General features: G+C 34.8%; 2 protein-coding genes across 2 annotated transcripts; both read left to right on the forward strand.

The window, feature by feature from the left end:
* Positions 1-1,194: 1,194 nt before the first annotated feature.
* Positions 1,195-5,763, forward strand: LOC112698263 (uncharacterized). The gene is made up of 5 exons (XM_025751584.2): positions 1,195-1,661; positions 1,741-1,920; positions 2,201-2,407; positions 5,113-5,304; positions 5,520-5,763. Exons 1-5 carry the CDS (start codon positions 1,575-1,577, stop codon positions 5,649-5,651), a joined length of 798 nt encoding a protein of 265 aa, XP_025607369.1. The 5' UTR covers positions 1,195-1,574; the 3' UTR covers positions 5,652-5,763.
* Positions 5,764-39,660: 33,897 nt separating this feature from the next.
* LOC112697246 (F-box protein CPR1-like) lies at positions 39,661-41,330 on the forward strand. Its single transcript, XM_025750347.3, has one exon. The coding sequence runs from the start codon at positions 39,729-39,731 to the stop codon at positions 41,046-41,048; it is 1,320 nt and encodes a 439-aa protein (XP_025606132.1). The 5' UTR covers positions 39,661-39,728; the 3' UTR covers positions 41,049-41,330.
* The last annotated feature ends 30,759 nt before the right edge of the window (positions 41,331-72,089 follow it).

Genomic DNA, 72,089 nt, shown 5'->3' on the forward strand with positions numbered 1-72,089 from the left:
ATTCAGCATTTTTTTATAGTGCAATTTTATTTTTATTATTATTATTATTATTACTATTATTATTATTATTATTATTATTATTATTATTATTATTTAAGTTATAAAGAAGTAAATTAATAGTCACATTTGTATCTATTAATATATCAATATTGATAATAAATAAATAAAAAATCATATAATATTTAATATTTTCATGTTATTTAATTCCAATACATTTTGATATGTTTATAAAAAAAATTATTATTCTTATATGTTATATAATTGTCCTGTGACTAATTAGCTTAATATTTTTGGATTATGTGTTAATAATTTGGGAAAGTTACTGTGAAAGATGGAAATAATAATTACTTATAAAGATATATTTATGTGTTGTATTGGTAACTCTTTGGCATGTGCATCAAATCATTTAAGTAATAAAAGGCGAGTTGAGTATTGTAGGTTTAGTTTGATAAAATTTTTTAGCCCTTGTAACTTTAAAAAGTATAATTTTTTTATTTTGTGTTTAATAAATTAAAAAAATGATGTATTTGTATTTATAGTTTTTAAAAGATATGAATATGTTTAAAAATATTTAAGATAAATTTTTTTAAAATTGACTTATATTTATTAAAATTAAAAAATATAATATAATCTCGTACATTAATTAATTTTTAAATTTAATGTTTATAATTATGTCTATTATAGTATTTTTAAATTTTAAAAATTATTTTATCAAATACAATTATTATTACTTGTACTTATTGAAAGCTATTTTTAATTTAATTTATTAAATATAGATGTACAAGTCTAAACTTTTTAAAAACTATCTTTTAAAAATTAATTTTTATAAGTCACTTTTAAAAAATAAAAATTTTATCAAACAAGCGTAAATTATCAATTAACTTTTAATTTCACTCATTTAACTTCTATTAAATTTATATGAAATAATTTTGGATCAAATGTAGTTTAATACAACCATTATTAAAGCAATAAAAAAAAATACTACGCGTCTAAGGTAATTATTAAAAAAAAAGCTAAAGATTTAGTGTTGATTCAATTTTAATAATATCTAAGTAATCTCTAAGAGATTGATTTACAATAGATACTTTCGTAAAACGGATGATGGCTATAAAGTATAAATCCCTAGTTCCTTAGATGATAAATTTTCTTCTTCTTAAAGCATCATGTTATGCCATTAAACATGTGCCTATAACAAGAAAGGATAGAGAAAAATACCCACCAATCCATGATTCCAAACAATTTTGAAAATGTATTCTTAAATTATGAAAATTATGAGGTTTATCCTATCTAGAGCTAGTTCATATATTAATTTCTCAATTCATGCAAAAATCCAAAATCAATTTATGAGGAGTCAAACTCACAAATTTATCAATCTTATCGTTAAGTTCTCAAAGAATTTTAAGGATTAAGTGGATAACACATAGCATGTAACTATAAATTCAAATTCAGCCTCTCACTCACAGTATTATAGTGCATCACGCACAAAATTATCAGAGTGCTTTAATTAATTAAATTTCATTGCTTGTAGCTAGATTGGTGAGTAATAATATAAAAGACTCGTGTTTCATGTAAGAATGTGTATATCACTGTTTCTATGGCAAGCCCACCCACTCTACCCTTTTCTTCTTTTCAACAACAGAGACGAGTATCACAACAGGCACGTGTTTCAATTTATTTTTCTCCTTTTAAGCAAAACTAATTTCTTTTAATGAATGAATTATTTAATTTAATTTGGTTAAGGTTAGGCCAGTGTCATGGTGGGAAGGTTGTGACGTATTGGGAGGAAAAGATGAGATAGGAGGAGGGACATGGATGGCTTGTTCTAAAGAAGGAAAGGTTGCTTTTCTTACCAATGTTTTGGAGCTTCATTCTTCTCCCCAAGCCAAATCTCGTGGTGACCTACCTCTCTTGTTTCTTAAGGTAAAATATTGTGTCAATGGTACGGTTCATTAATCAATAAACAATAAATAAAGAAAAAATGTTTATAATCAAAAGAATACTCTCCTATACAGATTAAAGTTATATAAAGAAAATATAAATTTTTTTTGTAATTATTTTTTATTATATTATTACTGTTCAAAATGTAGATCTAATTTTTTCAAATATTATTTTATCCCATAAAAAAATATATAAATTTACATCTTTATCGTATAATTCATCGTAATCAAACAACATGAATTTAAATGGATAATTAATGCAGAGCAGCAAGAGACCCAGAGAATTTGCTGAAAGCCTAAAAGGAGGGGCTGATAAGTACAATGGGTTCAACTTAATTGTTGCAGATATTGAGTCAAAATGCATGGTATACATCTCCAACAGGCCCAAAGGACAACAGATTAGCATTCAGGAGGTTTCTCCAGGACTGCATGTGCTTTCCAATGCCAAACTTGACACGCCATGGCACAAGGTATATATATGTTACTATTATGCATAAGAATTTCAAAAATGGTGGAGGATAACGCATTTTTTTATTAATATTACCTACATCAATACTTTATTTTTATATTAGTAGAATTTAAAATTTATAATCAAATACAAAAATTTAAAATATTAATAAAAATAAATTAATCATATAATATTATTATAAGAAATTTACTCTTTTATACCGCCAAATAACTTGGTATAATTTGTTTATTATTACATCATACATTATAACATTTATAAAAATATTATTTGTACATTAAAATTAATCACCGGATATTTGTGTATAAATACATATATAATTTAATTTATTTTTAATATTTATTTTATATTTCAATATATATTTTACATTAGTAGCTAATTTTAGTATATATCTAATATGATTAATTTATTATATTATAAAATAACTATGTTAGACCATCTCCAGTAGGAAACTCATCCCAGTTCTTGTTTATGGTCCACCTGTCATAAAAAGTAACTCCACATCAGCTTTTATGTCATAAACAGTAAATAGGAACTCAAAATATCTCTCTCTTCTCCATTAGGAGGAACTAACTTTAGTCCCACTTAATTAATTAATTGAAATACTTAAAATAAATGTAATTAATTTTTTTCAATAATATAATTTAAATTTATAAATTTAAAAATAATTCACTATTAAAAGATATTAATATTAAATAAATTCATATATAACAATAATACACAATATATAATTTGAGATTACACTCATTTGTAAAATTACTTAATACAAAGAAAAATATAATTAAACTCTATAGTTGACGACAAACAATGTGAAACTGCCATATGTGTTCAATCAAGTCCTCTTTCAATTGTCTATGATGCTGCCTATTTCGAAGTTGGGCATTTCTTTGGAGAAATTGATGGTATGGTGCAAAATCTTCTTCTCCCAGTTGAGGTTATGATAAGCCATTTTTGACATCATCATACTCTAAGCCTTGAGCAAAATTTTCTGCATAAGTATCTCTTTCATCCTCAACAATCATATTATGCAATATAATACAAGCTCTCATTATATTGGCAAGTTTCTTCTTTTCCCAAAAGCGAGCTGAACCACATATAATTGCAAAGCGTGCTTGCAACACTCCGAATACTCGTTCCACATCTTTTCTTTGCCCTTCTTGGTATTGTGCAAATAACTTGCGTTTCTCCTCTTGTGGCTTTGAGATTGATTTGACAAATGTGGCCCATTCAGGATAAATACCGTTTGCTAAATAATATCCCATAGTATAATTGTTACCATTAATAATATAATTTATCTCTGGAGCACGGTCATTTAGAATATCATCGAACACTGGAGAACGATCTAACACGTTGATATCGTTATTTGAACCAGAAATTCCAAAGAATGCATGTCATATCGAAAGGTCTGAAAATGCTACAATCTCAAGTACTATGGTTGCAACCCCACAATAACCACTCATGTACTTGGAAGAAGATGAAGAAGAGTAGTAGAAAGTGTGAGAATAGAAGTGTATCTAAGTGGTATATATAGAGTAACAAAATATTAATTTATTAATAATAACGGTAACATAATAACGGCTAATTTCTAACAGCTAATTTTATAACGGCTAGTTTTGCAACGGCTAATTTAATATAATAATATAATAATATTTAATATTAATTATGACATAAATGATTAATATAAATCATTAATTAAATAAAAATTTAATTATTTAATCTAATTAATTATTATAATTATTAATAAATTAATTACAATTTTAATTATTATTTAAATAATTAATATAAATTATTAATTAAATAAAAATATAATTATTTAATATAATTAATTATTATAATTATTACAAAATTAATTATTATTTAAAATAACCAACCCAACAGAAAATTATGTTGTTAAATGTAAAAATTAAATTTATTTTTTGATGTAAGTAAATTTAATTAATTATAATTTATTATAATAATATAAATAATATTTAATATTAATTATAATATAAATAATTAATATAAATTATTAATTAAATAAAAATCTAATTAATTATTATAATTATTAATAAATTAATTATAATTTAATTACTTAACTAATTATTAGTTAAATATTTAATATAAATTATTAATTAAATAAAAATATCAGTATTTAATATAATTAATTACTATAATTATTATTAAATTAATTATTATTTAATTATTTAATATAACTATTTAATTAATTAATATTTTATATAATAATTTATTTTTTTACATAACTTGTCAAATGGAAGTGTTGATTAAATAATGGGTGAGAAAACTCTCTCTCTCTCTACTCCAACGCTTCAATTCTTCTTTTTTTCTGACATAATAGTAACCGGGTTCTATTTTTTAGCCCGTTAAAAATGCTCTTATATGTACGCAAAAAGTTTAGTTATTAATATAAATTATATTTTAAATACAAAACGTATATTAATTAAAAATGTATAAAACAATACAAACAAATATATAATAGTTGATATATAAAATTTTTTATCATAAAATATGTTAACAATAGGTCATTCTTTGAAATAAAAATATATCCTTTATCTATTTTTAATTAAATGCTCACTTGGATTTACAATGAAGATTGAAATGTATTGGAGTTATAAAAGTTAAAATATAAACTAATCATCTTTAGTAAACATAATTATTCTCTTTATTAATAAAATTCCCTTTTCTGTTTGTTTTAATATGTACATTTTGCAGACTCAACGTCTTGAAGTGAGCTTCAAAGAACAACTTGCTAAGTATGGGAAAGGTGAGATTCCTGTGAAGGAGACGATGAAAAAGATATTGAAGGACAAAGTTAAAGCTGAGGAGAGTGGTCTACCTCATATTTGCTCTCTTGATTGGGAACTTAATTTGAGCTCCATCTTTGTTGAAATAGAAACACCACTGGTAAATTACTAATATTATTATTATAATACTATATCCTTTCCTTTTCATTCATTACAGGATGTCAAGAGTGTTTGGTGTACGTACCAATAGTATTTTTTTTATATAATTTTTCTTGGAACTCCTAAATCACAAATAAACTCTAATTAAATAGTGTGGATAAATTCTGATGAGATATTCGAATTTGCGAGTATTCCATATATGTTTTATGTATGCAGGGTCTTTATGGGACAAGAAGCAGTGCTGCATTAGTTGTGAGATCAGGTGGTGGTGAAGCAAGTTTTTTTGAGGAATATCTGGATGATGGTATTTGGAAGGAGCATGTTACTGATTTCTCTATGATGGTATGAATTATTATATGAAATCATTGAGCATCTCGCCGTTATGCTCTTGTATGTAGAGGGATTTTATCATCATTAAATAAAAGCAATGTTTGATTTGGCCTAATTAGCTTGTGCTTAGTGTCAAACTCTTAATCATGGAGTTCTTTTCACTTGTCTCACACGTCTAAATGTCTTTCTGATGAGGAATTTCTTGCTAGAGAATCGAACATGGAACCGGAGTTTGCGCTTGAGCAAATCTTCCAGATTAAATCATCAAATTCTAGCAACATTATTTGGGTACGCGAAGAAAGGATTTATTAATGTTCTAAAAATCAAATCGCCATTAGAATTAGAAATTCAAAAATTTAAAAATTTAATTGAATTTCAATTGAAATTGAAGCGAAAATAATAAAATATAAAATATATATGATTTAAAAAAAGTATTTTTTTATGTTTTATTATTTTAATCGGTTAACTATTAAAAAATTATACCAATTTAATCGAATAATCAATTTTTTAACCAATTTTTTTATTAAATCAAATTAATTTAGTGATTGATTTTTAGTTAATTCAATTGAATCTGTCAATTCGATCTGATTTTTATAATCATAAAATTTATGCTTAAATTATTTTGGATTTCTAGATGCTATTATATACTAATGTCTCACTTTTATAATTACTCCTAAATTTAATAATTTATATAGCAAAAATTACTTACAACAAATTACTACTATGTAAGTCACAAAAAAAAAAAACTATTAAATAACTATTCTAGACAAATAATAATATATGAGATAACAATTAAATAAAATCTGATGTTACAAGATAATATCAGGAACAATATAATAACTACACTATTAAGTTATGAAGAATCATGGCATTAAGAGCATGTTATAAAGGCAGTAAATACCTAAAAAAGTGGTAATTTTAAGATAAAGGGATAAAAAAAGAGAAAATTTGGTAGATAAATTTTGAACTAAAAAATAACATTTGAAACATATTGCTAACTTAAATATTAGAGTGTGTTGCAAGTTATCTTCTAATTTAGTTTTACTTTTATCAAAATTAAAATTTTCGATCTACTCAACTCACCAGTTTGTGATCTCTACGCTTAATACGAAATTAACAAACACTAATCAACCTTTAAAAAGTCATTATTTATAAAAATAATTAACAAAATGATTGCAAGAATTACTTTTAGATATCATGGCTCATTTGTTCTCTTTCAGTGCATTTTAAGTTTTTTTTTTAAAAAAATTAGAATATTTAAGTTTAAATTAAAACACCAACAAAATACTGTGCTAAATTTCTTATATATGTTTAAGTAAAATATAAAATAAATTTTGAATGTGTTTTAAATATATTTAAAAAGCATTTTGAGTAAATGTTCCATTACACATTCAAGCGATTTATGTAACGAAACAACTAAGTCATTTAATTTACATTGCGCGCGTGGGGCTTCCTCCTCCTCCTCCTCCTTCTTCTTCTTCTTCTTTTTCTTCTTCTCCTTCTCCATTTTTTTCATCTTTTTTTTATTATTTTCATCGTTACTACCGTCTACCACCATACCACCACATCCATCTCTTCCTCCTCATTTGTTTCTTTTTATATTTGAATTTTTTTTATCTCCTCCTTCCTTTTCTTCTTTCTCCTTCATCATTATTATCGTTATCACCAATATTTTGTTAACATCTTTATTGATTCTGATTCTCTGTGGTGACATCATTAAATAATTTTGGAACCGAAAATATTATCAAAACGAAACTATTGTATAATACCAAATGAACCGAAAATTGTCCATTATATAAATTTGAATTCAAAAATACCTACGTTTCGAATGAACCGAAAATATTATCAAAATGAAACCATTGTATAATACCAAATGAACCGAAAATTATCCATTATATAAATTCGAATTCAGAAACACCTGCATCTCGAATGAATGGAAAATATTATCAAAACAAAACCATTGTATAATACCAAATGAAACAAAAATTGTCCATTATATAAATTCGAATTCAGAAACAAGTTAAACAAAAATACATCCAAATCAATTTTGGATCAGACAATGCCATCAATATGACAAAATTCGATGATAACGATAACGACGATACGTATTAGAAGAAGACAAGAACGATGACGATGATGATTATGATGATGATGATGGAGGAGAATGATGAAAAGGAAGGAAGAGACAAAATTCCAATAAAAGGAAGAGGAGGGGGAGGAAGTGTTGTTGGTGATGACAGTAACGAAATTGAAATTAATAAAAAAGAAGGAAAAGAAAAAGAAGACGTAACATCCAATAAGAAAAATACATACGTGAATTTAAAACAAGAAGAAAAAGAAGGAGCCCAAAGAAGAGGAGTAACATCCAATAAGAAAGACACATACGAGAATTTAAAACAAAAAGAAAAAGGAACCCAAAGAAAAGGAGAAAACAGGAAAAGAATGCGTAACTCAAATTACTTAGATAAAACTTAAATGTTAAAATTGTTTAGATGTAAAAAATTATTCTTTAAATAATACTTACTATATTATTTTAAAAAACATTCTATTATACAAATTAAAATTATAAAAAAAAAATATAATTTTTTTTATAATTATTTTTTATTATTTTATTATTATTCAAAATACGAGTCCTAACTTTTTTATTCTTTCTTTCATCCTATAAAAAAAAAATTAGGTAAACTTTTTACTATATAATTCACCTTATTTTAACGTGTTGCGAACAATTTCAACGAAGACAAATGAGGCTACTTGATGATAAATGAATTAAATAGCGTACGTGATTGAACAAGTTGCTACTTCGCAATGACGCAATTTATAAAAATCTCCAAAGGCACCACGTGAATCTCATTGTTCTACTCATCCATGGTCAACATACACATTACTTCGGTTTAAATTCAAGATTATGACTTATCATCATGTGCATGTTTATATATGCTCTTTTATAACGAACTAAGTTTGCTCTAGTGAAGATTTTGAAAATTGAACCTGTTATCGAGTTGCTTTAATTATTAATTTATTATTTTAAAACTTTAATTAATTTAACTGTAATTTAATCAATAACGAATTTATAATAAAATAATATGTAAAACTATAATTAAATACATAAAAACATAAATATATATTAATATTAATTTTATAAGTTTATATAAGTATCATATAAGTATAATATAAGAATTAAATAAAAAAAGTTACATTTCAAGGTTTATATATGTATAATATTTATTATGATATTATATATTTTATGTTATAGAATAATAAAAGATAACCCAAAAAAAATTACTAATTTAGTTATATCTTAATTTGTAAATTTTTTATTTGAAAAATAAATATATTTTATATCTTTTAATTTTTAATACATATTTAGTTTAAATTAAATGTATTTTGTTCTTTTGGATTATTAAATGTATTGTGTTATACTATTAAAGATAAGGGTAATTTACTATAATAAAAAAAATACTTTTTTGTTATGAATTTAAATAGCCTATTAAAGACATCTATATAAGAGTCATAAAAAAAAAGAAAAATTTTAAAAACCAATTGATTTCTAGTTCAATCACCCGATCATTTTCAGTTAATTTAGTAGTTTATGGGCGTTTTAGCTTATTAACCGAATTGTATAGTGAAATGGTTCTTAATTTTTAGAATTTTAGGTTTAGTAGTCTGTTCGCTAGTTTATATAAACAAGTGTTAAAAGTTTATATTCATGATAAATTAGTTCTTAGTCTTGACTTGTGAGAGATATCGTGAGAAATATAAAAATATAGTGGAAAGTCAGATGCAGTCAACTTTACGTGAAGTTGATAACTGAAAGCGGTTAGATGATTTGATTGATTTGACTAAATTTTCATCTAATAGCTCTCAGTTATCAACTTCACGTGAAGTCAACTACACCTGAGTTTCCACCTAAAAATATATGCTCTTTGATTGGTCTACTTCAAGTTTACATATAATTAATATTATTTGAATATTTTATATAATTAACATAGTGTTTACCACAATGTAGTCACCAAACGGTACGGTGTTTTGAGTGTTTGGTAAAGAACGTTAGAATGCTTATCATCTATTCATAGTCTTCACCATCCTCACACATTTGATATATGACCACAAAAACAGTCACCAACCACAAAGCCATGCTCTCCCTATTCATTCTTTTCATTCTCTTACTTCTTCTAATGCCATTGACGACTATAGCTAATAACAAAATTCGCATTTCTTCAAAGTTAAGATTACCCGAGAAGCTCAGCATCACAGATCATTTGCCACAAGAATTGGTTTCCAACATCCTTTCAAGGTTGCCAGCGAAAGAGTTATGGAGATGCAAGTTTGTTTGCAAGTCATGGTTCCATCTCATAAATGATCCTAATTTTGCAACCATAACCATTCTCATCTCCTCCTTATTCAAAGACCTTCACTTTCTAGCAATAAAACATTCATTTCTGTTCTTTCTTGTAATAATGCCACAGGATCCGTTTCTTCTCAAACTCTAAACCTTCCTTGTGAATACAATTCAGATCACAAATATTGGACCGAAATCATGGGTCCTTGCAACGGCATATATTTTCTCGAAGGCAATCCAAATATGATTGATGATGAATCCCTCTTTAGGACAATTCAAGGCTCTGCCGGAATCTCATTTCACAACCCCTATGATGTTTGGATGATGAAGGATTATTGGGATGAAGAATCTGGGGTGAAGCTATACAGTGTTGGACATGTTGAAATGATTTCAAGGCTTGTGGGATTTTATAAGAGTAATCAACTTCTTTGGAAAGGTAATGATGAAAGACTAGTAATGTATGAACGTGTCCCAACAAGTAAAGGATCTTCATGTTTATGTAAAGAATGATTCACTAAGAGCTGCTAGATACATGGAAACCCTTGTTTCACTTCAAAGGGGACATCAGTTTCGTCGCCAATGTCTTTTAATTGATTCGATTGGATGATATATGCCAATAGTTTCTTACCGTTGTTTAAGACCATAAATAAGCATTGATTTCTTCCTCTATTGGAAAACTAAATAGTCTTAATTTCTTAGCTAGGGTCTAAATCTGCTTTGTATATATCCATTCACTCTTGCCCTCGTTTTTTCATATACCTGACAATATTAATGTAATTGGATGAAAGAATCATGAATATAAGCTAACACGTTTTTAATTATTTTCTTTATTACCTTGCTATGTAACTTGTAACATAGGTTTATTTTTGTCAATGAGATATAGCTCCAATAGCATAATCTCTCCATATTTATCTAAAAAGTTGTGAGTTCGAACATCCTTATTTTCGGTAGAAAAAAAAAGTTTATTTTCCTCTTTTAACATAAATTTTTACTTAAGTATTTTCTATGGTACCTAACATTTTAATTATTTGATATAAAAATAAAGATAAAGTTTACTGTTGTCCCTCTCACTTTTTAGGCAAATTAGACACCAATGTCTTAGATATCATAGAATTTTTCTTATATTTAATAGGAGGATGATGGTGCATGAATGCCCATCTTTAACAAGAAAATGTAAAATAAAAACACTTGGTGAATTTGATTTAATTTTTATGATTTACATAGTATTTTGAGTCAAGAATGTTCTCAGTTCCAACAAACAAGCAACTTGAAGTGTTAGCATTATCATGACTCATAATTTGATTCAATATATCTTTATTTAGTTGTTGGAGAAAACTTTGGGATGTATAAAACACAAGCAACCCGTGAGCTCTCCGGTAAATCCGTGGGTGCTTTGACTAAGATAGCACATGATTCCTTCTTGATTTACGAGTAGAAACCTTTAAGTACTACAAATAACACTATAATTTCAAGCGAATCTTTCTAATCAAATTCTAGAAAAGATTAATAATGAGTAGGTATGGATTCACTCACATGAAAATTTTATACAACTTGTACAATAAACATCCAAAGTGATTCTCAAACAATTCCAAATCAGACTCACTCCCCTTCCTTCAACAAATTTTCCTCCCCAGGCCGGAATGAAAACCCATTATGAGGAGCTGGTAAACTTGAAGACCCGTCTTCAGGAATCTTTGGACCATGTTACTAAAACGTTTTTTATATATGGTCACGATTTAGAATAAACCGTGACTTAGTTAAAGAAAATCATTACGATAAATCTATGGTTTTTTTTTTTTTATGTCATGATTTTTAACTGGGACCAAATTTAGCATGACACTTTATGGTTATATATATATATATATCATAGTTGTCATTTTATCTAAAATCGTAACTATAACTTGTCACTTTATCTAAGAAACAATTTAGACATGATCTAAAATCGTAACCATAACTTATTCCTATTGATAGAAAATATTTGATTTCGAAACACACCATAGTCGAAGTACAATGAATTTTTATTTCAAGAAATGGAGTTTGTATCGAGAAGGGTTTGTTGGAGAATGAGAAACAGAAGCTAGTCGATGTACTTAATCAAGGAATAAAGGTTAGTTGAAGTTGATTTTGGTAATTATTCACGTTGTACAAAAAGAGCAGGAATAATTAGTTAAAAGTTAGTACATATGGAAGTTATTCTTGAGTCTGATTGGTCAAGGACTTCAATAAATAGATGAAAGATCGATAAAGAATGGGTTGGAACTTTGTTTCAAAAAAACATTCAACCACACTCATATCCCAGCGATTTCTGAGTTTGCGTTCGAGTCATTTTTCTGTAGGGTTCCTTCCATGTCTTTCCTTTTCATTTACATTTTCTGTAATCTTTATTTTCTTTACAATTTTATCTTTCAAGTACTTTTACTTTTTTCCTTTTCCTTTAAGATTCTGCATTTTGTATTTGACTTCAAAGTCCTTTGATCCATCGAAGGCAGTTTACTACTTTTTTCAATTTTAATGCAATTCATTTCAAATTCAGTCAATTTATTTTCAAAAGTTTACTTTGTTTATCTTTCAGATTTTCTTTTATTTTGCTCGATAGAAAAATCCTTTGATGCACTTTAAAAAACTAGTACTCATAGAGGAGTAGGTTTCGCTCCCAAACCACTAGATATCGAACCACTTTTGATTTGTTAAAAATTGATAAAACAAAAGTTTAATTAATCTGTTGGTCCCTATAGTTTTGCAAAATTTTCAATTAGGTCTCTATACTATTTTTCCTTTTAATTGAGTCCTTGCACCAAATTTTATTTTTAATTGGGTCCATATACATTTTTCCTTTTATTTGGGTATCTGCACCATTTTTTTTAAATTGGATCCCTATATAATTAAACCAATTACTGTTAAGAGGGACCTAATTAAAAAAAAATTGGTGCAGGGACCCAATTAAAAGGAAAAAAAGTATAGGGACCTAATTGAAAATTTCACGAAACTATAGGGACCAACAGAGTAATTAAACCTAAAACAAACTGGCATGCCTGGTGGGATAGTTTGAAAGTTTAAGTGTTTCAAATGATTGTGTGTTTTCATAGTATATGCAATTAAGAAGTGGGAGAATTGTACGCATGGCAGACAAAGTTTCGAATATTAATGGTGGTTCATCTACAAGTGATAGTGTGCCTATAGTTGCACAGTCTTCGGTAGATGTAACTTCACGTCCAGAAGGAAGTGTATTGAACAAAAGTGTGGTGGTTACTAGTTCTCAAACAGGGAATAATGGGCGTAATACACGCCCACGTGGTAATCCACTACAAACTCAGTCCTCAGTAACTGCCTGTTGGCCACCTTATGGCCTCCCTCTAGGTTATAGACCACCAATAGGTGGTTTCGCTCCTCCAATACGATTTGGAAGCACAGTTGGAGCAAATAATGTTCAACCATTACAACAACATCCTGAGTATTCTTGAGATTATTATGTGGGTTCAACATTGGGTAGTCTTGGCTCGATGCCAGCTTTTCAACAATATATTGATGAAAGTCATCATAATCTGGTCAACTTGTTGACCCAACAAACGACTATAATCTTGAACCCTGTGATGGCGGATCATGAGACAAAGTTTGAAGGTCTCGCTAGGCAAGTAGAGCGAATCGCTCGAATTGTCGATTATGATGAGGGTGATAGGTAGAATATGGAAGGAAACTATGAGGGTTTTGAAAATTTGATTAAAAATGAAAATGATGATGCACTCCTAGGTAGGGAAAATCCTAATGGTTCGTCGTGGCCAAAATGTTGATGATGTGTTGGCTCGATTGCGAGCCAATCAAGGTGGTGAACGTTATCAAATCATGAGAATTGTGGATGATGTGCTTAATAGGGTCAGATTTAATATAGGTTTTAAAAATCAACCCTATTTTGTTTTTGTTTTTCTTGCTGTTGTTCAAATGGAAAAAGTGCCTCGAGGGGTAAAATATCCTAAAATAATTACAAAATTTGCTAGAGAAGTTGGTGAATCAACTACTAAGCATATTGCTCGATATTTGGTCGAGATAGGCAATTTGGCCAATGATGAAAATTTGAAAATAAAGTTCTTTCCTTCTTCGTTAATGAAGAATGCATTTACTTGATTTTTAAATCTCAGGCTTAATTTGATGGTGACTTGGGCACAGTTGAAGAGTGCTTTCCACTCTCAATGTTATAGAGGGGAATTGGACGTGACATTTATTAACTTGGTGGCTTTGAAACGTGATGATGGAGAAACAATTTATGATTACATGATTCGTTTCAAAAATGCTCGGAGGCGATGTTGTGTATCTCTTCCAGAGAGTGAGGTAGTAAAGATAACAACTATGGGATTAGGTTTTTATATGCGTCAAAAGTTGCTTAACGTTCATATACCTGATTTGGCCCATTTGGTTGAAAGGGTGCGCCAGGTAGAAATTCTTCAAAAAAAAAAAAAGAGAAGTATAAAAATGAAAGAAAGTTGAAAAGTAAATCTTTTTCTCGAAAGGAGAAGGTGTCATATGTTGCGAAGGAGCCTGAGTGAGGAATCTGATTTTGAAACAGAAGTCGATTTGGCTGAATTAAAGAAAGGGCCACCTTATGTTTGTTCTTTGCTTAAGAAAATCTCGAATGTTGATAAATCGAATGATTCGAAACATAAGAGTGGAAAAAAATATAGTTTTGATATTTTGAAATTAGATTAAATATTTGATGTGTTGCTTAAAGATAAACAATTAATCTTGCCAGAGGGCAGGACATTGCTTTCGATAAAAAATATTAAAGAAAAAACTCTATTATAAGTTTCATCAAGCAACTAGCCATTCGACTAACAATTGGGTCTGTTTCAGGGACTTAATTCAAGAAGCAATTATCGAAGAAAGGTTGAAATTTGATGATGGCAAAAACGAAATAAAGGTTGATTCCGATCCTTTTAATGCTGGGGCTAATTTTGTTGAACCATGTTTTGGTGTTAACATTGTTGGTTTCTCTTATGAATTTGATACTGTTTTAGGAGACTTTGAAGCTAATGTTAGAGCAGTATATCCTGGAGTTGGTGACGGGTTATTGGAATTTTTAATGCAACAAAAATTGAAGGATCGAGATGTGTCTTTATGCCCTTGATGTAATGTTGTCTTCGATACTGAGGCTGTAGCTATCTTTGAGAAAAAAAGAATGAAGAAAGAGTTGGCTCATAAAGAAGAACAGGTTCGATAGAGGCAACCATCTCGAAGAGTGGAATGACAAAGTTCTGGTGTCCCTCAAAGAAATTTCCCTTCCCCGTTGAACTGTTCGCAGGCTTTGGGTGTACAATGGATACGAAATTGTCAGGAGTTTCATAATAGAGATGCGCAGTACAAGCATAACCCACAAAGGGGTTATCGAGGTTTTCATCGTGGCTGTTACCCTTATTTTCGGGGTCGAGCTAGAGGAAACCAAAGAGGAAGAGGTGGACCTCAGGTACAAAAGGCATCTTTAAGTGATAGAGCCAAGGGGACAACTCCTTCTGTTCATTCCGGTCGATGGGGAAACGGCCCCAAAGGAAATTCCATCTCCTACCAGGTTTGACAAAGGTAAGGCTGTGATGGTAACCCCGGAAGTTGGTAAAGAAAAAGCTGCTAATCTAGACGAGGAGTATTTCGAAGGGGGTGCTGATAAGATGGTAAGGGAATTTGAAGGGAATCCGTATGAAGACTATGATGTGGAAGATGAGGAGGTTTTCTGATTCATTCAAACTGAGGATGAGTTGGGTTATTTCTAGAGGCCTACTGAAAAACAAAATTTCCAGCTTTGTCCACTGCATATTATGGCTTATATGAGTGGAATTAGCGTAAACAAGGTTGTGATCGATGGGGGAGCAGCAATTAGTTTGTTGCCAGAGAGAATGCTAATAAAAGTAGGGAAACATCTTGATGATTTGATTCCTACCAATATTTCTGTGACTGATTACAATGGAGTATCTACTCCTGCAAAAGGGTTGGTTACTCTTGGTGTGCGGGTAGGATCTTCTGATCGAAATACTGTCTTTGTGTAGTATCTTTGAAGGCTAGTTACAATGCGTAATTGGAACGTGACTGGATCTATGGTATTGGGGTTGTACCTTTGACTGTATATCAAAGTGTCCTTCTATGGACGGATGAAGGAAAGCCTGAAGTGATCAAGGAAAACTCAAGTTTATATATTGAACAGCTGCATGTCGATTTCAAAATATATAATGATAAGATAAAGCCTTTAAATGACAACAGGGTACTCAACTCCTTTAATTACGAAGGTTGCTTCTTGACATCAGAGGATTTAAATGTGAAGCTTCGTCACCCACAGCTTGATGCCCCTCCTACTGGTTGGGAGTAGTAGTTTGCGAAGGTGGTGGTTTGAAGACATCTCTTCATGGCTGCTGAGCAAGATGCCTCGAATTACCTGGTAACATTAAAAAAATTATGTAAGTAGTTTCCATTCTCTCAAAAATAAAGGTGATTCAACTGATGAAGTTGAAACATGTAGGAATTTTATTTCAGATATTTCAGTTAGTAGAATATATTCGATTCCTCAAATCGAATTTAGGCATGGTTTAAGTAATGTTATCAGTCGGGCTTCTATTGATGTAGCTAAAGCCCATTGTACTAAAAGTGATTCAATCATTGATTTGGTTGATAATAAAGTTTTATTTCAAATGAGCCCATTGATTTATCTTTTAATTGCATTTATGATTTGGAGCCTTTGGATTTCGAAAAATATTCATTTGATGGTGATGATGTTACAAAAGGTTTTGAGTCACAAGATCCTCTCGAAGAAATTAATCTTGGGATCTGATGATGATTTTGACTCACTTATATTTGTAAAAATCTTGATGAGCGGTTTTGAACAAAGTTATTGAGTCTTTTACTTGAATACAAAGACTATTTTGCTTGGGATTATCATGAGATGCCTGGTCTCGATCGTTCCCTTGTAGAACATCGGTTGGTTTTGAAATCATTTGTGAGGCCAATAAAGAAAGTACCTCGATGCTTTGTGATGAGCGGATAATTTATACGCTTTTTGACATTGTTTTTGGGTAGTTTTTAGTAGGATCTAGCTACTTTTTAGTATATTTTCATTAGTTTTTAAGCAAAATTCACATTTCTGGACTTTACTACGCGTTTGTGTGTTTTTCTGTGATTTTAGGTATTTTCTGGCTTAAATTGAGGAACCTGAGCAAAAATCTGATTCTGAGACTGAAAAAGGACTGCTGATGCTGTTGGATTCTGACCTACCTGCACTCGAAATGGAATTTTTGGAGCTACAGAAACCCAAATAGCGCGCTCTCAATTGCGTTGGAAAGTAAACATCCAGGGCTTTCCAGAAATATATAATAGTTCATACTTTGTTCACGTTTTGACGATGCAAACTGGCGTTCAAACGCCAACCTCCTGCCCTATTCTGGCGTTAAACGCTAGTAACAGGTTACAAGCTAGAGTTAAACACCAAAAACATGCTGCAAACTGGCGTTTAACTCCAAGAGAAGTCTCTACACGTGAAAGCTTCAATGCTCAGCCCAAGCACACACCAAGTGGGCCCCGGAAGTGGATTTCTGCATCATTTACTTATTTCTGTAAACCCTAGGTTACTAGTTCATTATAAATAGGACTTTTTACTATTGTATTAGAGGTCTTGGTCATTCTGGTTCCCCCTCTGGGGCGGAAGCCAATGAACACCATTATCACTTATGTGTTTTCAATGGTGGAGTTTCTACACACCATAGATTAAGGTGTGGAGCTCTACGGTTCCTCGAGTATTAATGCAATTACTACTATTTTCTATTCAATTCATGCTTATTCTTGTTCTAAGATATTCATTCGTACCCAAGAACATGATGAATGTGATGATTATGTGACGCTCATCACCATTCTCAACTTTTTGAACACGTGCCTGACAAACACTTCCGTTCTACATGAAAACAAGCTTGAATGCATATCTATTGGATTCTTGATCCATGCATTTGATTGCCTCTCCTGACAACAGAGCCTTCAATTCCTTGAGATCAGAGTCTTCATGGTATAAGCTAGAACCAATTGGCAGCATTCTTGAGATCCGAAAAGTCTAAACCTTGTCTGTGGTATTCCGAGTAGGATCTGGGATGGGATGACTGTGACGAGCTTCAAACTCATGACTGTTGGGTGTAGTGACAGACGCAAAAGGATCACTGGATCCTATTCCAACACAAGTGAGAATCGACAGATGATTAGCCCTACGTAACCCGTAGCTGGACCATTTTCACTGAGAGGACGGGAGGTAGCCATTGACAACGGTGATACCCGAACATACAACTTGCCATGGAAAGGAGTATGAATGATTGAATGAAGACAGTAGGAAAGTGGAGATCTAGAAGGAATAACGCATCTCTATACGCTTATCTGAAATTCCCACTAATGAATTACATAAGTATCTCTATCTTTATTTTATGTTTATTTATATTTTAATTATCAAAACTCCATAACCATTTGAATCTGCCTAACTGAGATTTACAAGATGACCATAGCTTACTTCAAGCCGACAATCTCCGTGGGATCGACCCTTACTCACGTAAGGTTTATTACTTGGACTACCTAGTGTACTTGCTGGTTAGTTGTGCAAAGTTGTGAAAAAGAGTTGAGATTACAATTGTGTGTACCAAGTTGTTGGCGCCATTGAGATCACAATTTCGTGCACCAAGTTTTTGGCGCCGTTGCCGGGGATTGTTTGAGTTTGGACAACTGACGGTTCATCTTGTTGCTTAGATTGGGTATTTTTCTTTTATGTTTAAGCTTTTTACTTTTTATTTTTGAAAAAAAAAATTATTTTGTTCTTCAGAATTTTTAAGAATGAATTCTAGAGTTTCATGATGATATGTTGAGGCCTGGCTGGCTGTGAAGCCATGTCTAATTCTGTTGGACCGAGGCTTCCACTTATCAATACAAAAGCGTGTTAGTTTACTCCCATCAATTTGGTTGTTACACACATAGCTAGTGTATACAATGTTCTGCTAAAGTTTGGCTGGCCATTGGCCATGTCTAGTGTTTTGGACCGAAGCTTTCACTCAAAGCTTGGCTGGCTAGTAAGCCATGTCTAATTCCTGGACTGTAGCTTTAGACTAACATTGCATGATTCTTGGAGTTCTCATTAAGAATTTTGAATTTCTTATTTTCTTTTTTCCATAATAATTTTTGAAAAAAAATAATACAAAAAAATTTAATAAAATCATAAAAACCAAAAATATTTTGTGTTTCTTGTTTGAGTCTAGTGTCAATTTTTATGTTTGGTGTCTTGTATGTTTTAATTTTTCTAAAAATTTTTTCGAAAATTCATGCATTGCATTCTTCATGATCTTCAAGTTGTTCTTAATGAGTCTTCTTGTTTGATCTTCATATTTTCTTGTTTTGTGTCTTACCTTGTTTTTCATATGCATTTTTAGTTTGTTAGTGTCTAAGCATTAAAAATTTCTAAGTTTGGTGTCTTGCATGTTTTTCTTTTCTTGAAAATTTTTCAAAAATAAGCTCTTGGTGTTCATCATGATCTTCAAAGTGTTCTTGGTGTTCATCTTGACATTCAAAGTGTTCTTGCATGCATTATTGGTTTTGATCCAACATTTTCATGTTTTGAGTCATTTTTGTGTTTTTCTCTCTCCTCATTAAAAATCCAAAAAAATAAAAAATATATCTTTTCCTTATTTCACTCATAAATTTCGAAATCTTTGGGTTGACTTAGTCAAAAATTTTTAAGATTAGTTGTTTCTTGTTAGTCAAGTCAAGATTTCAATTTCAAAATCTTTTTCAAAATCAAATCTTTTTCATTTTTTTTCCTTTGTTTTTCGAAAAATTTCAAAAATCCTATCTTTTCAAAACTTTTTCAAAAATCAAACCTTTTTCATATTTTCTTTCATGTTTTTCAAAAATTTAAAAAAATTGTTTTTCAAAATCTTTTTCTTAATTTCATTTCAATTTTTCAAAAACTTTACTAACAATTAATGTGATTGATTCAAAAATTTCAAGTTTGTTACTTTCTTGTTAAGAAAGATTCAAACTTTAAATTTTAAAATCATATCTTTTGATTTCTTGTGAGTTAAATCATTAATTCTGATTTTAAAAATTAAATCTTTTTCAAAATAAATTTCAATAATATCTTTTCAATCATATCTTTTCAAACATATCTTTTTCAAATATATCTTTTTCAAACTTTAATTTCAAAATCTTTTCCAACTTCTTATCTTTTCAAAATTGATTTTCAAATCTTTTTCAATTAACTAATTGACTTTTTGTTTGTTTTACTATTTCTTATCTTTTTCAAAACCACCTAACTACTTTTCTCTCTCTAATTTTCGAAAATCACCTTCCTCTTTTTCAAAAATCTTTTTATTTAACTAATTGTTTTAACTTTTAATTTTATTCCTTTTCTTAATTTTTGAACTCTAACAAATTTTAAAATAAAAACAAAAATATTTTCCTTTTCTTTTTTATTATTTTTGAAAACTCTCTCTCTCATCTCTTTCTATTTATTTATTTAATCACTAACACTCTTCTCTTCTTCTTATAATTCGAACCCTCTCTCCCTCTCTGTGTTCAAATTCTTCATCTCTTCTCTCTACATCATTATTCTATTCTTTTCTTCTTTTACTCACATAAAGAAATCTCTATACTGTGATAGAGAATTCATCTTCTTTTTTGTCCTCTTCTTTTTCATATGAGCAGGAGCAAGGACAAGGACATTCTTGTTGAAGCAGATCCTGAACCTGAAAAGACTCTGAAGAAGAAGCTAAGAGAAGCTAAAGCACAATAATCCAGAGAAAACCTAACAGAGAATCTCGAAAAAGAAGTAATGGCCGAACCCAACAACAATACAAGGAAGATGCTTGGTGACTTCACTGCACCAAATTCCAACTTCCATGGAAGAAGCATCTCAATTCCTGCCATTGGAGCAAACAATTTTGAGCTTAAGCCTCAATTAGTTTCTCTGATGCAACAAAATTGCAAGTTTTATGGACTTCCATCAGAAGACCCTTTTTAGTTCTTAACTGAATTCTTGCAGATCTGTGATACTGTTAAGACCAATGGAGTTGATCCCGAGGTCTACAAGCTTATGCTTTTCCCTTTTGCTGTAAGAGACAGAGCTAGAGTATGGTTGGACTCTCAACCTAGAGATAGCATGAACTCTTGGGATAAGCTGGTCATGGCTTTCTTAGCCAAATTTTTTCCTCCTCAAAAGCTGAGCAAGCTTAGAGTGGATGTTCAATCCTTCAGGCAGAAAGAAGGTGAATCCCTCTATGAAGCTTGGGAAAGATATAAACAACTGACCAAAAAGTGTCCTTCTGACATGCTCTCAGCATGGACCATCCTGGATATATTCTATGATGGTCTGTTTGAATTGTCTAAGATGTCATTGGACCATTCTGCAGGTGGATCTATTCACCTGAAGAAAATGCCTGCAGAAGCTCAGGAACTCATTGAAATGGTGGCAAATAACCAGTTCATGTACACCTCTGAGAGGAATCCTGTGAGTAATGGGACACCTCAGAGAAAGGAAGCTCTTGAAATTGATGCTCTGAATGCCATATTGGCTCAGAACAAAATGTTGACTCAGCAAGTCAATATGATTTCTCAGAGTCTGAATAATTTGCAAAATGCATCTAACAGTACTAAAGAAGCATCTTCTAAAGAAGAAGCTTATGATCCTGAGAACCCTGCAATGGCAGAGGTGAATTATATGGGTGAAGCCTATGGAAACACCTATAATCCCTCATGGAGAAATCATCCAAATCTCTCATGGAAGGATCAACAAAAGCCTCAACAAGGCTTTAATAATGGTGGAAGAAACATGTTTAGCAATAGCAAGCCTTTTCCATCATCCTCTCAGCAACAGACAGAAAATTCTGAGCAGAGCCCCTCTAGCTTAGCAAACATAGTCTCTAATCTATCTAAGGCCACTCTAAGTTTCATGAATGAAACAAGGTCCTCTATTAGAAATTTGGAGGCACAAGTGGGCCAGTTGAGTAAAAGAGTCACTGAAACTCCTTCTAGTACTCTCCCAAGCAATACTGAAGAGAATCCAAAAAGAGAGTGCAAGGACATAACCTTACTTGGCGTGGCCAAACCTAGAGAGGAAGAGGAGGACGTGAATCCTAGTGAGGAAGACCTCATGGGACGTCCTCTGGACAAAAAGGAGTTCCCATTTGAGGAACCTAAGGAATCTGAGGCTCATCTAGAGACCATAGAGATTTCATTGAACCTACTTCTGTCATTCATGAGCTCTGATGAGTATTCTTTCTCTGAAGAGGATGAAGATATTACTAAAGAGTAAGTTGCTAAGTACCTTGGAGCAATCATGAAGCTGAATGCCAAGTTATTGGTAATGAGACTTGGGAGGATGAACCCCCCTTGCTCACCAATGAACTGAATAACTTGATTAGGCAGACATTACCTCAAAAGAAAGAGGATCCCGAAAGGTTCTTAATATCTTGTACCATACGCACCATGACCTTTGAGAAGGCTCTGTGTGACCTGGAGTCAGGCATAAACCTCATGCCATTCTCTATCATAGAAAAACTGGGAATCTTTGAGGTTCAAGCTGCAAGAATCTCACTAGAAATGGCAGACAAATCCATGAAAAAGGCTTATGGACTAGTAGAGGACGTGCTAGTGAAGGTTGAAGACCTTTACATCCCTGCTGATTTTATAATCCTAGACATTGGGAAGGATGAGGATGAATCCATCATCCTTGGCAGACCTTTCCTAGCCACAGCAAAAGCTATAATTGATGTTAACAAAGGAGAGTTGGTCCTTCAATTGAATGAGGACTACCTGGTATTCAAGACTCAAGGTTTTTCTTCTGTACACATGGAGAGGAAGCATGAAAAGCTTATCTTAATACAGAGTCAAACAAAGCCCCCACATTCAAACTCTAAGTTTGGTGTTGGAAAGCCACAACCAAACTCTAAGTTTGGTGTTGAGAGGCCACAACCATGCTCTGATTATCTGTGAGGCTCCATGAGAGCTCGCTGTCAAGCTATTGACATTAAAGAAGCGCTTATTGGGAGGCAACCCAATTCTTATTTATCTATGTTATTTTATGTTTTTTTTAGGTTGATGATCATGTGGAGTCACAAAAATAACTGTAAAAATCAAAGTAAATTCAAAAACAGCATTAAAAATAGCACACCCTGGAGGATAAGCTTACTGGCGTTTAAACGGTAGTAAGAGTAGCAGAATGGCGTTAAACGCCCAGTCTGGCACCATTCTGGGTGTTTAATGCCAGAAATGGGAACCAGACTGGCGTTTAACGCCAGAACAGAGAACCAAGTTGGCGTTAAACGCCAGAAACAAGCAACAGCTTGGCGTTAAATGCCAAGAAAGGTATAAAAGCTGGCGTTTAACACCAGAAATAGGTAGCAATCTGGCGTTAAACGCCAGAATTGCACTCTAAGGGCATTTTTGCACGCCTAATTGGAGCAGGGATGAGAAGTCCTTGACCCCTCAGGATCTGTGGATCCCATAGGATCCCCACCTACCCCACCTCTCTCTCTCCCCCTCACACATCTCTATAACACTCTACCCAAACCACCACTCACCTATCAAATCCTATCCTCTTCCCTATATTCTCTTCACCAATCACCTACATCCCTCTTCTCCAAACAACCCACCTACCTCACTTTTCAAATTCAAACACTTTTCCCTCCCAAAATCCACCCAATTCCATTCGGCCACTCTCCCTCTCTTTCCCTATAAATACCCCTTTTTCACTCTTTTATTTTCACACATTACAATCACCTTATACCCCTTTGGCCGAATTCACTCTCTCCCTCCATCTCTTCCATTCTCTTCTTCTTCCCCTTCTTTCTTTCTTCTTTTGCTCGAGGACGAGCAAACCTTTTAAGTTTGGTGTGGTAAAAGCATTGCTTTTTGTTTTTTCGTAACCATTTATGGCACCTAAGGCCGGAGAAACCTCTAGAAAGAGGAAAGGGAAGGCAAAAGCTTCCACCTCTGAGTCATGGGAGATGGAGAGATTCATCTCAAAGGTCCATCAAGACCACTTCTATGAAGTTGTAGCCAAGAAGAAAGTGATCCCTGAGGTTCCTTTCATGCTCAAGAAGAATGAGTATCCAGAGATCTGACATGAGATCCGAAGAAGAGGTTGGAAAGTTCTCACCAACCCCATTCAACAAGTCAGAATCTTAATGGTTCAAGAGTTCTATGCCAATGCATGGATCACTAGGAACCATGATCAAAGTATGAACCCGAATCCAAAGAATTGGCTTACAATGGTTCGGGGAAAATACTTAGATTTCAGTCCGGAAAATGTAAGGTTGGCATTAAACTTGCCAATGATGCAAGAAAACGCACGCCCTTACACTAGAAGGGTCAACTTTGATAAAAGGTTGGACCAAGTTTTCATGGACATATGTGTGGAAGGAGCTCAATGAAAAAGAGACTCAAGAGGCAAGCCGGTTCAACTGAGAAGACCGGACCTTAAGCCTGTGGCTAGAGAATGGTTGGAGTTCATCCAACGCTCCATCATTCCTACTAGCAACCGATCTAAAGTGACTGTAGATCAAGCCATCATGATCCATAGTATCATGATTGGGGAGGAAGTGGAAGTTCATGAGATCATACCTCTAGAACTCTACAAGGTGGCAGACAAGTCCTCCACATTGGCAAGGTTAACCTTTTCTCATCTCATTGGTCACCTATGCAATTTGGCTGGGATTGACATAGAAGGAGACATCCTCATTGAAGAGGACAAGCCCATCACTAAGAAAAGGATGGAGCAAATAAGAGAGCCCACTCATGGACCTCAACAAGAGCATGAGGAAATTCCTCATCAAGAAATCCCTGAGATGCCTCAAGGGATGCATTTTCCTCCACACAACTATTGGGAGCAACTCAACACCTCTTTGGAAGGCTTGAGTTACAACATGGACCAACTAAGGGTGGAGCACCAAGAGCACTCCATCATTCTCCATGAGATTAGAGAAGATCAAAGAACTATGAGGGAGGAGCAACAAAGGCAAGGAAGAGACATAAAAGAGCTCAGGCATTCCATTGGATCTTCAGGAAGAAGAACTAGCCGTCATCACTAAGGTGGACCCGTTCTTTGATTTCCTTGTTCTTATTTTTCTATTTTTCGAATTTGATGCTTATTGTTTGTCCATGTTTGTGTCTTCATTACATGATCATTAGTGTCTAGTGTCTATGTCTTAAAACTATGAATAATTCCATGAATCCTTCACCTCTCTTAAATGAAAAATGTGCCTAATTACAAAAGAACAAGAAGTACTTGGATTTCAAATTTTATCTTGAAATTAGTTTAATTATTTTGATGTGGTGGCAATACTTTTTGTTTTCTGAATGAATGCTTGAACAGTGTATATTTTTTATAGTGAAGTTTATGAATGTTAAAATTGTTGGCTCTTGAAAGAATGATGAACAAAAAGAAATGTTATTGATAATCTGAAAAATCATGAAATTGATTCTTGAAGCAAGAAAAAACAGTGAAAAAGAAAAAAAGTAGCAAAAAAAAAGAAAAAAATTGGCGAAAAAGAAAAAGAAAGAAAAAGAAAAAGCAAGCAGAAAAAGCCAATAGCCATTTAAACCAAAAGGCAAGGGTAAAAAGGATCCAAGGCTTTGAGCATTAATGGATAGGAGGGCCCAAAGGAATAAAATCATGGCCTAAGCGACTAAATCAAGTTGTCCCTAACCATGTGCTTGTGTCATGAAGGTCCAAGTGAAAAGCTTGAGACTGAGTGGTTAAAGTCGTGATCCAAAGCAAAAAGAGTGTGCTTAAGAACTCTGGACACCTCTAACTGGGGACTTTAGCAAAGCTGAGTCACAATCTGAAAAGGTTCACCCAGTTATGTGTCTGTGGCATTTATGTATCCGGTGGTAATATTGGAAAACAAAGTGCTTAGGGCCACGACCAAGACTCATAAAGTAGCTGTGTTCAAGAATCAACATACTGAACTAGGAGAATCAATAACACTATCTAAAATTCTGAGTTCCTATAGATGCCAATCATTTTGAATTTCAAAGGATAAAGTGAGATGCCAAAACTGTTCAGAAGCAAAAAGCTACTAGCCCCGCTCATCTAATTAGGACTAAGTTTCATTGATATTGTGAAATTCATTGTATGTTCTCTTCTTTTTATCCTATTTGATTTTTAGTTGCTTGGGGACAAGCAATAATTTAAGTTTGGTGTTGTGATGAGCGGATAATTTAATGCTTTTTGGCATTATTTTTAGGTAGTTTTTAGTAGGATCTAGCTACTTTTTAGTATATTTACATTAGTTTTTAAGCAAAATTCACATTTCTGGACTTTACTATGAGTTTGTGTGTTTTTCTGTGATTTCAGGTATTTTCTGGCTGAAATTGAGAGACCTGAGCAAAAATCTGATTCAGAGACTGAAAAAGGACTGCTGATGCTGTTGGATTCTGACCTCCCTGCACTCGAAATGAAATTGTTGGAGTTACAGAAACTCAAATGGCGCGCTCTCAATTGCTTTGGAAAGTAGACATCCAGAACTTTCCAGAAATATATAATAGTCCATACGTTTCTCGAGTTTTGACGACGTAAACTGGGGTTCAAACGCCAACCTCATGCCCTATTCTGGCGTTAAACGCCAGAAACAGGTTACAAGCTAGAGTTAAACACCAAAAACAGGCTGCAAACTGGCGTTTAACTCCAAGAGAAGTCTCTACACGTGAAAGCTTTAATGCTCAGCCCAAGCACACACCAAATGGGCCTCGGAAGTAGATGTCTGCATTATTTAATTATTTCTGTAAACCCTAGGTTACTAGTTCGTTATAAATAGGACTTTTTACTACTGTATTAGAGGTCTTGGTCATTCTGGTTCCCCCTTTGGGGCCGAAGCCAATGAACACCATTATCACTTATGTGTTTTCAACGGTGGAGTTTCTACACACCATAGATTAAGGTGTGGAGCTCTACTGTTCCTCGAGTATTAATGCAATTACTACTATTTTCTATTCAATTCATACTTATTCTTGTTCTAAGATATTCATTCGTACCAAAGAACATGATGAATGTGATGATTATATGATGCTCATCACCATTCTCAACTTATGAATGCGTGCCTGACAAACACTTCCGTTCTATATGAAAACAAGCTTGAATGCATATCTCTTGGATTCCTGATCCATGTGTTTGATTGCCTCTCCTAACAACAGAGCCTTCAATTCCTTGAGATCAGAGTCTTCGTGGTATAAGCTAGAACCAATTGGCAGCATTCTTGAGATCCAGAAAGTCTAAACCTTGTCTGTGGTATTCCGAGTAGGATCTGGGATGGGATGACTGTGACGAGCTTCAAACTCATGACTGTTGGGCATAGTGACAGACGCAAAAGGATCACTGGATCCTATTCCAACACAAGTGAGAACCGACAGATGATTAGCCCTATGTAACCCGTAACTGGACCATTTTCACTGAGAGGACGGGAGGTAGCCATTGACAACGGTGATACCCGAACATACAGCTTGCCATGGAAAGGAATATGAATGATTGAATGAAGACAGTAGGAAAGTGGAGATCCAGAAGGAATAACGCATCTCCATACGCTTATCTGAAATTCCCACTAATGAATTACATAAGTATCTTTATCTTTATTTTATGTTTATTTATATTTTAATTATCAAAACTCCATAACAATTTGAATCCGCCTAACTGAGATTTACAAGATGACCATAGCTTGCTTCAAGCCGATAATCTTCGTGGGATCGACCCTTACTCACGTAAGGTTTATTACGTGGACGACCCAATGCACTTGCTGGCTAGTTGTGCAAAGTTGTGAAAAAGAGTTGAGATTACAATTGTGCATACCAAGTTGTTGGCACCATTGAGATCACAATTTCGTGCACTACTTTGCTCCTGAGATCAATCAAAAAATTAAAGAAGAGATTGAAAGGTTGATCAAAGCAAAATTTATTCGAACTGCTTGTTACATTGAATGGGTATCGAACATCGTTCTCGTAATGAAAAAGAATGAAAAGTTGCAAGTATGTATTGATTTTCGAGATCTAAACAGTGCTACTCCAAAAGATGAATACTTTATGGCCATAGCAGATATGTTGATCGATTTTGTAGCAGGCAATGAAATCTTAAGTTTCATGGATGGTTATTCGGGAATTAACCCAATTTTTATCGCAGAAGATAATGTACCAAAAACTGCCTTTCGATGCCCTGGGGCATTAGGTACATATGAATGGGTGGTAATGCCTTTTGGTTTGAAAAATGCTGGTGCGACGTACCAATGTACAATGAATACTATTTTCCATGAATTTATTGGAAAATTCATGGAAGTCTATATCGATGATGTTATGGTCAAATCGAATTTGATGGACCAACATCTTGATCATTTACAGTAGGCATTTAGTACAATGCATAGAAAAGAGTTGAAGATGAATCATTTGAAGTGTGCATTTGGTATGTCTATAAGAAAAATTTTAGAATTTGTAGTTCAAAAGAAAGGAATTGCCATTGATCAAAATAAAGCTAAGGCAATCATGGATTTGCCTCTTCTTAAATCGAAGAAGAAAGTACAATCTTTTCTTGGGAAGGTTAATTACCTTCGACGATTCATATCGAATCTTTCTGGTCAAACTTGAATTTTTACATCTCTAGTCAAGCTTAAAGGTGAATCACAGTATGAATGGACAGAGGAACATTAAAAAGCGTTTGAATCGGTCAAAACTTACTTGTCCAAGGCACCAGTGATGGAAACTGTTCGTCCTCATGAGCCCTTAAAGTTATATATTGCAACATCTACGAATACTATTGGATATATGTTGGCTCAAGATGATAAAGAAGGTCATGAAAGGGATATTTACTATTTGAGTAGAGTGCTAACCGATATTGAGTCGAGGTATTTTCCAATCGAAAATTTGTGTTTGTCTCTTTATTATGCCTGTACGAAGCTAAAGTGTTACATGGTAGCAAAAATTGTGAAAGTGATTGCACAGACAGATTTGATAAAATACATGTTGTCTTATCCCATGTTAAAAGGTCGATAAGGGAAGTGGATGCTTGCTTTAATGGAGTTCGACTTGAAATATGTGCCGGCTAAAGCTGTGAAAGGTCATGTCATTACAGATTTTCTAGCAGATCGACCGAACAATCCCAATGACCAGGGTACAAATGTAATCGATGTAGTTTCTGATTGTTGGAAATTGTATTTTGATGGTTCGAAACATAAGGATGGTACTGGAGTTAGGATTTTAATTATTTTTCCGGAAGGCGTCCTGTTAGAAGTGTCCCGTCAGAAATTTTTTTGAATTAAAATATCCTTGTTCGAATAATGTTGCTGAGTATGAAGCCTTTATATTAGGATTAGAAATTTTGATTGATAAAAGGGCATTAGATGTTCAAATTCTTGGGGATTCCCAATTGGTGTTGAAACAGTTATCGAAGGAATTTAAATGTAATAATGAGATGTTAAAGAAGTATTTATCGATAATGTGGGAGTTATTAGTGTCTTTTCGAAAAGTATCTTTGGTTCGTATTCCAAGGATTTGAAATGAGATTGCTAATGAGTTGGCTCAAATTGTATCGAGATACAAAATACTCCTTGAAACTTTGGAAAAATTGGCAAAAATTTGTCAAATTCTAGTACCTATTGAGGAAAGAGAGGTCTTGATTCTAAATGAATGGGATGATGATGATTGGAGAAAACCAATTACAGAATATTTGAAAAATTCGAACATTCGGGTGGATCAAAAAATTAAGTTAAAAGCAATGAATTTTGTGTTGATGGCTGGTGAATTGTACAAGAAAGGCGTCGATGGTAGCCTTTCCAAATGCTTGGGTCAATCAGATAAAGACATTGCTCTTGGAGAAGTTCACAGGGGTATACATGGTGCTCATCAAGCTGGAGTAAAAATGAAATGGGTGCTTCAACGAGATCGAGTGTATTGGCCTACCATGATTACAAATTGTATTGATTATGCAAAAACATGCTAAGAGTGTCAATGGCATAGAAAGATACAGCAGATTCCAACCTCTGAGTTACATTCGATTATTAAACCATGGTCATTTCGAGGTTGGGCTTTGGATTTAATTGGAATAATACACCCACCTTCATCGAAGAATCATAAATTTATCCTAGTGGCAATCGATTATTTCACAAAGTGGATTGAGGTTGTTCCTTTAATAGAGGAAGGTCAAAATGAAATTATTGATTTTATAGAGGAATATATAATTCATCAATTTAGGATTTCTCAAACTTTGAGTACTGATCAAGAGACTATATTTACCTGTCAACTCATTAGGAATTTTGCAGCCTCGAGGAACATTACTATGGTAACTTCGACTCTATATTATGCATAAGCAAATGGTCAAGTTGAGGCAGCAAATAAGATTCTGATTAACTTGATTAAGAAGCAAATTGGTTGCAACCTCGTACTTGGCATGGGACTTTAAGCCAAGGGTTGTGGGCTTATCGAAATTTACCTAGAGGATCGACAAATACGTCTCCTTATAAATTGGTGTATGACCATGGTTGCGGTGTTGCCATTAGAAAATAATCTTAATACTTTAAGAGTGATGAGGCAAGATGATTTATCTATTGAAGATTATTGAATTACAATGTATGATGAGTTGAATGATTTAGATCAAGAACGCGTTTTAGCACTCGGGAATATGATTTATCAGAAAATAGTATTGCTCGAAGTTATAACCGTCGAATGAAAGAGAAGTGCTTTAGTGTGGGAGAGTTAATATTGAAATTTATATTACCAATGGAAAGAAAGTCGAAAGTTTTTGGTAAATGGTCTCATAATTGGAAAGGACCTTTTTTCAGGTGATCGATTTGTACACTGGGAACGTGATGAGCGAATATTTTATACGCTTTTTGCCATCATTTTCAAATAGTTTTTAGCATATTTTATTTAGTTTTTATTAAGTTTTCATAGGTTTTAGTGTAAAATTTACATTTTTGGATTCTACTTTGAGTTTGTGTGTTTTTATGCAATTTCAGGTATTTTCTAGCTAAAATTGAGGAGCTAGAGCAAAAGTCTAATTCAGATACAGAGAAAGTACTGCAGATACTGTCTGGATCTGACCTCCTTGCACTCGGAAGAGCTTTTCTAGAGCTACAGAAGTCCAAATGGAGTGTTCTCAATGACTATGGAAACTTGACTTCCAGATCCTTCTAGCAATGTATAATAGTTCATACTTTGATTCAGAATAGAAGGCCCAAAACTGGCGTCCAACGCTAGCCTCCTACCCCCTTTCAGGCGTTTAGCGCCCAAGGAGAAGAGATCAGGGTCCAAACGCCCAAAGAAGACCCCCTAACCAGCATTCAACACCCTAGAGGCCTCATAGTACATGGATCTCATCAAATCTCTGCCCAAACACTCACCAAGTGGGCCCCAGAAGTGGATTTTAGCACTAAAAGACTGGTTTACCCTTTCTTATGTAATCCTTAATTATTAGTTTAGTATTTAAAGAACCTTTACACCTCTCATTGAAGGGGGACGCATGCTATATTTCATTTATTATTGTATTTTCTATCAGTATGAGTTTCTAAACCTCCTAAGTTGAGGCGAGGAGCCCTATTGAGTTCTATGAATTAATAAAAGTATTACTGTTTCTCTTCAATCCGTGTTTGATTTAATTCTAAGATGTATATTCGTTCTTCAACATGGTGAATGGAATGATGCATGACAATCAGCTCCGTTCATCATACCAAGACCGCGTGCCTGACAATCACCTGTGTCTTCTTGGGTTCGTGTGAATACGTGACTGGAAAGCATCGAACCACCAGCTTGATTATATATCTCTTAGATGGCTAATCCACGACTTCATTGGGGACTTCTCGTGACACCAGGTCAGACGATTTACGGGGAGATTAGGGTCTCTGTAGTAAAGGCTAGAATCCAAAGGCGCAGCATTCTCTGATCCGAAAGATTTGACCTTGTCTGTGGTGTTTTGAGTAGGATCTCTAAAGAAAATGAACTGCTAGAGCTTCACCCTCGTTCAGATTAGATGACCATGGCCATACGGCGTTTGATCTAAAGCAGAGGAGATAATGACCACGGTCATACGGCATTGATCACATACAGCCTGCCATAGAAGAAATCATTCATAATTGAAGGAGACAGTAAAACTAGAGTTAATTCAGAAAGACAAAGCAACTCCAATCCTTAACCATCTTCTTATTACTGGTTCCATTTAAATTCATAAAGTATTTTATACAATATTCCTTTTATGGTTTTAACCAAATTCAAACCAACAACTTCTTGATTCGCCTGACTAAGACCTGCAAGGTAACCATAGCTTGTTTCGAACCACAATCCTCGTGGGATCGACCCTGACTCGCTCAGGTATTACTTGGACGACCGAGTGCACTTGCTGGTACAGCTGTACGAAGTGTGGAAATTCGTGCACCAAAACACATACTGTATTAAAGATATCGATTCTGGTAATGAGGTTAAATCGATAAATCGGAAGTATTTGAAGCAATATCGATGTCTGGAAAGTGATGTTTAAATATATAAAGAAGTACAAATAAAGGAAAAGAATATCTGTTTAGGAGAATACAATAAACTTGTGGAGCATAAGGTGGTAATGGTTCTTCGAGTTCCAGTGAAGTTTATTTCTTTTTGTGTTATAGGTGTTATAAACTTCAATTTTGTCATGTCTTCGATTTGCACTCTGTCATATCTCCTATTAATCTCAGCTTGTTTGTCTTCTATCTTGCAAAGACTTTTAAATAATATTTTTTCTCCTTCTGGGCCTTGGCGTAAGGTTCTGCCAATGCGGCTTGTTTTTCTCGAACTAGGGCTAATTCCTTTTTTATTTCTTCCTCATGCCTTGCTAAATAAGCTTGAGTATTAACAGCCTGGGTGATATGGGTTTCAAATTCTTTGTAAGACTTTTGTACTGATTGATGGGTTGCCTTAGTTTCTGCAGATTTCACTTCGATTTTGGTTAGCCTCTCTCTTTTACTTCTTTCAATTTATCTTGAGAAATGAAATTAGAAACCCTTTCAAATTTTTTCACCATTGCAAAAAATTGAGGTGGAACCTAGAATTCAAGAGAAGAATTCAAAATGTCAGATAAGATACTATTTAAGTCATTCTGTGAAACTCATTCTTCAGCAGTATGGGTTAACAACTTTAGAAGAGAGGTTAATTGATTGAGAGTTCTTTGGGAGAGCTCTTTAGGAAGACTTGGTTTGGAAAATTCTTCCACAATCAGAGTTGAAGTAGGTGCTTCCTCTTCAACAGTAATCCCATTCAAAATAGTTAAGAGTTCAGCCAAAACAGAATTAGATGGGTTAAAAGCAGTGGCTGAAGGATCCTTTGCAAATTTGGGACTTGGTAGAAGAGACAGTTCATATTGGTCCATTAGACCTGAAGGATCTTTGATTGCTGGACTTGCTTGAGGAGACGACACTGTTTCTCTGGTATCTCGAATAAGTGAATCAACAGTTTGTGTGGGAGGAGAATTGATGATAAGGTTGATATCAATTAGAGAAAAAACGGTAGAATTATTCACAGGTTGAGGAGAAGGAGATTTCTCCCAATCCAATTCTATTGGATTTTGTTTTTCAACAATTGATGAATCGATGACATGAATAGGTGATGGTGGTTTTTAGGTTTCAATTGTGTGATGAAAAATGGTTTTATCATTGGAAGAGGATGGAACTCATTGCCCTTCTAGATCGACTTGCGCAATCGGTGAAGAAAGGGTAGATTAATTGATCCTCCCAGCCTTTGTCAATATAGAAATAGTTATGAGTAAAAGAAATGGGAATTGATGAGGCCAGAGTTTAATTTAGTAAGTATTTATACCTGGGTAGATTTCCTGGGTTGGAGATGTGGGAATGAAGAGATTTCTGATGAATTATCTGAATCAGATCCATTGGAAGATGAGGAAAAAACATTCAAATAAGAGGAAATTTGTTTCTTGGAAGGTTGTCAACTCTCATCAGATGTGCTCTCACTTAATGATTACCTCTGGAGTAATGATTGTACAGTTAATGCAAAGTTTTAATAAATAAACAGGATCGATAAAAAGAGTTAACCAAGTCCTTATTTTGGTGGTCTTGATCAAAATTTTCTTGACCTTTTGCTTCGGTTGTTTAGTGGTGCACGAAATTGTGATCAATACTTTTCAAAACTCTAATAATCCCTGGTAATGGCGCCAAAGACTTGGTGCTCACTACCATGGCATAAACACAACTTCGCACAACTAACCAGCAAGTGTACTGGGTCGTCCAAGTAATAAACCTTACGCGAGTAAGGGTCGATCCCACAGAGATTGTTGGTATGAAGCAAGCTATGGTCACCTTGTAAATCTTAGTCAGGCAAACTCAAATGGGTATGGTGATATGCGAAAATATAAAGATAAAGATAGAGATACTTATGTAATTCATTGGTAGGAACTTCAGATAAGCGTATGAAGATGCCTTCCCTTCCGTCTCTCTGCTTTCCTACTGTCTTCATCCAATCCTTCTTCTTCCTTTCCATGGCAAGCTTAAGCAAGGGTTTCACTGTTGTCAGTGGCTACCTCCCATCCTCTCAGTGGAAATGTTCAACGCACCCTGTCACGGCACGGCTATCCATCTGTCGGTTCTCGATCAGGCCGGAATAGAATCCAGTGATTCTTTTGCGTCTGTCACTAACGCCCCGCCCTCAGGAGTTTGAAGCACGTCACAGTCATTCAATCATTGAATCCTACTCAGAATACCACAGACAAGGTTAGACCTTCCGGATTCTCTTGAATGCCGCCATCAGTTCTAGCCTATACCACGAAGATTCCGGTTAAAGAATCCAAGAGATATTCACCCAATCGAAGGTAGAACGGAGGTGGTTGTCAGTCACACGTTCATAGGTGAGAATGATGATGAGTGTCACGGATCATCACATTCATCAAGTTGAAGAACAAGTGATATCTTAGAACAAGAACAAGCAGAATTGAATGGAAGAACAATAGTAATTGCATTAATACTCGAGGTACAGCAAAGCTCCACACCTTAATCTATGGTGTGTAGAAACTCCACCGTTGAAAATACATAAGAACAAGGTCTAGGCATGGCCGAATGGCCAGCCTCCCAATGATCTAAGATAGCATCAAAAACAAAGATCACTACCCAGATATCTCAATACAATAGTAAAAGGTCCTACTTATAGAAAACTAGTAGCCTAGGGTGTACAGAGATGAGTAAAAGACATAAAAATCCACTTCCGGGCCCACTTGGTGTGTGCTTGGGCTGAGCAATGAAGCAATTTCGTGTAGAGACTCTTCTTGGAGTTAAACGCCAGCTTTTATGCCAGTTTGGGCGTTTAACTCCCATTTTGGTGCCAGTTCCGGCGTTTAACGCTGGGATTTCTGAGGGTGACTTTGTACGCCGGTTTGGGCCATCAAATCTTGGGCAAAGTATGGACTATCATATATTGATGGAAAGCCCAGGATGTCTAATTTCCAACACCCTTGAGAGCGCGCCAATTGGGCTTCTGTAGCTCCAGAAAATCCGCTTCGAGTGCAGGGAGGTCAGAATCCAACAGCATCTGCAGTCCTTTTTAGTCTCTGAATCAGATTTTTGCTCAGGTCCCTCAATTTCAGCCAGAAAATACCTGAAATCACAGAAAAACACACAAACTCATAGTAAAGTCCAGAAAAGTGAATTTTAACTAAAAACTAATAAAAATATACTAAAAACTAACTAGATCATACTAAAAACAATGCCAAAAAGCGTACAAATTATCCGCTCATCATTTAGATGTCTCAATGGTTTTGATTTTTCTTTTCTGAGTTCTTTTAGGCGAAGCCTCAATTCCTTGGAGGTTTTTTTTATTGAAGACTCTTTAATTTCATCCAAGGAGCAATTATATCAAGAATAATAACTGTTTCACCATTCGATGAAAGACTTAGTAACAAACGCACTACGATTGTAAGGTAAATGAGAATAATGGCTTTGATGTGCATCATTGACATCAAGACATCTTCGGATATCTTTTTTTGATTTGAAATCGACGTGACAAAGGGATTTGTTTTTTCAAGGAACAGGAGTTGGAAGAGTTTGGGAAAAACCCATTTGTCTCGCAACATAATGAAGAGCAAGGAGGGTCATTTAAAATTTTTCTTTTTTATATTGAGGTATTCTTATTGGAAACATTTGAACGGCAAGGAAATTGGCCCAAGTTGCATTAGCCAAGTCATTGTCATCATCATCATTAATGGGGAAAAGGAGGCATTCGAACTAAGCCGGTCCACAATTTCGACATAAGAAAGGAGTAAACATCAGTTCTTCATTTTGAAAGCTTTTGCATGAATGAAGTAATGAGAATATAACCCAGAAAAGGTCTTCAATCGAAGTGGCATCCTCAAATTTCGGCTGGAAGGGAACTAATCGAAGCCTTCGATATGTTGTTTTTCCGAAATGGTGCCCCCGCCTTATTTCATATACTTTTCGAAGACGGCATTTAGCCAGATTTGCAAAAGCCAAAGGGGTCCTTCCACACTGATCGAAGATCTTTTTCAAAGACAATCAACTAAGTGCCCCAGTTCATCGTATAATTTTTCTAAGATTAGCTTGGCCAAGTTAAACTTGTCACCTTCATGGAGTAAGGCGGCCAGTGGGAGGAATAACTTTTGCATTTAAATGCTCCTTGAGAAAAAGACGATGGCATTCAACCAATAATATAAAAAAATCACACTTTCTTCATCAGTCATAGGATCATCTCCATGGCCCATATGGTAATTAATAAAATCACTATAAGAATTTTTTTGGATTATCTTATAGGATTTAGTTGGTCTTGAGTCAAATGTTGTGTCGGGGTAGTTTGTCAGGAGCCCAGTGATGGCAGCAACATCAAAAAGTGTGGGCCCACTATTCTGCAAGAAAGGTGAAAATTGTTAGTAGTCTTATTCCAAAAATACAGTGCAGCTCCAATCATCTAGTGATGAGTGGTTGGTGTGAAGTGAGAGAGACGAAGAAGGTCATGAATGCCCTGTGCTCTCCAAATATCGCCTTTTGCTGATTCAAGACGTTGATTCCAGGCAAGAAAATCAGCATTTCGGGAGGTAATTTTTGGATTGTTTCTGAAGGATTTTTTGTGGTCGATGAAAAGGGCAATAAAAAGATCTTACTTGATAAGCAAATCCTCTCCTTTGGCGCTTGGGAAGAAATGAGCATTCTTTTTGGTTTGTTCTAAGGTTTGTAAAGGACCGACAGTGAAGGAGATGAGAAGCCTTTTTTTAGTGAGCAAATTCTTAAGATTTTCAATGATAACATCATTAAATCAATTCAATACCTTCAAATCAGATTGCTCAAAGGCTTCGATTGCAATGTGTTTGCCTATGTCTTGGGTAGATAAAGCTCTTGAAACAGAAGGGGAAGCCGTTGATGAGTATGTAAAGAAATTCCTAATGATTGATTTGGTTATGGAGGGGAGAGTTTGCACAAGAAAATTCGGAAAGGATTAGTAACAAGTTTTGAGAAGAAAGGTGAAAGTTGGGAGACAGAAGGTTAACGTGTGTAACGGTGAGAAATTTCTCAAGTGAAAATAAAAGAGGTAAATAATGCTACTGTTTTATATTTCATTTTTTTAAAATTTGAAATTGAAAACTTCCTTGAGATGGCGAAGTGGAAGAGAGAGAAATGGTTAGCAATGGGAAACGTGCTATAGTGGGCACAAATAAATGAAAGATTAATAATTTCAAATCAAATTTATTGATTATAGTTGCGGAGTCAAATGAAATAGGATTAAGTGTTTCATTCTTAAATGATATCGAAAAATACGTTAATCCTAAAGGGGCAATTTGTTGATCGAAAATATTTGATTTTGAAACACACCATAGTTGAAGTACAATGAATTTCTCTTTCGAGGGATGGAGTTTGTATTGAGAATGGTTCATCAGCGAAAGAAAAACAAAAGCTAGTCGATGTACTTAATAGAGGAATAAAGATTTTTGAAGTTGATTTTTTGTAGTTATCTACGTTGTACAAAAAGAGCGGAACAGTTGCTTGAAAGTTAACACATGTGAAAGTTACTCTTGAATCTGATTGGTCAAGGACTTCAATAAATTGATGAAAGATCGATGAAGAATTGGTTGGAACTTTGTTTAAGAAAAACACTCAAGCACACTCATATTCCAACGATTTTTTGAGTTTACGTTCGATTCATTTTTCTGTAGGGTTCCTTCCATGTCTTTCCTTTTTATTTACATTTTTTGTATTCTTTATTTTCTTTACAATTTTATCTTTCAAACACTTTTACTTTTTTCTTTTTCTTAAAGATTTTGCATTTTGTATTTGATTTCAAAGTTCTTTGATCTTAATTATTGAAAGCATTTTATTGCTTTATTCCATTTTAATGCAATTCATTTTAAATTCACAGAAAAATAAATTTTACTCGCAGACTACTAAATATTAAACCACTTTTAATATGCTAAAAATCGATAAAACAATTTCATAATCACAATTTTACCCATAGATAAAACTAGGACAATAACTTATTCTATAATCATGGTTTTATACAATGACATGAGCTTATTCTAATCGAGCCATGTAGATTTTTTCATGTGTGAACCTAAACACAAGCCTGGAAGCAAATACGAAAGCATGCACTCGATCAACTGCAGCCATATAATAGGGCATATTTAATTTGACTTTTGCTGTAACTACCTTTTATGGTCTTTTAATATATCTATATTTATGTACATCAGCACAGAAGAAAAAAAAATTATGATTATTTGACCATGGTTTGCGATATGACTATATTATGACATTAACAAGGAAACATTATATTAAGACTCAAATCAAATCATCCCACATATTTAACTTCTCTTCAGACTCATTTATTGTTTATATGTATTTTAAATAACCTGTATTAAGTAAGTCTAAGTCAATCACTCATCCTAGTATTCTAAGGATTTTTTTAAATAAATAATTTAATTATTTTAATTATTAAAATAAATAATTTATAATCTATTTACTAATTTAAATTATATTTATTTATCTTGTTTACACTATAAACAAAATAATTTTAAATGTATCTCGTTTATGTATAAATGAGATATATATATTTATAAATAATTAAATATAATTTTTGAAATAATAAAAACATTAATAATTTAAGTTGGACCAAACTCTTAAAAATAAAACATTTCAGATAATAGAAAAGACGGATGATTTAAATAATAGAAAAAATAAACCGTCTACTATTAACAGGATTATTTTTTTTTTCTCACTATCCACTATTAATCGGAGGTCAAGCGATATGTTAACAGTGGATAGTTAAAAAAAAAAGTAACGGTGTTAATAGTAAACAATCCATCTTTTCTATTATTTGAAATAGATTGTTTATCTTTCTATTATTTAAAATCGTCTATCTTTCTTATTATTTAAAACGTTTTATTTTTAAAAATTTTGGCCCAATTTAAATTATTAATATTTTTTATTATTTTTAAAAATTATATTTAATTATTTATAAATACATATATTTTATTTATAGTATAAATGAAATAAATAAATTAAATTGATAAATACGCTACAAATTATTTATTTTGGTAATTAAAATAATTAAATTATTTAAAAAAAAAATCCGGTACTCGGATGGCTTACCTGCATCATAGGACGACCAAGTCACTACTCGGTGTTTGGTACAGTACAGTAACAAAGTAATCCCTAATCATGTGCAATATATAACAAACAAAATCTTTGTATAAGTGTATCACCGTCAACACTTATTACTATTAACCATTATACTAACAAAATCTTAGGATCATCACCATCACCATAACCATGCTCTTCCTATACTTTCTTGTCTTCCTTTTGTTTTTCGTGGTAATACTCTTGCCAAGGAAGAGTAACGAAATTCTTAGTTCAAAATTAGCTCTATCCAGAACCAAAAGCCGAACCAAAGAGAAGGTTAGCATAGAGCATTTGCCAGAGGAATTGTTATCCAACATCCTCTCAAGGTTACCATCGAAAGAGTTGCAGAAATGTAAGTTTGTTTGCAAGTCATGGTTCCATCTCATAAAGGATCCTCATTTTGTTACCAAGTACTATGTTGTCTACAACAACCACATAGTAACAAATCATGATCTCTTTGTCATTGGCAGACCCTTTCCTTCTAGCAAGAAAACATTCATTTCTTTGCTTTCTTGTAATAGTAATGATAATATTACCAACAAAAACAAAGAACATGTTCCCTCTAAGGTTCTAAACCCTCCTTGTGAATACAATTCTGATCACGAATATTGGACCGAAATCATGGGTCCTTGCAATGGCATATATTTCCTAGAAGGCAAACCAAATTTGATGATGAACCCTTCTTTGGGACAGTTCAAGGCTTTGCCAGAATCCCATTTCGCAACACCCTTTGGTGGAAATTCTTTAATGGATTACACCGGATTCGGCTTTGATCCAAAAACCAACGACTATAAAGTTGTTGTGATCAAGGATCTTTGGATTAGGGCAAGAGGTGAAGAACATCTTGGGTGGTGGAGAACAGAGTTATACAGCCTTAACTCTAACTCATGGAGAAGGCTTGATGCTGTTCTTCCACTTCCCATTGAAATTTGGAGCTCTTCTCGTGTCTACACTTTGGTGAACAATTGTTGTCACTGGTTGGGTTACGTTGAAGATGAGTTTGGTAAAAGAAAAGATGTGGTTCTAGCATTTGACATGGTTAATGAAACCTTCAGAAAGATTCATGTACCGAGAGTACGAGATTGTTGGGAAGAATCCTCGGCCACGCTTGTCCCACGTGACGAGTCGGCTCGAATTGGCATGGTTGTTCACTCAGTGAAACGCTATGATGTGTGGGTGATGAAAGATTATTGGAACCAAGAGTCTTGGGTTAAGGTATACAGTGTTGGACCCGTGGAAGTGATTTCAACGCTTGTGGGGATTTGTGGGAGAGACCAATTTCTTTGGAAAAACAACAATGAAGAGTTGGTGATGTATGAAGCTGAATCAGGGAAAGTAAAATGTCTCCAAGTTTTTGGTAAGAATGATTCACTAAGAGCTGCTAGATATATGGAAAGCATTCTTTCACTTCACAGGGGAAACGAGTTTAGTGGACAGTGTGTTTCAATTGATTGGGTCCATGATCGTTGAGGTACTAGCTATTCAAGTCGAATATAATGCCAATAGGCCGTAGTGAAAAACTCGAAAATAATGATCCCATTTTCATGCTTTCTTTTGGAAAATAAAAGGTTTAGGGTTGATTGTTGAGAATTAATGAATTGAAGGTGGGATAGGATAGATTATGGGTTATGACTTAGGAGGGGTAATTTATAAGTTTTAAATATTTTTTATACTTTTGATAGTTTTGTCAATTGTCACGATCCCAAATGAATTATGACTGATGTTTATAAAATTATTTATTCTCCTACCAAACCTAACAAAATTGATTCTAATTTAAATATGAAAATTACAAATACTTTTAACAAGTAATTTGGTATATTGCATATAAGTAATTTTTTTATAAAAAATATTTTTATTTATAAAATAGAAACTATAAGATATTTTAACAAGTTATTATTTTTTTTAAAGGTAATGTGATATTTATTTATTAAAATAAAATAAATAAAAGATGTGGGTCCACCTTGGACAACCATACAGCAATGTAATAAAGGAAATTCCAAGCAATTAGCATTTCTTTAACTAAAGCATGACTAAACACACAACTAAACGCATATTAGTTCTCATTTGTCTTCTGCACCTCCTCCATGAATTCATGCGCTGAAGTGATCGAATCTGGCAAAGTACTTTTATTTTCAAAAGACAAAAAGGTTCTTTATGATCCAAATTTTTCATAGAATAACTGCTGCTAGTGCTGAGTTCTTCCTCTAATGGTGTCTTCGTCTTGCTCTTTTCATGAGCTGGTTCCATCGCTCCCAAAATTCTCCTGAACTGTTTTGCATCAGGTAAGCTCCTAAATCTGACTTCTGCCAAACTTCTTGTGACCTTGGGCAATCAATTAAGTAGTGATTTACATTTTCTCCCAAATTGTTGCATCTAGGGCAGATTTCTGGGACTGTTGGTATCCTTTTGTGAAGTCAAGTACGAACTGGGATGCCGTCATGAAGGGCTTTCCATAGAAATACATTAATCTTCGGCGGACATTGAAGTTCCCACAACGAATTCCAGAGTCTCTTTTCCCTGCACAAATCGGGTAGTTGGATGATTGGAGAATGCACCATTTGAAAAGTTGTATTATATCCGGAAGCCACCGTGAACCTGCCGTCCCTCTCATTTCCCTAGGTAATCCGATCTTCTCCAACTTCCATAATAGTAGTTTGTAAGATTTCTGATGTAATTTCTGGATTGAAATTATTTCTAATTATGTCCTCTTTCTACTGTCTATTATGAATGAGTTGATTAACCCAAATCAAATTTGGGTCTGTAGCTGTTTGCTGTTGTTCGGATATTGACTTCACATTTTTAAGCCACCAATCTTCCATAATTCTAATCTGACTGCCTCGTCCCACTTGCCAATGAGTACTTTGTTTGATAATTTTCCTTCCTTCTAGTAAGCTTCTCCAGGCCCAAAAAGGATTTTGCCCTGTATCAGCCCGTAGGAAAGAAGAAAATTTAAAATATTTGCTTTTGTAAATTCTGCTGATTAGAGAATTAGGCTTCGTGATGATTCTCCAGCCTTGTTTAGCCAACATGGCTAGATTAAATGCTTTCAGGTCTTTAAAGCCTAATTCTCCATACTTTTTTTCTCTGCAAATTATATCCCACCTGATCCATTGTAATCTTCTTTCCGACCCCCTTTGCCCCACCAGAAATTTATCATCTTTCTCTGAATCTCGTCTAGCAGTGTGTCCGAGAGCTTGAAACAGTTCAAAGTGTAGATCGGAACAGCCGTAGCTACTGCTTTAATTAAAACCTCTCTCCTACTGACTGACAATAATGATCGCTTCCAAGCCTGTAGTTTCTTATCAACTTTCTCCTTTATAAAGTTAAAGGTCTGAGTTTTTAATCTATTAATCACTGTTGGTCCCAAATACTTATTTTGTCTGCCTACGTGTGAAATCTGAAGTAGTTGAGATAAGAATTCTCTGTTAGGACTAGGGGTGTTCTTGCTATAGAAAATAGATGACTTAGAGAAATTAATTGTCTGCCCACTAATATCACCATAGCACTCCAGTATCTCCATCAGCTTGTTGCATTCTACCTCGTTTGCCTTGCAAAAGAGAATGGAATCATCTGCAAAGAATAAGTGGCTGACTATAGGGCATCTACCGTTGAGTCTTAAGCATGAGATTTCTCTCCTCTATTCTCCTCTGTGGAGCAGATGGAAAAGTCCTTCTGTACAAAGTAGAAAAAGGTAGGGGAAAAGGGGATCACCTTATCACAATCCCCTACATGGTTTGAAAAAAACATATGGTTGTCCATCCACAGTAACAGAGTAGGACACTGTGGTAACACACTCTTTAATCTAGTCCACCCATTTATTGCAAAAACCAAGCTTCTTCATAATCTCCCAAACAAAAGACCATTCAACTCTGTCATAAGCCTTACTCATATTGAGTTTTACTGCCATCTCATAGTCTCCATAATTTTTATTTTTCAGAAAATGCATAAATTCATGTGCAATTAGGATGTTATCACTAATCAGACGCCTTTTAATAAAGGCACTTTGATTATTACTAATAATTTTATCCAACATACCCTGCATTCTATGAATAAGAATCTTGGAAATAATCTTGTAGAAGACACTGCTAAGGCTAATCGGACGAACCTGGGTCATGGATTCTGTATTTGGCACCTTTAGGATTAGACATATATGAGCATGATTCATTGTTCACAACATCCTTCCCCCTGCAAAGAAACTCTTTATGGCAGCATTTAGATCCTCTTTAATTATCTCCCAGTAGTGTTGGTAAAATTTAGCATTGAATCCATCATCACATGCGGCGGAGAATGCATTGATAGAAAATGTTGCTTTTTTTATTTCTTCTTCTGTTACTCGTCTAGTAAGTCTTCGATTTGTTTCTTCATTCACCTTAGCCTCCAAGTCCTCTAGTTCACCCGTGGCTGGTCTGGGGTTTGAAGACGTGAACAATTTTTGGAAGTACTCAGTAGCAATTTGAGCTATACCTACCGTGTCTGATCTGAAATTTTCATTACCGTCTTGCAGCATATAAATTTTATTTTTCCGGTTCTGAGTTTGAGCCTTGGCATGAAAAAAATTTGGTATTTTGATCACCCCATTTCAACCATTGAATTCTGAATTTTTCTCTCCAATATCTCTCCTCTTCTAAATAGGCCTTTGATAACTCCTTCTAATTAAAGAATCTTTATTCTGTCTACTTCTGTGCCTTTGAGTTTCTCTTGTTCTATTTTGATTCTTAATTATGAAATTTCCTTTTGAAAGTTGTTTGAACTGGATTTTTGCCATTCCACTAGTCCATGTCTACATTTCTTCAATTTGGAAAAGAACTTGAACATTGGGGAGCCTTCAAATTGTGAGTGCCAAGCTTCTTCCATAATATGCCGAACCTCCTCACTATCACACCACCTTTCTTGGAACCGAAACCTTCTCTTAGTTTTATGTACCTCTCTATCTGCCATTGATAAAATCGGACGGTGGTCAGAATCTGAGTCTTCTAGGTGAAGAATTGCTACTCTCGAATAATCTGTTCGAAATTGGAGAGAAGAAAGGCATCTGTCTATCCTTTCCTGAATAAGATTCTCTTCGTATTGTCGATTACTCCAGGTGAACTTCCTTCCTTCATATCCCAAATCCACTAACTCCCCCATCATTAATAAAATTATTAAACGCCTCAATTGATGCAGCTGATTTCCTGCGCCTCCTTTCCTTTTCATGAGAAGCGGATATGGCATTAAAATCTCCTATCACAAGAAAGTAGGGGCTTGTTGACCTCTTAATATCCAGGATTTGTTGATACTGGGCTGAACGAATGCTCTCGTCACAATATAAATGAACTGCCATTACTTCCCATCCTTTTTTATTGGCAATGTCTATCCAATCAAAGTGGATGAAAAAGTCATCACTGGATCGTACTGAAATTCTACTATCCTCCTTCCAAGCTAGTGCCAAACCTCCAGAACCTCCTCTTGGATCGACACAATAAACCTGCTGATATCCAACTTTGTTGCAGTGGCTATTTACATTCAAGGTAATATTTTTTATTTCACATAAAAATATTACTTTGGGGGAATGGGATCTACAGATCCCTTGTATGTTGTGAACTGTCAGGGGATTCCCCATACCCCGACAGTTCCACATCATCATCTTCATGGATCCTTGGGTGCCAAATGTGGGGTGGCACCCTCTCCATCTTCAGCAATGCTAGCTTCATCCTCTGCTGAGCATATCTTCCTTTTTCTAGCAATCATTCTTTCTCCCTGGGGCCTTCTTTTGCTTCCGATCACCTTCAAGAATTTTTATCGGGCTAGTTGTTTCAGGTTCTATCCCTTCTCCCCATTCGTGGTGCTTCCGAACACAAATCTTTCCCCTTCTCTTCCCATTCCCAAGTCTCCACTTTCTTCTCGGTAGTTTTCCAAAATTTGTTTTTCTTTCGTTGCCTGCATCTCTTGGAATAGTTGGAGTTCTGGTAAGTGTTTATTCTGCAATGTTCGGTCTTTACTCATTACCTCTTCTCCTTTGTTTTCCTTCTGATGTTGCTGTGACTGCATTGACAAACTATCCAAACTCCTGATCAAATTCACTGGAATAGGCTTTGTAATCTTGTTTTGTCTACTCTTCTCATTTATCGACACCTTAGAGTCAAAATTGTCTTCTGTGTGATTCTCTCTTCTACTTGATTGATTTGATTTTAGCCATTCGCCCAATCTTTCTTCTTTAACCTCTCCTTTAAAGAATCATCAAGTTGAAAACTGCACATCCTTGCCTCGTGTCCCACATAGCCACAATAGTTGCAAAAGTTCCCTATCAGTTCATTCTTCAAACCAACTTTCTGCACCTTTTTATTTGGGCCGACTATACGCAGGGATCTTTTAATCGGTCTAGTGATATCTAAACTGACTTGTACCTTAACTATGCTGTGTTCTTTGCCTCGAATTTGGAAGATATCCATATCTAGAACATCCCAAAAAAGAACATCCGAGCTTCGATCCTAAGTCCTTCGTTTTGTAGTGCTCCGGTAGCCCCCAAAATTGAACCCACATCGGGACTTGGGTGAAATCTAGATCTCCAATATGTTCGTCCTCCTTCCACTATTTTAAGTTTAAAATATAATTCTTAAAGAGCCATGGTGCACCCCGTTCGATCCTTATGACATCTTTTTCGTCTTGAAAGAAGAATTGGAACACATTCCCACCATGATCAATTACCTTGAATCCTTCTGGTTGTCGCCAAATTGCTTGCATTGCTGGTTCTATTGTTCCTACTGAAAACTGCTTGTCTGCCCAAAGTCTCCCCACCAAGCTTTTGGAACATCTTTCTACCCCTACTTGAATATCTTTCTTCTCTACGACTATAATTGGGTCTTCATCATCCTGTTTTGTGTGTTGACCTGAATCTGAGAGAGCAGCATTCACTGTCATGATTGTATTCTATGTGACACACTTGATAATTGAACACGTCAAATTGTGAAATTAGGATTACTTCCCAAAAACTCTAACAAGTTATTAAATCATAGTCAATAACATATACTACATTTAATACTTGAAAAATAGCCCAATAACAAACTACATATTAAATTGAAAGGTATCAGAGACCAAATAATAATGAATTATTGAAAGTGGTGAATTATTATAGTGATGTGAGGTGAGTGATTATTTATACCAATAGTGGAGCTTGAAATAAAATTTTGGGGACTACAAATTTATTGTTGAAAATGATTGTTTTATAATAGTTAAGTTATAGTAAAGTATTTTAGTCAATTGAACTATTTTTATTCTTTAAAAAATTATTACTGATTTTTTTATAAAAAATTTGAAAGACTATGGTTTTCATTGTCTCAACTAAGCTCCTCTCCTTATTTATACTTCAGCAATATATAAGTATATAACAAACTAAAAGCCAGCTCAACAAATCTTACCTACCTTGCTAGCTTCTCTCAGCCTCTAGCATCTCCCTTTAATCACAGGATTTCTTCCTTGGAAGAATGGTTTAGTCAAGATGTCCATCAGCTGGTCCTACAATGGGATATGAACTACATGCGCTTATTGTTGTATAATTCGATTGCGGACAAAATGAATATCAATCTCAAGTTTACACTTATGAAAAAAATTATTGTCACTGATTGGGTTACTTTAAAGATGAATTTGGTAAAAGAAAAGACGTGGTTATATCATTTGACAATGTTAATGAAGCCTTCAAAAAGATCAATGTACCGAGAATATGCAAATCTTTGATAGCATCCTTTGCTACGCTTGTCCCGTTCAAGGAATCTGCTAGCATGGATGTGGTTGTGAGAGGGAAGGAGAAATGCTATAATGTTTGGATGATGAAGGATTAGCTATACAATGTATTTTGTCAATTTTTAGTAAATCGATGGTGGTTCAATATCTAGTGATCTGGGAGTGAAACCTACTCATTTTTGCAGGTACCAGTTTTCTAAAAGTGCATCAAAGTGTCCTCGATTAGACAGGTATTGGAAGTAAAGATAATTTAAAATTCATAAATCAGTAAAAGAAACAAAAAAAGTAAAGCTTTTCAAAAGCGAAAATGTACTGAAAACGGAAAGGCTTGCGTTGAACTTTGAAGAAAGCAGTAAAATGTCTTCGACTGGGTCAAAGGGTATCGACATTAAAATTTAAAATGCATAAATGTAAATTAGACATTGAAGATAAAAGATACTTAGAAGATAAATTTACTTGAAGAAAATAAAGTTTAAAAGAAGATAAATTAAAAAGACGAAAAAACATGGAAGGAACCCTACAGAAAAGTTACTCCGTCGCAGACTCAGGAAATCTTTAGGATGTGAGTGTGCTTGAGTATTTTTCTAAGTTAAAGTTTCAACACTTATTCCCTATAACTTTCTAATATTTATAATATACTCTTGGTAACAGTCAATTAATTACAATTAATTACAAAATCACAGCCTTGAATGCATAATCCTTGGTAACTGTTCCCGCCTCTTTGCCTATAAACGTTACCCATGAGTTCCTCGCGTGATAAAAGCCTTTAACTTCTCCACTACCACAACTGCTCGATCCCCTTATTCGAATAACTTATTCGATTACTTGACTCTAGTACCTTGTTCAAATGGACTTTTTTGATTAATAAAGGGCCTTGAGATCGAATCCGTGTCGAGCACTTCCATCTAATACTTGCACGTGTATCCTTTCAAAAACTGCTTATGTCTTCGACCTCTTTACTACTTCGAACCAACCTGCCTTCATTGAAAATATTTTTCGATAAACAAATTACCCCCTTAGATTAATGTGTTTGCCTTCGATAACACTATTGGAAGATGAAATACTTAATCCAAATTCAAATTTCGATCTCTTAAATCGGTAATAATTACCATTTAACTCCCTATTAATACTGATCCACTCGACACGTTTCCCGAGACTTATGCTTTCTCTTTCCACCATTTCGCCTTCTTCACGAAGTTACCTCTTTTCGCATTCCCTCTGTAATAACGGATACAGTAACACTTTAAATTCATCATTCTCGCCATTGTTCAATTTTTCTCGATCCCTTGCTCTCTAAACTTCTCTTGTCTCAATATCGCAAAACATTCAACCCTTCAAAACTTCCTTTTCCCTGTTTTGCAATGGCTGCTCCTTCCTCTCACGCTGCTGCTCAAGACAAAGGTAAAGGTCACGCAGTAACACCTCCAGCCCTTCGTATACTGAACCAAGTCAATGATGAAGTCATTGATGATCCTCAACTTCAAATTAATGATACTAGAATCTTAATCCCTTTCATAGTAGGCGCAGATGCTCATTGTTTCCTCGGACTAGTTGAATCCCTAGAGAAGGCAAACAAGAAACTTCCTTAGTGCTGAGAGGGAAGATCTGTTGATTAATCAAGCCCTCAACATCTCCTTCTTCATTAATCAAAAACCTTTCAGGAATAATCCAAAGATTAATCCTTGAGGATTCGACTTCACAGCCTGGTATCAACACCTTGAACCCACAAAAAATGCTAACTGGGGGCTTCAGGAATACAGGAACTACTAAAGCTCTCCCATTTCTCACCTGCAACGCTCCCTTAGATGATTGGCGCTGTGAATTATTTTTGGAACAGGACAACCAACAACTTCCACCTCCCTTGTGTAATGATCGGAATGTCTCTTCTAGACGTAGCCGTTATCACATGGCTTCTGATAAGTCCTCCAGATTATACTCCTGATATGCATCCTGAATGCCAATATAGTGTTACTCTAACCAATTCTTATAGTGATTTCATTGCTCATAACATGGGTGTAGAAGGTACTGATTTTATAGATAATGAGCATGTCACCTTCTTATTTTATTGGCTGAATGCAATCCTTTTCTGTTCTCGAAGCGTTCAGATGTCAAAACTCTTACTTCCCTTGGCTGCTCTACTTCATGAAGGGAAAGTTCTTAGCTTGGCCAAACTTCTTCTTGGGCACATTTTCAAAGAACTTGGTCAATTCGTTCATTGTCTCCGAGACAATAGTATAATCAGTACAGGAGGCCCTCTCTAGCTTCTCCAATTATGGCTTAATGCCATTTTCAAAAAATTTATGATAAAACCTGGAAGCGGTGGTACTGATAAACAGCATATCGAAGGTTTTCGATTAGCTTATTACAGGCCCAATTTTTCTGACACACAATCGGATGAAGACCAATTTTTAGGCTATTTTTTCCCTCTTTCACTCTTGTAAAGACTTTGACAATGACAACCTCAATTTCGCTCCTTTTATGCGTCGAAATTGTGGTCCGACATGGCTTGATCGTTTACTCTTCCCCAACAGCAACGAGGAAAATGAGCTCGCAAATCGGAATTGGGCAAACTTGTTAACTGTCCAAGTAATTCCTACAGGACTGCCCCAACAAAAAAAGGAAAGATTCAAAGTAACCATGTATGCTCTTCATATCAGCCAGGCAACTAGGATTTTCTCAAGCAATCACAAGGCCACTGCCTCGAAATGGTGACTCATTCTGCCACATCACTTTAACTTCTCAAGAAGAGTTCAACTCTTGCCTCTTAAAGAATCAGCAACGCAGGAAACATTTCAATTTCCTGGTCTATGATCGCAGCTCTTACATTACAAAATCCTGCTTTGAATGGTGGGCTGCTTACTACTCAAGGTATACTTGTACCTTAGAGAAAATTTAGCAATCTGCTATTCGAACAGCCCCCACTGCGGAAAGTTCCCGAAAAAAAAACCCACAAAAAACGGCTGACACATCTCGACAACCACCATACAAAAGTCGAAGAACTCCCACCAGGACCTCTAGAAGGGTAACCATTTCTATTTATCTTTATACCCTTTAACTTGAAATATTCTAAAAATTACATTTACTTAATCACTCTTAATTTTGAGCTTTTATCAGTTACGGTTGCAAACATCAAGTGAAAGCTCTGAGGGAAGTGAACAAACTGTTAAGGATACCCTCGCAGCTCCTCTCAATCAGAAGATGCAGCCGATTCAGATCCTGGTCCTAAACTAATTCGAAGACCAAGACTTATCCTGGTAACACTATCATTTCTATATGTGTTTCTTTTAAATTAAAATAAGTCTTAACTTATAATTGTGTACGTTCCATATCAGCCTGCCACTGCCGCTCACTCAATCACATCTTTTGTGGCGCCTGATCAACCACTTTTGCAATAACACCTTGACCTAGAACATTCCACATCTCATGATTTAATTCAAGTTACGGGGTCAGTTGAACCACTACAGGTGTTTCCACCTCCCCATGGGACCAGATAGTTGATTTGACGAAAGACCCACCACAGCATTCTCCAACACAAACTCAAATCGTTAGTCCAGCCTCACCAAACAATCAAGCTGCACATTCTATTGAAAACCAGGTAGCTCCAGACTCTAATTCTGCCTCTTGAATTGCTGATACGACAAATTCAGACTCGTCTCGATCTAGAGTTTTAGAGACTCCTCAAGGATTCTCCAGCTCTCCTCAACAGGCCAGATTTCAAACTCCCACTGGACCAGGGTCTGAAATTTCGGGAGCTTCTACCACACCTCCAAGTGCTACTTTAGCTAACTTGATCTCTGTCTTAAATCGAGTTATTCAAGAAAACGAAGTGCCTGTTCCTGCTCTAACACTCCCTAGACCTTCTTCATCCAGTTCTCTATTCGAGTTGGATGTTAACACTCGAGAGCAACTCCAGTTACTTCTCAAACTCTTGGATCATCCACCGGCTGCATGGATCAAGGATGCTCTCCTCAACCAACTTTTGTCTGATTTTTTGAATTCTACCTCTGAATTTCCAGCTTCTACCCCGTATTCTACCATAGTCCAACAATTCAAAGAGCTTGCCAACAATAGTATAGCCTCTCAATATCAACTTCAAGAAATTGAAAATGAAGAGGTGATAAACCACTATTTCATGGTTTATCTTGTGCTCAATTGAGTGGTTTTTATCAACTCCTTACCCACTTATTCATACTATTTGTATGGTTTTACTTTTTCCTTCTGGATTTTGTGCTATAATTGAAAACATGCTTCTTTGGGCTTTAAATTTGCTATGTTTAATCCTCTCTTATTACCATTCGATGCCTTGATATGTGTGTTAAGTGATTTCAGAGATTACAAGGCAGAAATGGCTTAGAAGATGGAAAGGAAACATGCAAAAGTGGAAGGAAAACAAGAAGTTGAAGAAATTGCTAAGCTGTCTAGCCTGACCTCTTCGCACTCAAACGGTCATAACTTGAGCTACAAAGATCCAAATGATGTGGTTCCAGTTGCGTTGGAAAGCTAACATCTGGGACTTCAAAATGATATATAATTCGTTATAGTGGCCATACAGAAAAATGACGCGCACGCGTGAATCATGCGGACGCATTGTTCTGCAAAAAAATCAACAACCTACACGTGGCAAAATTCGCCCCCAACAATTTCTGGACTATTTCTGGCCTAGTTTTTGGCCTAGAAAACACAGATTAGAGGCTATAAAGTGGGGAAATGCATTCATTCAAAAAAGAACACAACATTCATTATTCACAATTTTAGGTTTTTAGATGTAGCTTTTAGAGAGAGAGGCTCTCTCCTCTCTCTTAGGATTTAGGATTAGGATTCCTCTGAATTTTAGTATTGTTTCTTCATTCTAGGTTCAATGTTCCTTTAATTTAATTTCTCTTATACTATTATTTATTCTATTACTTTAGTTTGTTTATTTTTCCAATTTAATTTATGAACCCTTTCATGTTAGATTTGAAGTTATGTTTAAATATAATTTGAGGTATTTCAGATTTATGATTTTTACTTAGCTTTTTATATTCTTGGCTTTAATTGATGAATTGATTAATTGGAGATACTTGAGTTATCAAACTCATTGTGATTGATAATTGTTATCTTTGCTAATTAATTTGAATTCCAATAACTCTAGTCTTTTCTTAGGAATTGACTAGGATCTGAGAAATCAAATTAATTCATCCACTTAACTTACCTATATAGTTAGAGGTTAATAAGGTGGGAGCAAAATCCAATTATGATGAAAACTGGACATCCTATCCTAGTTATCCTTATTAATTATGATGAGAATTGGATTTTGCTCCCACCTTATTAACCTCTAACTATGAAGGTAAGTTAAGTGGATGAATCAATTTGATTCCTCAGATCCTAGTCAATTCCTAAGAAAAGACTAGAGTTATTGGAATTCAAATTAATTAGCAAAGATAACAATTATCAATCACAATGAGTTTGATAACTCAAGTGTCTCCAATTAATCAATTCATCAATTAAAGCCAAGAATATAAAAAGCTAAGTAAAAATCATAAATCTGAAATACCTCAAATTATATTTAAACATAAATTCAAATCTAACATGAAAGGGTTCATAAATATAATTGGAAAAATAAACAAACTAAAGTAATAGAATAAATAATAGTAGAAGAGAAATTAAATTAAAGGAACACTGAACCTGGAATGAAGAAACAATCCTAAAATTTAGAGGAATCCTAATCCTAAATCCTAAGAGAGAGGAGAGAGCATCTCTCTTTAAAAGCTACATCTAAAAACCTAAAATTGTGAATAATGAATGTTGTGTTCTTTTTTGAATGAATGGATTCTCCTACTTTATAGCCTCTAATCTGTGTTTTCTAGGCCAAAAACTGGGCCAGAAATCGCCCAGAAATTGCTGGGGGCGAATTTTGCCACGTGCAGGTCGCTGATTTTTTTGCAGAACGACGCGTCTGCGTGATTCACGCGTGCGTGTCATTTTTCTGTATGGCCACTATAGCAAATTATATATCATTTTGAAGCCTCGGATATTAGCTTTTCAACGCAACTAGAACTGCATCATTTGGAATTTTGTAGCTCAAGTTATGACCGTTTGAGTGTGAAAAGGTCAAGCTGGACAGCTTAGCAATTTCTTCAACTTCTTGTATTCCTTCCACTTTTGCATGCTTCCTTTCCATCCTTTAAGCCATTCCTGCCATGTAATCCCTGAAATCACTTAGCACACATATCAAGGCATCGAATGGTAATAAGAGAGGATTAAACCTAGCAAATTTAAAGCCCAAAGAAGCATGTTTTCAATCATAGCACAAAATCAGGAAGGAAAAAGTAAAACCATGCAAATAGTATGAATAAGTGGGTAAAGAGTTGATAAAAACCACTCAATTGAGCACAAGATAAACCATGAAATAATAATTTATCAACCTCTCCACACTTAAACATTAGCATGTCCTCATGCTAAGCTCAAGAGAAGCTATAAAGGAGTGAAGAGGAATGGTAAAATGTATGAAATGCAATCCTATCTATATGAATACAACTAAATGTGAAATGCTTCTACCTACTTGGTTAAAAGTAAATAAATTCTTCAAGACAAACATAAATCAGATTCCACTAATTTAAATCACACAATAAGAGACAAGTAAACTTATAAGAAGATAGCTCATGAAAGCAGGGAACATAGAATCAAGCGTTGAACCCTCATTGGTAGTGTATATCACTCTGACTCTCTCAAGTGTCTAGGGTTAATCACTGTACTCTTCTCTAGTCATACTTTCTAAACTTTGTTCTTTATCTAACCAATCAACAAGTATTTAATGTACCAATGCAAACATCATGAGGTCTTTTCAAGGTTGTAATGGGGCTAAGGTAAAGGTGAGGATATATATATGGATAAGTGAGCTATGAATTGAATCTTTGACTAGTCTAAGCTCTCACCTAACATACACATACTCTATATAACTCTAAAATCATGTCTAGCTACCCAAAATTCTCATTTTTTTCATCTCATACTCATGCATCAACCTTTCTTTTAATTTTTATCACATATGCATTGATCTTAACTTAACTTAGCATTGGGGTAATTTTGTCCCCTTATTTATTTACTTATTTATTGAATATTTCTTTTGGATTTTTTCCTTTTTTTTCTTTTCTTTTTTTTATTTTTTATTTTTTTATTTTTTTTAAAGATATAAAAGTAAACATTACATATCAATGCACATGGATTTTTAATTTTTCTGGTCTCATATGAGTAGGTACCCAAGTTCCCAATATTTAAATAAAGTAGAAACATAAGACATTCCCTATTAACCTATGTTCCCACAGTTTTCCCACACTTAGTTGATACACAATCTCTATCTTAAGCTAACCAAAGATTCAATTGGGGTATTTAATTATTTTTCCGCTTAAGGCTAGTGATGTGGTAAAATATAAAACAAATGGAGATTAAAAGGCTCAAAGTGGCTAACAAAGGTAAATGAAAGGGTAGGCTATTTGGGATAAGTGAGCTAATAACAATTGATGGCCTCAGTCATATGCAAGCATATAAATACACTAAACAATGATAATATAGAATGGAACAAAGCAAAGATTGCAATCACAGAGAAGAAAACACACAAGAATAAAATATTATGGTTAAATAATGTAACCACGTAATTAAGCTCAAATCTCACAGGTTGTGTGTTCTTAGCTATAATTCATGTTCCAATTTATAGTCTTCAAACATGTTTAACACAAAAAAATTTCAAATTAAATTAGTGAAATATTATAAAATAGAGTCTTGAAAAAGAAAATATTACTTCAACCAAGTAGTAGCTAAATGAACAAAAATCAAACAAACATGCAATCAAACATGCAAATGCAACAATGAACTAACAAATAAAATAAAACATTGGTGTTGAGAAGAAAATAACTAACCCACGGAAGTCGGTATCGACCTCCCCACACTTAAAGATTGCACCGTCCTCGGTGCATACTAAGATGTGCAAGTGGACGGATTTCTCCAACTGATGCTTTTCTCCAAAGATTGTGCAGATGGACTTGTTTATCTCCCCATTAAGAAGTTTTTCCTCTCCCTTCTTGGTGGTCATCCTGAAAGAAGAGGAAAAAGAAGAAAAGTAACCCAGGAATAAAGAGAAGAAAATAAATAAAGTATGGGTGGGTTAATGCCAAATAATGGGGGTCTCAATTACATGGTAGCTACAACATGTAAGTGAGAAAACAATAGAAGCACATGGCATACCAGTGGTGCAAAATTTGCAACAATGGGAAAGAGAGTGGGTAAGGAAAGACAATATAAATTTATGTCAATGCAAAAGGAACATAGGTATCATAAAAGATTGACATTGACAGATAAATAATGTCACCCAACAGTGTAAAACAAGTCACTAAGTACCAAAATAATACCAGAAAAGATACAACAGTTGAATAATAACATTTAACACCAAAAGTAAAATAATAAATTTAGAAAAGAAAATAAAAATATGCACAAAATTAAAATACAATGAATGAAAGTATGCAGATAAATTAAGTAAAATAGAATGGAAGAGAAGAAGGATGAGAAGTTAAAGAGATGAAGAAAAAGAAAGTAAGAAGGGAGGAAGAAAGAATAAAAGATAGAAGAAATTAGGATTAGAAAAGAAAAGATAAGATAAGTGGTGGTGCAGGGATCTAGTGGTGTTGCGTGAGTGACGCGCACGCGTACTCCACGCGTACGCGTCGGTCGAGCAAATGGGGAGACGACGCGTTGGCGTCGGTCACGCGTACGCGTGACCGAGCTTGTGCTACTCGCGCGAAGGCAGCCTTGTGCGCGGACAACTCTCTGTTTGCATTGGGGTGTGTGTCAAAATAGCATATGACGCGGATGCGTGAGTGTGCAGAATTGGAAAATGACGTGCACGCGTACGCGTGACTGACTTTATGCCTTGGGCATAGTTCCCGCACTAGGACATCACAACTTTCAGCCTGACACCTCTTTACGTCGATTTTCTAAGGTCACACATGCGCGTCATTGACGCGTACGCGTGAAGTGCCAAATTTTCAATTGACGCGCACGCGTGAGGGACGCGTGCACGTGGTGATGCTTGTGCGATTGGCACACTTTCTGCATGACTCCCACGTAACTTTCTGCCATTTTTTTATGCAGAATGCAAAATGCAGAATGAAAATGAATATGCAGAAATTATGAATGAACACTAATAAAATTAAAATAAAATAAACTAGGAGTAAAAGGAACGATTATACCATGGTGGGTTGTCTCCCACCTAGCACTTTTAGTTAAAGTCCTTAAGTTGGACATATGGTGAGCTCCTTGTCATGGTGGCTTGTGCTTGAACTCATATTGAAATTTCCACCAATGCTTGGACTTCCATAAAGCTCTATCTATTCCAAGTAAATTCCTCAAGCTTTGATGGAGTTCTTCACAAGCTTTGATCTCCCAAAATTGATCCTTTTGTATGCCGGGGTCCCAAATATTGTTTCTACACCCATCTTTAAGTTGATCATCATGGTTCCATCCGGGTGGTTTAGCCTTGGAATTCTCATTGAAGCACCCAAATATCCTCCTAGACCCATTCAATAGAGCTCTACGCCAACCTTTGCATTTCAACTTGGAGCATACAACCATATTGAACCTTGCATGACAACTCCAACCACTAACCATCTTCCTCTTACTCTTAATGCCACAAAGAGCTCTAAGTTAACCATCCGTCTCTAGTAGCCCATATTCAAGTGGGAAAGTAAAGGTTAAGGATAAGAATTTTACCCACTTAAATGTTGTGTTAGACGGTAATGGCCTTAGGAGAGGTGTCTCTAATGAACTTGCAAGCTCCATTCCGTTGTGCTCTTCTTTGACAACTTCCTCCTCTTTGCAAGCTTCTTCAATATCAACCTCTTCCTCTTGGGAGCTTTCTTTCACTTCAATCTCTTCTTCATTGCTCACCAAGGGCATGAGAGGTTGTGCTTCTTCTTTAATCTCCATCTCTTGATCAACCTCTTCCAAGTCTTCAACCATGATATGCCTTGGAGGTTATACACCCTCCACAACATCAAATGCAACCGTCTTGGAAGGCGACTCCATGACTTGAGGTTCAATTGGAGGTTCCGCATCTCCTAAGTTTTCAACCACTTCCTCTTTAACTATTGCGGCTTTGTCCAGTTGTTTTAGCATAAAATCGTACTCCTCCTTGATGATTGCTTTTCCATGACGACTCCCTTCATCTACTCCTTCATCTTCAAGGGTATTTACTTTCTCTACCTTTTGGGTCTCCTCTTACTCCTCTGGAAATAAGGCCGCGTGTAACCGATCCATTGCGTCCCTAAGACGATCCCTTTTCTCTTGTTCTATGTCAATAGCATCATGGGGATCGTGTTGCTCTTGGATTGATGGATGTGGGTGCTCTTCCATGGATGGTGGTGATGGGATGGAGAGATCATTCTGTGATTGAAAAGGAAGTGCACTAGAGCTTGAGGGTTGACTATTGAGGGTAGAGGGTTGGTCCATACGGATATAAGAGCTTGGAGAGTAGAGGTTAGACTAGTGAGAGAGGTAAGTGTGTTCTCCATGGAGGTTTGGGGTGGATAGGAGGGTTCATTATTTTGGAGAAAGGGTGCATGGTAGGAAGGTGATTCCTCTTGAGAAGGATATGAATATGGTGTATATTGAGGTGGTGGTTCTAAGTACGGCTCATATGGGGGTTGGTATGGTGGATAAGGATAAGAGTCATATGGAGGTGACTGGTGGAAAGAGGCTTGTGAGTATGGTGGTCCAAAGTTATGTTGAAGAGGGGGCTCATAGGTATAATGTGGTGGGCGTTGATTGTCACGGAAAGGTCCACCATAACCATTGCCTTGATATGCATCACAGAATGGTTGTTGATAGTCCATTAGAGGTGATTGTTGCCAAAAGGGTTGATAAAATCCTTGTAGCTCCTCCCATCTTTGATTTTTCCAACCTTGATGCCTGTTCCTATTAGAGCTTCCATTCCCTACAACAACATTGGAACCAAACTTGAAACCAGAGGGGTGAGAATTCATAGTAGCTAAAGAAAATAAAAACTAATAAAAATTAATGATAATAAACTCTTAAAACTAGAAACACTAACAAAGAAACGAATAAACAAATATTTACAATAACCAATAATAAGGCATGCTTTTGCAATTCCCTGGCAACGGTGCCATTTTTGACGAACTGATTTCTGCCGGCAAAGAATTTCATAAAAATAATCGCGTTGTAAGTATAGTCTCAAAACCTGCCAAGAGCTTTATTAGTTATTATTTTAATGCCTTGTTATTTTACATTACTTGTTTCTTATTTAAAAACCCCCAAAAAAAGATACAATTTCATAACCAATTCTAAGCATACCTCCCTGCAATTCCTTGAGAGACGACCCGAGGTTTCAAAACTTCGGTTATAAATGTTATTGGGTTTGCTTTAGTGACAACCAAAACTTTTGTACGAAATGATTCTTTGTTGGTTTAGAGACTATACTTACAACACGATTATTTTTATGAAATTCTTTACCGGCAAAAATTAGTTCGTCAAGAGGCTAAGATCAAAACCGAAATAAATAGTTGCGCTTCTGCTCTTCAACCGAAAAAAGCTTCTCGTGAAGAATTTGACCTGAGGATCACCCATGCCATTTCTATTCAAGCTTTTTATGACAAAGAAGAAATAAGGCATGAAACGGAACTGGCCCAAATTAATGAAAAACTTGCCAAAGTACGTGAAAGGCGGGCTGAAATAGGTGTTCCTCTGACTACTGCCTAGCAAGAACAACAACAGATCATTCAAGAAATTGTTTCTATTGAGACCAAGCAAGAAGAATACGAGAAACAATTTGAACAAGTCCAATTCGACAAGTACAAGCATATTGAAGCACTCTCAACTTTGGACAATAGAAGGGCAAAGCTGCATTTAGACTTGGCAAAACTCTTGGCGCCTTGAATTTCTTTACTTCAGGCTTTACTTTTTGTAATGGTTTTTCTTTTCTAGATTTATGCATGTTTGACTTTAATTTAACCAAAAGTAATACTGTTTCAAGTATTTTCCATTGATCGAATCAATTATCTTTCCTGAGTCGATATCCTTGATCCGATATGCATTTCCAGAATACGACCCCACTACTTGAAAATGGCCTTCCCAAGTATGGGACCATTTGCCAAGAAACTTCAATTTCTTTTTCATTGGCAAAATAACTTTCAAAACCAACTCTTCTATATTAAAATACTTCTCCCTTATTCGACGGTTATAACTTCGAGCAATACTTTCTTTTTGTCGAACCATATTTTCAAGTGCCAATATTCGCTCTGAGTCTAATTCATTCAATTCATCAAACATTGCATTCCAGTAATCATCAACTGGCAAATCATTTTGCTTTGATATTCTCAAAGTATTCAAATTAATTTCTAATGGTAACATTGCATCATGGCCATAAACCAATTTATAGGGCGAAGTACCTGTTGACCCTCTTGGCGAATTTTGATAAGCCCAAAATACTTGGCTTAAAGTCTCATGCCACATTCGAGGCTTATTCCTGATATGCTTTTTAATCAGACTTATCAGGATTTTATCTGCTACCTCTACTTGCCCATTAGCTTGCGCATAATAAGGGGTTGAGGTAATTATATTGATACTCCTCGAGGCTGCAAAATTTTTAATTTGCTGACCAGTAAACATAGTTCCTTGATCAGTACTTAATGTTTGAGGGATTTCAAATTGATGGATAATGTGTTCTTCAATAAAATCTATTATCTCACTTTGACCAACTTCTATTAGGGAAATTGCTTCAACCCACTTTGTGAAATAATCAATTGTTACCAAAATAAACTTGTGTTGTTTCGATGAAGGAGAGTGGATCAGCCCAATCAAATCCAAAACCCAACCTCTAAATGGCCATGGTTTAATTATCAAATGCAACTCCGATGCTGGAGTTTGCTGTATCGAACCATGTTTCTGGCATTCCTAACATCCATTTGCATAATCGTTGCAATCTTTTATTATAGATGGCCAATACACATGGTTGCGATATAACACCCATTTCATCTTTTTTCCAGCTTGATGGGCCCCACATATCCCATTATAGACTTCACACAAAGCAATATTTTGATCATCTCAGCCTAAACATCTCGACAAACTCCCATCGATCCCTTTCTTATACAACTCATCAGCCATCAAGACAAAATTTTTTGCTTGCAATTTTATCTTTCTTTCGACTGGGATATTGGGATTATTTAAATACTGAGCAATAAGCTTTCTCCAGTCAGTATCTTCCCATTCATCTATGCATAAAATTTCTCTTTCACTCGCAGGCACTAATATTTGGCGAATACTAGCAAATTTCTTAAGAGTTTCTGGGCCGATTCTATATCTCGAAGCAATTTGTGCTAATTCATTAGCAATTTCATTATGAATTTTAGGGATATGGACTAAAGAAACTTTTCGAAAAGAAGTTAACAACTCCCAAGCAGTTGTTAAATATGTTTGCAACTTCTCATTATTGCATTTAAACTCCTTCGATAATTGTTTTAAAACTAACTGAGAATCCCCAATATTTGAACTTCCAAAGCCCCTTTACTAATTAATATCTCGAGACCCAAAATCAAAGCTTCATACTTTGCCACATTATTCGAGCAGGGATATTTTAATTCAAACAAGAATTCTGATTCCCTCTGGTGAAATAATAAGAATTCCAACTCCCGCACCATCTTTATGTTTTGATCCATCAAAATATAACTTCCAATAATTGACTTCCACATCGATTACATTTGCCCTCTGGTTATTCAGATCTTTCGAATTATCCACATGAAAATCTGCAATGACCTGTCCTTTTACAGCCTTAGCTGGGACATATTGTAAATCAAACTCTGTCAATGCTAACATCCATTTCCCTATATGTCCGCGTAACATCGGGAAACTTAACATATATTTGATGAGATCAGTTTGTGCGATAACCTTTACCGATTTAGCCACCATATAATATTTTAATTTCATACAGGCATAATATAAAGACAAACAAAATTTCTCTATTGGGGAATACCTTGTTTCGATATCAGTTAGAACTCGACTAAGGTAATAAATGGCCTGCTCATGCCCATTCTCATCATCTTGGGCTAACATGCACACAATTGTATTTTTAGATACTGCAATGTATAATTTCAAGGGCTCATGCGAACGAACATTCTCCATAATCGGAGTCTTAAACAAATAATCTTTAATTGAATCAAATGCTAATTGATGCTCAGTCGTCCATTCGAACTGTGAGTCATTCTTTAATTTCACCAAAGGTGCAAACACTCGGGTTCGATCGGAAAGATTCGAAATAAACCTCCGAAGGTAGTTCACCTTTCCTAAGAAGGATTACACTTCTTTCTTCGATTTGGGTGCAGATAATGCTAATATTGCATTCGCCTTATTTTTGTCGATTGCAATTCCTTTTTTATGAACAACAAAACCCAAAACGTTTCTAGCCAACACACCAAAAGCACATTTTAAAGGATTCATTTTTAATCCCTTCTTTCTCATGGTAACAAATGCCTTTCTTAAATGATCAATATGCTGATTCCCTGAAATCGATTTAACCATGACGTCATCGATATATACTTCCATAAATTTTCTAATAAACTCATGGAAAATAGCATTCATCGCTCACTGATACGTTGCACCAGCGTTTTTCAAACCAAAAGGCATAACTACCCACTCATAAGTACCCAATGTCCCATGACAACGAAAAATAGTTTTGGACACGTCATCTTCTGTAATAAAGATTTGGTTATATCCTGAATAACCGTCCATAAAACTAAGAATTTTGTTTCTCGCTGCAGAATCAATTAACATATCTGCAATTGGCATAAAATATTCATCTTTCGGAGTAGCATTATTCAAATCTCGAAAATCAATGCATACTCTTAACTTCCCATTTTTCTTCATCAGAGGTACTATATTTGAAACCCACTAAACATAACATGCAGTTCGAATAAATCTCGCTTTAATCAAGCGTTCTATTTCTTCTTTAATTCTTTCATTGATTTCTGGAGCAAAACATCTTGGAGTTTGCTTCATAGGTCTAGCATTCGGTTTCAACACTAATCAATGTTCCACAAGTGAACGATCGAGACCAGGCATCTCATGATAATCCCAAGCAAAATAGTTTTTAAACTCATGTAAAAGATGGAAAAGTTCAGTTCGAAAAGGATCAGCAAGACCCTTGCAAATATAAGTAATTCAAACATCATCAGAAGTTCATCATCTTTTACCGAATGCTTTTTGAAACCCAAAAGTTCTAAATCATAGATGCAATCAAAGGTGAAATCAACAACTTCATTATAAATTGAATAATCTGAATTGTTTATATTATTAATATCACTTCGATTTTCACTACAACGTGCCTCTGCTATTAAATCAGCCGTTGGATTCGAAGCATCATTTACATACACATAAAAGAAATATTTAAATCATGATGAGACTCGACTGAAGAAATCGAGCTGATGCAACTATAATTAGAAAAACTACTAACCGTATGTGATTCTACTTCATCAGAAGAATCATCTTTATTTTCTACAAGATAAAAATTACTTAAATAATTACGTAAAGTTACCATGTAATTGAAAACCTCCTTAACCTGGCCCATAGGGCAAACTTCACAATATCTTCAAGACACACAATCCTAACCAGTTGGAGCGAATTCCAACTCTTTGTAATGCAACTTTACTGAGAGGCCTTCCGAAGATAAGTAGCACCCTTCACAATTATAAGAATTCAATGTTTGGTCAATATTCAAAGGTTTTAACTTAGGATTGTACATCCTAAAATCGACATGTAGCTATTCGACATATAGATTCGAATCTGTCTTGACAATTTCAGGCTTGCCATCCATTGTCCAAAGAAGAACACTTTGATGCACAGTTGAAGGTACAGCCCCCACACCGTGGATCCAGTCTCATCCCAACAAAGCATTATAACTTGCCTTTGATGGAACCACCATGAACACAGTATTTCGTTCGGATGATCCGACCTTTACAGTCAAAGTGACCAGCTCTTTTGCTGGTGTCGAGACACCACTAAAATCAGTCACAGCAATGTTTGTGGGGACCAAGTCATCAGGATACTTTCCAACTTTCATTAACATCTTCTCAGGCAGAAGACTGATCGCCGCCCCACCATCGATTAAGACTTTGTTGAGTTTGATCCCACTCAAAGTAGTGGTTATGTGGAGCGGGCGGAGATGAGACATTTGTTTTTCAGTAGGGCAAAGAAAATACCCCGGCTCATCCTTAATTCGAATGAAGAAAAAGGCTTCCTCATCCTCCAGATCATAATCCTATTCTGGGTCACCTTCAAATTTCCTCAGATACTCTGTTGGAATGATCGAAATCCTTCTAATCATGTTGTCATCCCCTTCTTCAAAATATTCTTCATCAACATCGACTTCTTTGTTTTTGTCGACTCTTGAGGATTCGGCTATCGCCTTGCCTTTTTCTATCTTTGCAGGAGATGGAATTTTCTTTGGACAAGTCTCTCCATCAGATGGAAAGATAATTTGGGAGTGTACAGAAGGCGTTGCCCCCTTGCTTACTGCCACTTGAGGCTTCTTATTCTGATTGAAATTTCTCCTTCCTCCTCTGCCTCTAGGATATCCTCTGGCTCGACCATGATAATAAGGATATTGATTTCGAGGATGCCCTCGATGTCCCCACTGAGGGTTGCGTCGATACAAAGTATCCCGCTTCTGGAAATCCTGACAGTTCCGAATCCATTGAACACCTATAGCCTGAGATCGGCTTAAAGACACAGCCACACTTTGTTGAGGAGTCCTAGAATTCTGACCCTCTACGCGCTGAATTGGCTGTCTCTGGCACGCCTGCTCTTCTCTATGAGCCAATTCTTTCTTCATTTTCTCATTTTCAGAGATTACCGCTGCTTCAGCATCAAAGACAGCATTACACCGGGGACACAGAGATACGTCCCGATCTTTAATCTTTTGCTGAACTAGGAAGTCCAACAAACCGTCTTCCGCCCGGGGATACACCGATCTCACTTGTGACTCAAAGTCATCAAGAGCCACATCAAAATCATAGGACATGCCAACCATGTTTACTCCAAAGCATGGCTCGACAAAGCTGGTATTAACATCGAAGGGATCAACATCAACCTTCATTTCCTTCTTGCCATCATCGAATTTCAACCGTCCTTCCATTATTACTTCCTGAATTAAGTCCCTGAAACGAACACAACTGTTAGTCGAATGACTTGCTGGTTGGTGAAACTTGCAATAAGATATTCCTTTTAAAATCTTTCACTAAAAGTAAGGTTCTACCCTCAGGCAAAATTAATTGTTTATCTTTAAGCAACACATAAAAAATCTGATCAGATTTTGAAATATCAAAACTATATTTCTTTTCACTTTTTGGTTTTGAATCATTTGACTTTTCATTACTAGGAAGCTTTTTGAGTAAAGAACAAACATACGGAGGGCCTTTCTTAAGTTCAGCCAAATCGACTTCTGTTTTGAAATCGAGTTCCTCCTCCGAGGACTCCATAGTCACATAAGCAACTTTCTCTTTTCGAGTAAAGGGTTTACTCTTCGATCTTTGCTCACTCCTATATTTCTCTTTCTTTTTTTTCATGAGTTTGGTCTAACGAACCTTTTCTGCTAAATGGGCCAAATCAGGGATATGCACATTGAGCAGCTTTCTGCGCATGTAAAACCTAGCCCCATAGTTGCTATTTTCACTATTTCACTCTCAGGTAATGATACATAATATCTACTTCTAGCGTTCTTGAAATGTATCAGATAATCATCAATAGTTTCACCATCTTCCATTTCAGAGCCAGTAGATCAGTAACCGCTACATTCATTTTCCCTCGATAGAATTGAGCATGAAAGTAGTTTCTAACTGATTCCATGTTACTATCGAATTTGGTCTGAGATTTGAAAATCAAGTAAATGTATTCTTCGTTAACAAAGAAGGAAAAAACTTTATTTTCAGTTTTCATCATTGGTTAAGTTTCCAATCTTTACCAAATATCGAGCAACATGTTCAGTAGTTGATTCTCCAACTTCCTCAGCAAACTTTGTGACTATCTTTGGATTTTTTATCCCTTTTGGCACTTCAGCCATTTGAACAACTTGGGAGAAAGCAGACACAAAGTGTGGTCCGTTCATAAAACCAACATTCAGGTTAACTCAATTCAATACTTCCACAATTCTAGTGACTTGATAACGTTCACCGCCACGATTAGCACGTAACCTGGCCAGAACTTCATCTGCATTTTGCCCACAAGGAACTACACGAGGATTTTCTTCATTAAAAACATTGTTTTCATTTTGAAATCCATTCCCAAATCCCTCATTATTTCCTCTGGCATTATGCCCTCCACCCTCATCATAATCAACAATTCGAGCAATTCGTTCGACTTGTATAGCAAGGCATTCGAATTTCAATTCGTGATCAGCCATCATATGATTCAGAATTGTGGTCATTTGTTGAGTTAACAAATTGACTAAGTCATGATGACTTTCCTCTACTTGTTGTTGATATGCTGCCATTGAATTAGCAGCATTCGAAGTAGCGCCCACATTATAATCACGAGAATACTCGAAATGCTGTTGTGGATTTTGAACATTATTCACCCCACTTGTATTCTCAAAACGAATAGGTGGAACAAAACCATCCACTGGTAGGGTATAACCAGGAGGAAAACCATATGGAGGGCAACCAGCGGTCAGTGGAGGCTGGAATGGTGGCAAAGTGTCACGTGGACGAGTGTTACGTCCTAAATTTCCACTTTGAACAGTCGTAACTGCTATACTTTCAGTTCCAATTGTACTTTCTGAACGTGAAGTCACATCAGCCTGTTGCATGGATACTAGTATGCTATCATTGATGGATGAACCACCATTCACATTCGATAACTCATCAGCCATGTGAATGATCTTTCCACTTCGTAATTGCATATACCAAATGACATTAGAAAATACTTCTTTGACACTTCAATTTTTAAAAACTGTCCCACCGGGCGTGCCAATTTGTTTTGTCGATTTTTAGCAAATCGATGGTGGTTCGATATCTAGTGGTCTGGGAGCGAAACCTACTCCTCTTTGCAGGTACCAGTTTTCTAAAAGTGCATCAAAGTGTCCTCGATTAGACGGGTATTGGAAGTAAAGATAATTTAAAATTCATAAATCAGTAAAAGAAACAAAAAAGGTAAAGCTTTTCAAAAACGAAAATATACTGAAAACGGAAAGGCTTGCGTTGAAATTTGAAAAAAGCAGTAAAATGCCTTCGACTGAGTCAAAGAGCTTCGACATGAAAATTTAAAATGCATAAATGTAAATTAGACATTGAAGATAAAAGATACTTGGAAGATAAATTTACTCGAAGAAAATAAAGTTTACAAGAAGATAAATTAAAAAGATGAAAAAACATGGAAGGAACCCTACAGAAAAGTTATTCGGTTGCAGACTCAGGAATCCTCTAGAATGTGAGTGTGCTTGAGTGTTTTTCTGAGTTAAAGTTCCAACCCTTTTGTGGTTGGTAATACTATGTTTGTAATGAGCTCACAAGAGGAGTTATCTATTCCTCAAATTATTATCAAAGAAATTTTGTTGAAATTTTATTCCTTTTCATAAAATAAAATCCAAGCAAAACGTATTGTTAGTGTTCTTGTCATTTTCCTTCGATTCTCTATAATCCAAAGTCCAAACGAACTTTATTATTAGAGATATTTTGGTAGAAGTCTAGAAGATAACTTCAATTACTCTCATTGAGTCATTTATGGTTTGTTTTCCCCACTTTGATCATGGCTTTCTCTATCTTGTTACCTTTTTCTTGCTTAGATATTTTAGTAACTAACTAATGTACCTTTTCTATTTCTACAAGTGCCACACGAATCATTATTAACGGTTTTGGTATATAATACCAGTATATATGTAATACCAGAATGGATGTAATTAGTGAGGAAAGTGAATTTATATTATATTTATCAAATAAACTATGAATATATAAAAATTAGTTATTATTTATTTTTGTCTATTATGTATATATATTATTTCATTTATTTTTAATATGTATTTTATATTTTAATATATATTTTATATTAATAATTAATTTAATGATTGATTTTTTATATATAGATTCTATATTTATATGAAAGTGAGAGGAGCAAATTTAGGCTGCATAACAATATTTATAATTACTTTATAAAAAGAGCTTAGTATTTTATATGTAATAACATTTTTTTCTCTCTCTCACATTATTTCTTACTTATGGTCCCTCACCATGCCATCGCACATGCACATTTTTCTTAAGTTGGCCAATTTTAGATTTGACTTGACATAATTTTGAATAAACTAAATAAATTGTATCTAAATTTATTATTTAAATCAAGAACTAAATTCATTTACAAAATCAATATTTATGTTAAGATTGTAATTTAATAAAAATCAATTTCATTTAAATGAATACTTTTAACTTTTTATACTTTATTTACAATAATATTTAACGAACAATAAAAAATCAAACTAAATAATTTAAGATTGTCTTATTTAACATTCATTAATTATCATTAGAATAATTGTGTAATTTTAGATATAATAAATATGTAATTATAGATATTACGTGTATCAAATTATAAATGTCATATAGTATTAAATAACTCTAAATATTCTCTCTCTAGTATTACCGCTTTATTTATAACACCATCTCCTACCACTGTTGACAACCAATTGTCGTCAGATTGTCACTAGAAAATTCTTGAACCATTAGCAGACACTGTGAGGTGTAGTTAAATATTTGCTTTGAGAAAGTGTGGGTATACTGGAGTGCCGGTGTTAGAGAGAAAGAAGTCTATGTATTGTAATAATTTTCACATAGTGATATTCTCTGGTTGTCCTTTGACAACGACCGTGGTTTTTCTCCAGTTTCTTGGAGTTTCCACGTTAAATTCTTGTGTTGTGATTGTGTCTATTTTATTTCTCTGTCAAAGGTATTTTCTCAAGGGGGAATGGTGTCTTATTCCCAACAAGTGGTATCAGAGCTTCGGTTCGGTGGGATTTATTCTTAGTATTCTCTGTGGTTGCAGCCTAGTCTGACCTTCCACATCAGAAAAGAATTTTATCCTATAGCTTGAGGTTGATCTTTGGTTGCTATTGTTGTTGCTGGAAGGCAGTGTGATACTGTGAGAGTGCAGTTTGGAAAGGTTCTGGCTAAGGAAAGACCTGGTATTTAAGTGTGTCCATTGTGACCCACCTCTCTTTCCTGGGGACCCTTCCTAGTGCACGGTCTATAGTTGAGTTATACTATTCTAGTATACAGTTGCAACAATGTCAGGATATTCAAGTGCTGTGAAGCTTGAAATAGAGAAATTTGATGGAAGAATCAATTTTGGCTTGTGGCAAATACAAGTCAAGGATGTATTGATACAATCAGGTTTGCACAAGGCGTTGAAGACAAGAAGTATCCTCATGGTATTTCCGCACTGCCATGGATAAGGATAAGTTGTGGCAATCGGGTCCACAATTGCACACGGGCATTGGTTGGCGTTGAGATGCAAGGTGTGTGGCGGAGTTATGTCGATGGCTGAAGAACTTCCAGGAAAAGCCAATTTGGAAGTTGCACCATGAGTTTTCAGCAAGGTTTCGATCTGTACCAAGGCGAAATATTTGGAGTGGTCTAATTTCAAGTGAGTATACTTTCATGGTGGAGTATGATAGTTCTCTGAACTATGATTGTTGGTATAGACAATGGCAGCAAAAAATTGTCGGTGTTGACAATGGAAGCTGAAGATGCGTGACTATTTCAATCAAGGTGGAGATTGTTAGGATTTGGTTGAATTAGTCCCACATTGCTTAGGATAGCAAATGGAGTGGGTGGCCTAGGCTATAAATATGAGGCTAAGTTCTCTATATTTTTTGCACCAGTCGAAGACACTTAAAGCTTGTATCTGACTTTTCTTTTCCTTTATACCTTTTGATTAGAGACTGTTGTGAGGTGTAGTTAAATATTTGCTTTGAGAGAGTGTGGGTGTACTGGGGTGCCGGTGTTAGAGAGAAAGAAGTCTATGTGTTGTAACAATTTTCACATAGTGATATTCTCTGGTTGTCATTTGACAACGACCGTGGTTTTTCTCCAATTTCTTGGAGTTTTCACGTTAAATTCTTGTGTTGTGATTGTGTCTATTTTATTTCTCTATCAAAGGTGTTTTCTCAAGGGGGAGTGGTGTCTTATTTCCAAGTGGTATCAGAGTTTCAGTTCGCTGGGATTTATTCTTAGTATGCTCTATGGTTGTAGCCTAATCTGACCTTCCACATCAGAAAAGAATTTTTTCCTGTAGCTTGAGGTTGATCTTTGGTTGCTGTTGTTGTTGCTGGAAGGCAGTGTGACACTGTGAGAGTGCAGTTTGGAAAGGTTCTGGCTAAGGAAAGACCTGGTATTTAAGTGTGTCCATTGTGACCCACCTCTCTTTCAAAGAAAATATTTAACTACACCTCACAACACTCTCTAATCAAAAGGTATAGAGGAAAAGAAAAGTCAGATACAAGCTTTAAGTGTTTCCGACTGGTACAAAAAAATATGGAGAACTTAGCCTCATATTTATAGCCTAGGCCACCCACTAAAATGTCATCATAAAGTGCCAACTCGGATAAAAAAAAAACTCGCTCGCCAAAGAGTAGCTAGACTTTTTGTAAAAGTTATCGGAAAGTTGTTAGAATTTGTCAAATCACCACAAAAGTTGTAGGAGCCCCGAACCACGCTGCTGCTGCTAATCGCCGCCACTTTTTTCTCAGTCCAAACTCTTTTCTTTTGAATTTTCTGTTTTTAGTATACTAAATACTTTCAATTTCAATAAATGTTTTTTTTTAAATAAGAAGATTTGCTACTAATTATAAAGAGAAAAGTTTAATGATCAATATAATTTATTTTTTTCATCATCAGTTTATTGTTTTAGTCTAACAATCTAATAACATAATTTTATATTATTGTTAGTCGATAGTTGAAAAGTTCGCAGATTGAAGTGTTTTTTGGTCGAACTTGCAAGAATGTTAATTCGAAAAAAAGGGTGTCGAAAGAAAGGGGTCTTAATCTGCCATAGCTTGTCGAAGAATGAAGTTCGATGGACAATGTGCCAGAATCGACGACGTGTCACACAAGGGCAGTTATCCGGCTCTGCACCTGGCAGGAACAGTTATTTTTTTACTTCTCAGAGGTGACATCTAGTAGTGTAAGATTGGTCGGATTGCTTTATAAATAAAGAAGACTCAAAAGAAGCAAGATGTGGGAATTTGTCTTCAGAAGACACTCTCGCACACTCACATCCCAGCAAATTTTTGAGTCTGCCAAGAATTTCTTTTCTGTAGATTTTTTCCATGTCTTTCAATTCATGTCTTTATATTTCTCTTTTAAATTTCTTGTAATTTCCTTTCTTGCGGTTCACCTTTCTTCCGCAAAGTTATTTTCTTTCCTTTTTAAATTTTGCATTGTCATTTTCATTCCAATATCCTTTGACTATGTTGAATGCATTTGTTACTTTCTTTAAATTAAGGTCATTCACTTTATTCTCTGTAATTTCGAATTTAAGTAATTCAATTTTAATTTACATTTTATTTTTCTGTACCCTTTATTTTGTTCAAAAAAGGAATCTTTGGTGCATTTAAAGAAAAATTAGTATTCGCAAAAGAGGAATAAATTTCGCTCCCAGATCATAGATATCAAACCAACCCACATTTATTAAAAATCGACATAATAAATTGGCATGCCCAGTGGCATAACCCACATTTTGTTTTAGTGCATGCAACTTCGAAGTGGTAGGATCATCAATATGGCTGAAAAAACCTTGAATAGTAATATAGAATCCTCATATAATAATGTTTCTATAGTTGTAGCACAGACTTCTGCAAGTTTAACATCCTTTGCATAAGAAAGTATTCAAAATTCTAAAATGGTTATGGGGAGAATGCTGCAGTTAATAATGTAACCGCTGGGAATAATGGGTGTAACCTACATCCTCAAGTTTCTCCAACTCCAGTTTAACTGCCAGTAACCACAGGTTGCCCTCCTTTTGGCCTTCTTCTAGATTATACTCCACCTATGGGTAATTTTGCACCCCCAGTTAGATTTGGGAATGTGCAAAGTGTGGTTAATAATTAACCTAGTTTTTCTCACTCTGAAATGAATCGAGAATATCATGTTGGTTTGACGTCAAATAATTCGAGGTCTATGGCTGCTTTTTGACAACACATTGATTTGAGCCATCATGACCTAGTTAATTTGTTAACTCAGCAAATGACTACCATTTTAAATCAAATAATGACCGATAATGAAACTAAGTATGAGTGTTTGGCTAGATAAGTTGAACGAATTACTCAAATTATTGATTACGATGAAGGTCAACCTCATAATCGAATTCAGAATGAATCTTGAAAATTTGGGTTTTGATCAAGGAAATTTACATGTCAATTCCAATGAAGATGAGCCTATACCTCATATGGTTTGATGCAATCAAAATGCTGATGACGTGTTGAACAGAATTCGTATTAAACAACGTGGGGATCAATAAAAAATGTGCTTAATCTAGTAGGTATTATTGTGGAATTCATTAATCGACCTTATTTTGTGTTAACTTTTCCTACTGAAGTGCATACGGATGAGGTACCAAGAAGTGTAAAGAATTCTAAGATAGTCACTAAGTTTGCAAGGGAGGTTGGAGAATCTACTATCGAGTATATTGCTCGATATATGGTCGAATTAGGAAATTTGATAAAAGATAAAAATTTAAAATGAATTTTTTCCCTTCTCTTTAACAAAAAATACTTTCACTTGGTTT

This window comes from Arachis hypogaea, chromosome 6 (assembly GCF_003086295.3).
Source record: "Arachis hypogaea cultivar Tifrunner chromosome 6, arahy.Tifrunner.gnm2.J5K5, whole genome shotgun sequence".
Classification (NCBI taxonomy): Eukaryota; Viridiplantae; Streptophyta; class Magnoliopsida; order Fabales; family Fabaceae; genus Arachis; species Arachis hypogaea.

Bases quoted from the DNA above. Each gene is read 5' to 3' on its own strand.
- LOC112697246 (XM_025750347.3), top strand. From the start codon at position 39,729: ATGCTCTTCCTATACTTTCTTGTCTTCCTTTTGTTTTTCGTGGTAATA.
- LOC112698263 (XM_025751584.2), top strand. From the start codon at position 1,575: ATGTGTATATCACTGTTTCTATGGCAAGCCCACCCACTCTACCCTTTT. The intron at 2,408-5,112 runs GTATATATATGT...TACATTTTGCAG, and splicing joins TTGACACGCCATGGCACAAG to ACTCAACGTCTTGAAGTGAG. The intron at 5,305-5,519 runs GTAAATTACTAA...TTATGTATGCAG, and splicing joins TTGAAATAGAAACACCACTG to GGTCTTTATGGGACAAGAAG.